Raw genomic sequence first — 72,089 nt, forward strand, 5'->3', positions numbered from 1 at the left:
ACCGGTAACGTGTTGACCATCCAACCCACCTGCTGGAAAATTCTCTCACACCTTTGACTTCGTGGTGACTTCTCTTCCGCTTTGGCCTCCCTTTTCTGAGGTAAATGAGCTTTGCCTGGCTGCAAATTCACCTGCTTAGGGGCACTGGCAACTTCCACAGATGTCAATCAATGGGAAAGATGGCTGGAGGGAGCAGAGGAGAGACCATGAGAAAAGTAGCACTGTAGGGTGTTAGGAGAATAACCTCTGGATGAAGGGAAACCACTCACCATCCTTATACAGACTTCCTGTCTCAACTGCATTTCTGTGAAGGTAAATCCTAAAACATGTTTTTTATGCCATGGGCTCTGGGCTGGAGAGATGGCCCAGAGGTTAAAAGCACTGACCGCTCTTCCAGAGGACCTGAGTTGAATTCCCAGCAACCACTTAGAGGCTCACAACTTTCTGTAGTGGGATCCAATGCCCTCTTCTGGTGTGTCTGAAGAGAGCCACAGTGTACTCACATACATAAAATAAATGTCAGAAAGAAAGAAAGAAAGAAAGAAAGAAGAAAGAAAGAAAGAAAGAAAGAAAGAAAGAAAGAAAGAAAGAAAGAAAGAAGGAAAGAAGTTCATGCCAGTCGATTCTTCTGGAAAGGACAGCTTCCCAGCCCCTCCCCTCTTCCAAACAGGACACTTCCACTGGGCATCCTCAGAGAGACTTACCAGCCTGCAGAAAGAGCTCTGGGGACCCAGAATTTTGGAAACCAAATGAAGACTGCCACAGAAGAAATGCAAGACATTTCAGTAATATTCAGGGGTCAAAATCAGAAACATCAGAATGGGTGAAACATCACTTACTCAGAATTCTAAGTGTTTTAAAATTCAGGTTGTTTCAAATTGGAGAATATTTGCATATTCAAAAGGAGCTCTAGTGGGAACTGGACCTGAGTTCAGTCAGGAAACTCACTCGAATTTTATATGCACTGTACATACCTGGTGGTAGTTGTATATGGCGTTTACAGTGCCTCTGTATTTTGACAATGGTTTTGGCTGTTGGGTCTTGGGCCGCCCAGCGTGTGCCCATTTAGTCAGCCTACGTTTAAGTCCATGAGCATTTGAAAAGGAAAGGAAGAGGAGGTGCTGAAAGTCAACTCACCATTTTCTAGAAACTTACTGACTGTCCACTTGAGACTGAGGAACACTTGTGGAGAAGGACTTATTTGACAACTCAACAGGCTCTCAGGCTAAGGAGTTTGCAGAGCTCTGGGGACTGTCTTTCCAGTGTACAATGGCTGTCCATCTTTTCCAAGTCTAGACACTCCCTTTCCCTGTGTTGGGACACGCGTGTATGCGACAGCAGAGAAAAGACAAGAGCAGCAGTGTTCAAATGAGAAGGGGAGTAATAGGTCCGGTGGTCTTTGCTGCGCCCTTTAAACTCTGGCAAAAACAACAGCGGCCTTGTTCTAATCCAGTCTAATCTTTCCGAATTTATGTTCCTTAACTCTTCTCCTTGGCTTCCATTACAGACAAAAGAAACACATGGCCTTGGCCAAACCAGGTTCCACCCTGCCAAATCACAGGCCTGACCTGAAAGCCAGAGAGAACTGGCTTTCCTCAGGCAGCTGCCCTATCACCTACTTTGGTGTGCTGGTCCCAGGCACCAGGTAGGTTAAAGGTTCAGTCTCTAGTGGGAAGGTGGGACTTTCAAAGGATCGCAAGAGATGGTGGCTTTATCTTCTTAGGAGTCGCTCAGCTTCTGGTTATCCACTCTCATGTTCTTCCCCCAGAATTAAACACACAGGCTAGCTGACGTCTGATGAAGCTTTATAAAATGGCTACACGAAGCTGCTTTTTTTAAAATACTTGCATCAGAACAAAGAAGGAAAAGTATACTTACTCCTGAGGAGAGAAACTGAAGCCCACATCAGTCCTTATACATCCAAACACTGACGCACAACAAAACAGGTTAGAATCCCACGAACATTTAAAAGCCTGTGATCCAGAAAGGGCTGCAGGCTGCAGTGGGGGCGGGCCTGTAGATCTATTTTAAGCACCTTTGACCCAGATCAGGCACTATGCAGACATTGTACTTAAATCCAGAGTCCATTTGGGACAGACTCATAGCCAAGTAGGTGTTCTGCTGAGTATCCCAGTCCTTGTCATTGGCCTTCAGTGGCATTAGTGGTCCCACTCAACCACTCTGGTCACTCAAGGACCAGGAACAATTGGTATAAAAGTCAAGAGTTCGAGCAGACAGTGAAATGGAAGGAAATTAATTACCTCTTCTCAACACTCTTAAACAAAGGGGATTTAGTCTGTCTAAGCAAGCATGAATGGCAAGGAAGGTATTTCTAAATCCTTCCTGTTTGTTGCATAAAACTGATGTTGTGCCAGTGCACGCAGGTGCCACACAGGGCAGGTGTGATCCCTCACCTACAGTGTGTGTGCTAAAGACAGATAAAACACCCCTCACATCTGGAAGATGGAGAAGCTCACAAAAAAGACTCTGGGCTGTTTCCAACCTGCTAGCTAGCAAGCAAGTATACCACCTTCTCTTGGCCTGAGTATGTTTTGTTGTTGTTGGAGTGGAGGTTGTTGTTGTTGTTGTTGGGGTGGAGGTTGTTGGGTGCTGGAGAAAACAGAACAGAGGATTTGATCAGTTCTGTCTTCCCTGCAACCATTCAGGAGTTACAGGGACGGTCTCATTTGGAAAGGAGTTGAGGTGGGTGAAATAGTCATATGAAAGAAAAATAATGTCACAACTCCATGTAAAATGCAAAGAGAACAGAAGTGAATATCCCCATGTGCTGCGGGGTGGAGACCAAACCCTTCCAATCAGCAGTGAATCCTGTGCGCTGTGGGTTTTGAATGGAGGGGTGGGTTTCCAATATAAAGAATGGCAGGTGCGGTCTTGACCGCCTTGCTTTGACAACACTGGATTTTCTCAGCCTGACGCCTCAGAACACAAATGTGTCAATAGAAAGAGCTTCCTTCCTTGTGTAAGTGGTACAATAATGATCTGCACAAGGTAGCCTGGGAAAGACGCAAATGACAGGGTCCATCCCAGCTTCTAAACATCTAAGAAGTAAAGAAATGATATTCTTTTAGTAGAGAAATCATTTTTATTTCATAATTATCTGTGGATGTGTGCATATGGGTATGTGTACTTGAAAGCAAACAGCCGAGGTCTCCTGGACCTGGAGTTGCGGCAGTTATGAGCCCCCAAGACCATTCTATCATCTTCAGGCTGAGTTGTCCCTTCAGCCAGTGAGGTAATAAGTTGTTTACCTTGGAAACATGAGTTTCTTGGATGGTAATATACTCCTGTGAACATACTCTAAACAGGACTGCCAGATACAAATGCAGGGTCCTCTGGTCTACTGCTTTCCAGATAAACTTTACAACAAATATTCAACAGATATAGCATAGAATATACTCACACCAAAAAGTATTTATCTGGGCAAATAGTGAGACCCTGTCTCAGAGGGTTAGGAGTAGGAATCCAGGGAAGGATGATCAGGGAGAGGACAAGAGAGGAGAGAGATGGGCAGGGAGGGAGGGAGGGAGAGAGGGAGGAATGGAAAGAAAGAGAAAATGTACCTGGACACCACACATACACACACACACACACACACACACACACACATGTCTCCACGCACTCAGTGTGTATATGCATGCTTGTATGTGTATGCATATGTGTGAGTGAGTGTGTGTGTGTGAGTGTGTGTATGTGTGTTAGTGTGTGCATATATGTGTCAGTGTGTGGATGTGAGTGTGTGGGGGTGTGTGTGTATGGATGTGGGTGTGTGTGAGTGTATGTGTGTAAGTGTATGTGGGTCTGTGTGTATGCGAGTGTGTATGTAACTGTGTGTGTGAGTGTGTGGATGTGTATTTTCTCCCCTCCATCTGGCAATCTTAACATCCACAACCTCTCCTCCAAACTCTGTCTCCTTCTAGAAACACCACCTCCTCTATATCCTTATCTAAATCCTGCTTGCCCTGAAATTCCTGTCTTGGTGTCTCCTTCGTATACTGTCTTTTCACTTTTGTGAATCCCATGGCTTTGTCAACAGAACAACATTCTGAGATGCTGTGGTCTATGGTGTCATTCCAAGATGACTTCCTGTGCTTCCATGACCACTCTCCACAGACTGCAAGCCATCTGGGACAAAAATGTCCCTAACTTTTATTTTTCTCCCCACGATGCATCCTGCCGTGGACTACTAGCAGAAGCTGCCATATGAACGACAGAGAAACTGTTTGGTGGAGGCAACTGAATAGTTGACCAGGAGAAGATCTCTTATACTCTTGGTTGTGAGCCATCTTTCTCACCCAAGGACATATTACTGCCTCCCAAGGTCTGCCAAGGTAAAGGGAGCAGAGGCTGAGGAAGAGGCATCTAGAAAATTCCGGATAAATAAGTGAATGAATAAATAAAAGTTTAAATACTTCCCCAATGAACTAAAGGTGTCATTTATGAGCAAGGTGAGTTCCACTCAAATTCTGAATTAGGGACAAGGTAAGAGTGGGCTACAGGCTGCTTTGTGCATCTGCTTCTGTTGAAATTCTTGTCACCATCTGTAAAGCCTCTGCAATTGTTGGGAGAGCCTTGGAGCATTAGAGCTGGGTGCTGGGGACATCTCCTGAGCCAAACTAAGCTCATGTCAAAGAAGAAGTGGGATTTGTCAGGGAAGGCCACTTGTCCTGGCCTACTGGCTGGTTCCCAGGCAGAAGCTTCCCAGTGTGTCAAACCATCTTCTGTCCAGGGGCTAAGTTTTCAAATCTACTCAATGGGAAAAAAAAAAAAAGTCACCGTTTTCTTTCAGTGTGTAATAAAAAAAACTATGGAAGTACATTGGAAATATAAAAATGATGTAAGCTACCAGCCACCCAGGGACACCAGCTGTGGACATGGCGTGGTTTTGTTCTCAAGGCCTTTCCTGTATGTAGCCTATCAGGAAGGCCATGCTCAGCCCTGGCTCAAGCACATAAAAGATATTCAGTTCCTCCGTGTTAAATAACTATATCCAATATGCACGTGCCTATATACAGACATTACATATGTAAATGCTAATGTCATTTTATTTTAATTTTGAGGGTGGTAAGGAGAATAATTTATTAACATTTAATGAATCTCCCCCTTTGTCTTCAAGTCACTAGGACATGCCCCCTCCACCACTGGGACCCTCTGGAATACCCTTAAATCTTCTCAGCTCATTTTTGAAGAATTTGACCTTCACCAAGACAGGCTGCTTGGAAATCTTCCCTTTTCTAGAACTTTGCAATATCTCCAGGGGACAAAAGGGTTTACAACCTACTTCACAGATAACTCCCTAGTGGGCGTGAGAAAAAAGGCCCACTAATCCATGCAGTCTAGTGTCCACGTAGGATGTGCTTCTGATGCAGGCACTAACCGGCCCCAGTGAAGCAAGACCAATAGTTCCCCTCTAAGAATTCCAGCACAACAGGACAAGTGTCTGTCAGGAGGTTAATGTTATCTTTAATTAGAAGGCACACCATTATAGCTTGCTTAGTGGTATTTTTCTTTTCCACTTAACGTTGTCTCTAAATGTTTTCCCATGCCACCAAATACCATTCTAAAACATTCAATAGCTGTCTATGGTATGGCGAGGCCATAAGTTATTTACACAACTCCAGTGTATGCTGGTTTTAACATGACTATGAGTTAAAAAACAATGCTATGCTAATTGCCTGGACATAAGTCTCAGTGAGAGTCAACCGATGTATAAATTGGGCCTTTCTATTCAGTAGGAGCAAAGTTGGAACTGAAACAACAGAGCCAATCACCTAGGGTCACAGTGGGAGTTGGAGACAGACTCAACTCCTGTACAAACCATAAGCCTCCGTCAAACCCACCCACTGCTGTACAGCAAGCCTTCCCTGGGTGTTCTTTGTCTCAGTGACTTCTTACATGAAAACTAATCTTGCTATCAGAGGCAGATAAGGAATTCTGACACAAAGGGCGCTCCAGGATTGATTTCATAAGCTTCCCTCATTAGCCAAAGAGTCTTTTCCTTCTTTCCCTGGACAAGTTCAATTTACCTATAACACAAGGTGAGGAGTTAAAATTCCAGGAAAAAAACGGCACAAAGTACAATACGTTATTTGTTTTATTTATATGAGTACACTGTAGCTGTCTTCAGACACACCAGAAGAGGGCATTTAATCCCACTACAGATGGCTGTGAGCCACCATGTGGTTGCTGGAAAGCGAACTCAGGACCTCTGGAAGGGCAGTCAGTGCTCTTAAACACTGAGCCGTCTCTCCAGCCCCAATACAAGCTTCTTAAATGGTGGGTCTTGACACCCACTGTATTTGGTGGGAGAGTCCCTGAAAATCAGGGCCACCCTGAAAGCTCTTTGCATTTGTTAACAACCAAAAATTAATTCAGAATTTGTATGTGTTGATCTGGGGTACTCAAGCTGGCCTCGAATGTTGTGTCACATGACACAGCTTCACTACAGCTTTGCATTTGACCACAACAGATGGGTTTTGCATTTCGAATGCCCTTACCTTATGCAACACCAACAAAACCTTCCCCAAACACCTTGACTGCAGTGTTTTCACTGCGAACACACACACACACACACACATGCACACACACACACGCACACATGCACACACGCACACACACATGCACACACACACATGCACACACGCACACACACATGCACACACACACATGCACACACACACATGCACACACACACACTCACGCACACTTTTCCCACCCTTACATAATGGCTACATATGAAAAACAAAGATCCTTTTCTTCTATCCTCTTTTGGTATATTAATATCAAATCTTGGTGTATCTTTGGAATGTATTATGTTAGAGCATATGATTTTTAAAAATGTTGTTTGGGTTGCTGACTTAAGTTCCATAAAAAAAAAATAGTTAAGTGAATTATGTCTTGGGATTAGAACAGACTATTCAACCATTTCTGAAACAGCCCTAAACAGACTTCCACGGGTTTTGAACTGTGTGTTTATGCAAAGTAATATTCTTGGCATTGATAACTAGAAAATCAAAATACAGATCAACTCTGAAAAATGTTGAAGCTAGTCTGTATGCTGCACTATCAAATGCTCGGCCAAGATTTAATTCTGTGTGTAAAATAATTCGCTTTTCACTTTATCAAATGGTATAACTGTATGTATACCAAACACTTGTTTTTAAATAAAAATTTTTATGACGTATTACCAGTAAATATTCTGTTTGATTTTCTACTTTATGTATTCTTTCTCCTTCTTGGTATGTGAATGTGTGTTTGTAAGCGTATGGGCACATACTCCGACAAATGACTGTACCCATGCACTTAGGGGTAGCATTAACCAGACTTAATGGGTTATCAGAAAGAAGGAAATATATAAAATTAAGTGGGGAATGTGTTGGGAAAATATGGGGAGAGTTGGAAGAAGAAAATGACAGGGATATGATTACGTTTCATTGGATACATATATGAAGTTCTCCAAAGACTAGAAAAATTATAGTCTAAAAACTAATCATAAAGAAAGAGGGTTCTGAGGGGAACATTTTTAATTGTTTGCTTTGTTTTTTTGAGAGTTTCTCTGGGTGGCCCTGACTGTCCCGGAACTCACTCTGTAGACCAGGCTGGCAGAGCTGAGGAAGTCAGAGTCAGTAATTCCCATGCGGCACTCACACTTGGTTGAACATGTTTAAACACTCTCGTACTGTACATCTGCTGACATGCAGCTACCTATAACTTCACATGGCCGCTGCTGTCATTCCCTCTTCACAGAAGCATAGCAGGCAAAGCGGGTCCTTCCATTCTTATGAGCCTTTCTTTGCTCTAGGATGTAAAAAGGCATTGTCAGGGTTTTGTGTCTAGCTCTGAGCAGGAATGAAATGATGATCAAGGAGGAAGCAGGTGACACAGCGTTACCTGCTCTCCCCTTCCAAGTCTGAACTCAGCTTGGTTCCAGGCCTGGGGAAGGCCAACAGGTTCCACCAATGACCCATGGAAGAGGGCAGAGAAACACTGGTAACATTTCTATTCTGCAGTGTCATCTTGACATCCATTCCCTGGATGTAACTTAATGCTGCATCCACTTCAGAGGTGTTTACATCCACTGTGGTATACACTGCTATGTTTTGTTTTATTAAGACAGTCTCTGCTATAGCCAGACTGGCTGTATGCATGACTCTGCCTCATGACTGTCTCTGTCTCATGACTGCTGGGATTACAAGCATGTACTTCTGTGTTCAGCTTTGTCTTTACTATCTGGGGAATCTAGTCATGTCAGGACAAGTTTGAATAGCCACTCCAAACCTCATGCTGAGATGTAATTGCCGTTATAATTGTATTAAAAGTGGGCCCTTGAAAGACCAGTAGGTGTTAGGGTTCTGCTCTCAGGAGTAGATGACTGACACTATATTGAGAGTGGTCAGCTATCACAGGAGTGGGCTTCTGATGAAAGGGATGAAGCTTGCGCCCCTCGCTTTCCAGCTCATGAATGCTACCTTGACCTTCTCCTGTTATTGTGACACAGAGGCCCCTCGCCGGATCCTGGCACAGACGCGTATGCTTTTGAGCCTCCAAACCAGTAAGTTAAACAAGCTTCTGTTGTTTGTAGTTTTGGAAGGTTCTTGTCTCATAATGTTATGGATAGCCCACCAGCGATGACCACTCAGACAGCTTATAGCCAATTGAAAGTCTTTATTCCAACTGACTGGGACTATACCCAGGTACTCAGGGACCTAGATAAAGCCTCTGAGTGTCCAAGATATGGAAGTTTTGAAGGCAGAAACCATGTCATGGCATCTAGCTCTGCAGCTTTGGGGGTGGGGGGCTTCATGTAAACAAGCAGTTTCACAGAAGCTAATAATAATAATGGGTAGGCTGGAGGGGTACGATTGAAGAAGCAGGTAGTTTAACAGACACTAAGATGAATTAGCTGGGACATCCTGGCCTCGAATTCCTAGAACAGAGTTGGATAATTTTCTATGGGATTCTCCATGAAAGAGATCAAATTCTGGTTAAGCCTGAAATAGCCTCAGCCAGAATCCAAGCTAGAGGAACCTCTCTGCACTGGCTTGCCCTGTCGCAATAATGCTTTGTCCGAACTTTTTTTCTATTCTGGCTTGCTTGTTTTTACTTTATCTTATTCTGTCTCATTTTATGTTATTATTATTTTTTTAGATGCTTGTTCATTTTCTAATAAAAAAAACAAAGAGAAAAGAAAGGACATGGATTTGAGTGAGCAGGGAGTGAGGGAGGGTCCAGGAGTTGAAGGATGGGAAGTGTATAACAAGAACGCTTTGTGTGAAAAATGAAAATCTATTTTCAGTTAAAAACAAAAACAAAACCAAGCAGGTCTGTGGTGTGTTCTCGTCGCAGCAGAAAGCAGGAAGCAGTAGAAAGGCCACAAATACAGGATCCAAGGTCATTATCATTCCCTGTGTTATCTGCTGCTACAGAGTCGGTGGAGGCCAATGTGCTAACATCTGTGGGTTGAGCAGAGCCTCAGTTCCCAATTAAAAGATAAGAAGCCAGACAGGGAGAGTAAATAGTTTCCATCCCAGGAGCAATGTCTGATTGACAGGTGGGTGGTACTCCCTGGAGTGTCAGAGACTATCAGACCTTGTTCAGAGGATGGAGAGAAAGGGGCTTTTACAGTCATAGATGATGGGACCAGAGTGAAAACCCAGCATATCTAAGGCCTCCTGAGAATGGCATTTTTCTCTTTTACCTGACAGCCAATGGATGGCCCAGTACCTGACATATAACAGGTAGGTAACATATGATCGAATCAATAAACATATCATTGCAGCCCAGCCACAAGGCTTACTGCTTCTTCTAAGTTGTCATTTTATACAAATGAGGAAATATTCTCTGAATAGAGAACCAGATTGCCAACCCTGCGATGAACCCTAAAATGAAAGACACCATCTCAACACTGGGAAAGACACCATCCCAAGCCAGTTCCCATGGGAAGAACACGGGAGATGTTGACTCCTCCACATTGTGCTTGGCGGGCAAAACTTTGAGTGTTGGCCACAAGTTAGAGATACAGAAATGGTGAGACCATAAGTCAGTAGGACAAGATGGAAATGGGGAGGGAGACACACAGGAAAGGAAAAAGAGCAGGGCAAGGTATCTTACTTCTGTGGGAATGCTAGAGTGAAGGGGGGGATCATGGAAGTGCATCAGACTCCCTCCTGCATTTGTCATGACAAAGTTGGACAATTTTCTCACTGAAATAACTCAATTGGCCCTTTGGTGTAGCAGGATAATTCCCTGCTTCTGCTACATTGTATATGCAGTGGAGCTTGGTGATGGGCAATATGAAAGGTAGGCAGAGTGAGGGAGGGGAAGAGAGAAGGAGAGGAAAGAGAGGAGAGAAGGAGAGAAAGGGGAGGAGAGAAGGAGAGGAAGGGGAGGAGAGAAGGAAAGGAAGGGGAGGAGAGAAGGAGAGGAAGGGGAGGGGAGAAGGAAAGGAAGGGGAAGAGAGAAGGAAAGGAAGGGGAGGGGAATAAGGGAGAAGAGTCTATTGACCATGGAGGAAGACGGGTTGCTGGAAAGCAGTCCTGGGTAGCAATTTATCAAAAGGTTAGATATTGGGTAACAATACTAATTCTGTGGGCATCTTGTTAATTGAGCATTTCCAAATATATAAATCCATTGGATAATCTTTAAGCATGAAGAGTCTTCATTCTACTGGGTACCATGAGTATAGAAGATATTGTCTGGGATTCGGCTGAGCTTTGTGGATGCAGCGTGGTGGATTGGCAGAGCCAACCCCCATGCTGACTTCTCGTGGGTCTAGTTGTGGTGCACATGGCTTCTGGCCGACTCTAGTGCGGAATATGGCAGCCGGAGCTAAGCAGAGCTGCCCCACCAATTAGATAGCCAACCGATGCCTAGGCTTTTCTACATATCTCCCAATACACTTTGGAACACCATGAGAGATAGTGGAAAAGGCACAAGCCCTGGAGAAAAAAGAAAATATTAATTTGTTCAAGGAAGTGATTGCAATGTTATTATTATGTTACAATGTAATTACTATGCTTATGTCATGACCAAAATGGTACAAGGGAAAGGGTGTTGGGAATATACTAGGAGAGTGTCACAGTTTTGTCCTTGTCTTTAGAGTGTTCTGCCTTATCAAAATCCCATATCCCTTCAAAGTCGATTGTGCCCAATGAAGCATAACCAACCAAGCAATCCTCAAAGCCAACACCAAGGTCAATTCAAAAAATGTATGAAGCACAAATGTGGAAGAAAAATTAAGATGTTGCACTAAAAAAAGTTTGCTTACCATGAAAGGAACTCTGGGACTAGACACAGGGATCGGCAGTTAAGGGAATGGACTTCTCTCACAAGGATCTGAGTTAGGTTCCCAGTACCCACATTGGGCTTCTCACAACTGTCTATAACTCTAGCTCCAGGCCTTTAACATCACTGGCTTCCTCCACAGGCACCTGTGCAAACATGTACAAACCTATACAGAGATAACACATAATTTAGGATGAGATGAATTCTTTATTTAAATAGGGAGGAAGGGAGAGCATAGCAAAGAAGCCTCAAAAATGAGCTCTCCCGTGAGTTAATACATTTAAAGATCCCAGAAAGGTGCTGGCCACAGGATAGCCATACTGGTCTTGGTGGCATTGTCTTTGGTTTGCTGTCCATTCAAGCTGTAAGAATGGAGACAGCGCTGGGTGTGTGTATCTGGGAGATCAGGAAGCCTCAGAATACCAGGGAGGCACAGGAGGAAGCCCTCTGACTATAGGGAATTTGATGGGGCAGGGGACAAAGGGAGGGAGGCCATGAGAAAGGGACATTTACCAGAGCATAAATGTGGAGGTGTGCAGACCTCCAAGAAACTTTAGGGTTTTAGTCCAGAAAGGAGGCTCATAGACGCTTTCAGATTTAGGGTTTCTCTGGCGTCAACAAAAAAAACAGTATAATGAGTGATGGGGAGAAGCAGCTATCCTGGTTCATGCCATCACAAAGAGAGAAAGATGTAGTAGCTCCAACTGTGCCCAGACCTTTCCACACCTGGTCCCTGAATCACTAATTTAGAAGACAGAAACCACCATTCCCACTGAAACTGAGCCCACACAGGCCTGGTGCACTTTCCTGAGGACACACAGTAGCCACTGGCAAGCTGGGGCATGAGTTCTATTTGTCTTCTATTCTATGAAATATATATGTATGTACATATATATTTCATATACATATATATACGTATATATATGAAAACACTAAAGAATAAGCAATGAAAAATGTCGTGTGTGTGTGTGTGTGTGTGTGTGTGTGTGTGTGTCCTCTACAGTGTCCAGGGTGGCACTCTGGGTATCTTATCTGAGGAACATTATGAAGGTGAGTGAGTATGTGCTAGATGTTTATTCTGTGTGTGGTGGCGTCTTCTTCATGGTTGCACACATGCGCATCAAGCTCTCTTCTTCGAGACTCATCCGAAGCTGCACACCAGAGCTTCCTCATTCTTTGGGGAAACTGCATATTAGTTTACTTTATGAATATGTCTTAATCTATCTGTCCCATCTCCCAACACCACTGGACTTTTAGGTAGTTTCCAGTCTTTTCTTCCACAAACTATGTGACAATGAATAATCTTATACCGGCATTATTGGAACTTGAGAGAATGCACCTAAGGGAGGTACCTCTAACCATGCCATTGCTGGGACAGAGAGTTTCTGTTTTCCTAGCACTGACTGATAGGTAAATTTCTGGTTTTCCAACTTCCTTACCTTCTCAGCCAGGGGCCTTAGAGAAAAAAGCCACAGAGGGGATTATTTCAAATACAGAACCAATTAAAGGGAACAAAGATGGGGATTGGGGGAGACAGCATGGGGCCTTACTAGGCAGAAGAGCCAAAGGAAGGTGTTATGTGACCCCAGGAGCCGGGTCAAGAAGAAAGCTAGATCTCAGATCAGAAGCCAGGACCAGAAAGCACAATGGGGCTGCCAGGGGGAAGCTGAAGAGAGCTGGGAAGCTAGCCTGAGGCAGGGAGGGAGGAGGATACTTGGCTCCACCTTTTCTATGCTCTGCCAAGTCATCCCTGCAAGAGTGGCTGGTCCTTGAAGGTATGTGTCCCTCTCTTTGCCCTTCGCAGTGATCAGCTTGCCTTCCTTCCAGAGGGTGTTTGGTTTTGGGTTTTAATAAAATTCTCCCCTCCCTTTGCCCAGCATTCTCAATCCTGAGGAGAAGCTAAAATAAGATCTCAAATAAGACTCCTAAATAATCTCTTTTGTCCTCTTTTCTCTTCCTCTTCCCACCCTCTCTCCTCACCTATTCTTTTCTTCTCCCTTCCCCTCCCTTCCCCTCTCCTCATTCACTCATTGTACTGATGGCTGACTGAGGTTGTGATTGGTTTTTATCACTTCCTTCTGCTTCTGCTCTTCTCTACCTCCCTTGCTCTCTTTGAGCAGATGTCTAACTTGTCAGTTGATCTAAATCTTTGTGGTGGCACATGCCTTTAATCCCAGCACTTGGGAGGCAGAGGCAGGCGGATTTCTGAGTTCAAGACTAGCTTGGTCTACAGAGTGAGTTCCAGGACAGCCAGGGCTACACAGAGAAACCCTGTCTCGAAAAAAACAAAAAACAACAAAACAAAACAAACCCCACAAATCTTTGTACTCAAGAGGATCTGTGTTTTGTTTTTGTTTTGTTTTTTAAATAGTTATGATGGTTTGAATAGGTATGGCCCCCTAGATTCCTGTGTTTGAATGCTTGGCCCATAGAGAATGGTACTATTAGGAGGTGTAGCTTTGTTGGAATAGGTGTGGCCTTGTTGTGGGAAGTATGCCACTGTGGAGGTGGGCTTCGAGGTCTCCTATGTTTAAGCTACACCCAATGTGGTACACATTTAATTGAGGTCTCCTATGTTTAAGCTATGCCCAATGTGGTACACATTTAACTGGGACTGGCTTATGATTCAGAGGCTCAGTCCACTATTGTCATGGTGAGATGCATGGTGGTCGGCAGGTAGACCAAGCTGGAAAGGTAGCACAGCAATAGAAATTCTAATTAAGACACTTCCTATTAGGGTGGGATTTTCAGGCAGAGGTTGTTTGGTTGCAATCCCCCCCTCCCCCAAGGGACTAAGGTGCATATTTTACATACCAAAGCAGACCTGGCCTCCAGGTTCTCTCAGCATCCCTCAGTCCCTACCTGGCATACCCTGCTCCCAATCCTGAACTTTCCAGCCCAGGAGCTCAGTCACCTTCCCCTAGAGGCTCTTCCCAATATAATCCAGAAGTTTTGGTCTCTCTCTCTCTTCTTCCCTTGTCTCTCTGCATGCATCCTTTCTTTGTCCTCCCACCTTCCCATGAGTACTCCCCTGGCCTCCTTCCTTGGGGCCAGTGAACTCACCCGAGAGCAGCTTCCCAATAAACCTGCCTTTAATATATTCTAATCTGGCTTGGATTGGCTCATTTCACTGGTAGAGAAATAACCTACCAGTTATTTTTATTAAGGAAAAAAAAAAAAGCTATGTGAAGAGAGGCAGGGATTGGAATAGTTCCTCTACAATCAAAGAAAAACCAATGGTCATCAATAGATCCTTAAAGGTGGGAGAGAACTATGCCCCAGAGTCCTCCATAGAGTTCCAAGGACACTTTGGTTTTGGACAACTACACTGTAGAACTGTGGTAGACTATAGCTTCTGTCGCCTTCAGCCTCCTGAGGTGGCGCTTTGATGTGACCACACTAGGAAAACAGATGTACTTCCACTATATAGACTGTTGGAGGACTGTGCTCATGCCAGTGAAGGTGGGAAGGGACACTGTTGGACTCTAAGATCCAAAACCAGAGGACACGCTCCCCCAGAGACACTCACTGACAGGATTCGCTGCAATAACATGAGGTTTATTGATGCCAGTGCACCGGGGCTCTCCCGCATGCAGGCAAGAGAACCCCCAAACAAAAGCTGGGAGCAGTTCTTATACAGAGTTTACGAGGGCAACCGCAAAGGACCAGAGGCTGACCTTCCCAGGCCCGGTCTATAGATGACTCAGATTCGCACATCACTTTTATGACAATGAGTGTCTTCCGTTTGCCCAGGTTTACTACATTAAGGGCTCAGTTTCCTGACCCCCTCCCATCCTGGGCCCCTCTCCTGGAATGTGTGTCCTATGCTCTGGGCCTTCCCCACCCGCAGGTGGGTTCCCTTCCTTGTGGTCTGAGGAATGTTAATCAGCCTCTCTCTTCCTCTTCTGAATGTTAATCCAGCAAGTGTCCTCTGACTAAGGAGTGTGCGCTTCCCGGAATGCGTCCAGAGGCAGTGAATTCTCAGTTCAAACCGAGACCTGAATATCTCACATTTGGTTCCTACAACACGTCAGGGCTCCCCCACTGCCTCTTTATTCATTTTGCTCAGCCTCAGCTCTTCCATAATGTTAGCACTTAGGGGTTAATCATTGTTTTTGATTTGGCCAAAGTAGTATGTACATATATATGTATATATTTCATATGTATGTATATAAAATATATATGTACATGCATATATGTGTATATATATGTACGTACATGTATGTATATATTTCATATGTATGTATATGAAATATATATGTACATACACATATATGTATGTATATATATACATATATATACTATATATACTATATATATATACACACACATATATATATATACTATATATGTATATATACATACATATATAGTATATATATATATTATAGCACTAATTCACATAAAATAATGTGTAATATAATAATGCCCTTCGTGTCAGCCACTTATACCTAGAGATACTTTCTACCTGGGATCCCCAGTGGCCTCACCAGACCAGGACTTGGATCACTGTCCAACTCAGCCATCATCAAAAAAAAGCTTTCTCCTGAAGTAAGTAGTTGAAAATGAATACAAAGACCCACAACTGAACACTGTGCCATGAGGGAGAGACCTTGGAACACCCAGTCCTAAATTGGTAAATGACTCACTCATCTGCAACTATTGAAAATCAAGAAAAACGGAGAGTTGGTTAAGTCACCACTCAAACAGAAAGCTTTCCAGAGCACAGGAGGAAAGATCTTGGTTAGAAACCAGGACTCCTGCCCCTGATTTCCCTGAGTTCACTAATTCCCTAATACTGCACAACAGAGGAGCACCCACTGAGGGAATGAGGCAGCACGACCTTAATGGGTGTTGGCTCCTTTATGCCATGCAGAACCACGCTCTCCCACCTGGCAGATGACTGGGTCCTCTGGCCTGGGAGCTACCACATACAGAACATGGGTGATCTGCCCCAAAGACGAACAGTGAGTGCCGTATGAAATTTGGTTGAAACAGGATCCCAAGACTCTCTGGGGAAATGCGATAATCTCAGGGGAAAGACCAAGACAATGACAACAGATCAGCCTGTAACCAGCCCACCCAGCTGGTTCTACAGCCAAGAGAGACATGAGCCAACTCCCACATTTTCTTAATGCATCCAATCACTTTGTAAATTTGTATTCTTATGGCCGTGGGATCCAACCCCAGGCAAGCAGACTACCTTGGCTATAGTCACAATCCTTCCCAGCTGCTTCAAAAATACCTTACATTTAAATATGATCAGCTGGATAGCTAAGAGTTACTGTTTATCTGAAGTGGATATGTGAGTTGAAGATGGTTGGACTTGGGATGGCTCCTCAGTCTTTCACATTTTAAATAGGGTTGTACATAATGGGAGTAAAACTAAGGAATCCAGAGCTGGAGAGATGGCTCAGTGGTTAAGAGCACTGACTGCTCTTCCAGGGGTCCTGAGTTCAATTCCCAGCAACCACATGGTGGCTCACAACCATCTGTAATGGGATCTGATGCCCTCTTCTGATGTGTCTGAAGACAGCTACAGTGTACTCGTATACATAAAATAAATAATTCTTTAAAAACAACAACAAACTAAGGAATCCAGTGTGTCTGGCGGAAGAAGTGGGCTGGCTGTCCTCTTGTCACACCAACGCAGAACATTTCTCTGCCCTTCACTCCCCTGCTCCATCCCTAATGACATCTCCAGGGCACCCTTCCCTCTGGCTTCCTTTGGGAACAGAAATGGAGAGACATTAAAATACCTAATTCACTCCTGCCTCCAATGCTGGCACGGATTTGACTAGACTCAGTCCTCTTCCTCAGTTCCAGCTTCAGTTGGCTCCACTAACCACCAACCTCTTCATTTGTTCCTACTGGTGAAGTTGAATCGCTGTGGTAAAGTTTATTCTCCCCAGAGTGTGTCTAGAGTGAGTGATGATCTTTATAAAACCAACACTGTTAGATCCTTATAACTGGAGCAAGCGACTCTTATCTACCTAGTTGTTCACATTTAAATACAAGATATTTAAAGTGTAGTTGGAAACGGCTGGGAATATATAGGTCCATGGTAGCACACTGGAGGCCCATGGTTTGATCTCCAGTGACACAAGAATACAAATAAAAGGGAACTTTAGGTAGTCGGGAACATTAAGGAAATGGGGGAGGAGGACCGAAGAGATTGCTTAATGGTTACTAAGCACTGACTAGCTGCTCTTCCAGGGGGCCTAGGTTCAAATCCCAACACCCACATCATAGCTCACCATAGCCCCTGTAACTGCAGTTCCAGGGGATCAGACAACCTCTTCTGGTTTCCATGGATACCAGGTAGGCATACAGTACACAGACATATATAACATGCAGGCAAAATGTGCGTACACATAAAATAATGGAAGAGAAAGGGGGCAGGGAGAGAGGAGAGCAAGCTTCAGCTTTCTGCTGAAGCGTGATCTGGGTGGGCTGGGTGGCTGGAAACATCTTGCTGTCAACCGAAGGCTAGGAGATCTGTAAGACTCATTGTGTAAAACATAGAGAATATTAAAGAAGGGGAAAGACAGTGGTTCCCATTTTCCCTTCAGTCTTGTGCTTGCAATAGCGTGGCACAAGGTTGTGTGGACAGGAGACTCGAGTGGTGTGGCTGTTTCTTCTGCATTTAATGTGTGCACTTCTCCCAGAGTATCCAGCAGGACCATGTTGGGCCCAGGATTCATCATGTCAATGGTCAGTCACAATCACTATGCATAGATCGTGATTTGTGGCACCTTTTTTTTTTCTTCAGAAATAAGGATATTTAATCATCCCCTAACAGACACAAAGGTTTAAGAGGTTTGATCTCTGAAAAGATGGATTAAACCCTTAAAGTCGTATACTCAATAAAATTTTTAAATAAACAAAAGACATGAAACAAAAGAAGAAGCAAAGTTCAAAGTGTATTTTATTGAGTAAAAATGTTTTCTCGGCCCAAAGACACAAAGTTAGATGACAAGGTAGAGTGTATTTGCAAATTAAAATAGCAGAAAGTTGCCTTCAGGCTGCTGGTACACAGGGATGCTACAACACCAGGTGTGGCTGATGCTGGAGAAACGGAATCTCTGACACTGAAAGGGAGAGGTGCTTGGCAGTGACAGTGGTGGATCTAGGGACTTCATCCAGCAGTTCTATTTCTAGATCCACATACTAGAAAAAAAAGTCATTTATACCCTAGAAGATAGAGAGTAGGGTATTTAGTGCAGCAGCCTGTGAAAGGCTAGAAAAGGGAATAAAATAAATAAAATAACCAAATACACAGTGGTTAGATTATATCAGCAAAAAGGAGCAGTATTATTTACTTTTACTTTATATGCATTGGTGTTTTGCCTGCATAGGTGTGTACACGAGAGTGTCAAATCCCCTGGAGCTGGAATTTATAGACAGTTGTGAGCTACCGTGTAGGTGTTGAGAATTGAACCCTGATCCTCAGCCAGTGCTCTGAGCCACGGAGCCATCTCCCTAGGCCGGAGGACCAGTATTTAACAGTATAATAAAAAAGTGAAAAGACATGGAAAATATCTGAAATCAAGAAGAGACCAAAAGGCAAGTGGCGTAAGGATAGTTAGCTGGACTCGCCACCTGTGGTAAAACACAGCTTAGGAAGCACAGGTCCTAGTGCATTAGCACCCGGATCCATCCTGGGTACCAGAACCAATGGAGAATAAAGTCTACACAGTAGCACTGCCGTTTTTAGGGCTGTATGTATATAAAATAAACATACAAAAACACATGCACATGAAACAAAGCAAGGTTGAACAATGAGGAAGAGGAAAGAGGAGAGAAGTAACAGCAGGATAGACATTGGGCTGATGGAGTTCTTGGGTCACCAGGTATATGGCTAAGACTGTATGGTAAAGAAGAGAAAGGCTTCTGATAGAGTTACTGTTTATGTGGTTCTTACTGTTGTTGTTCTGCATATTAAAAACTATGCATTCCATAATGGAAATATCTGTGATGTTGCTGGAACTTTAGAGGATTTCTTAAGACATATGGCATCAAACTGGTAGAAATCTGAAGCCAGGCAGTGGTGGCACATGCCTTTAATCCCAGCACTTGGGGGGCATAGGCAGGCAGATTTCTGAGTTTGAGGCTAGTCTGGTCTACAGAGAGAGTTCTAGGACAGTCAGCACTACACAGAGAAACCCTGTCTCGAAAAACAAAATAAAACAACAACAACAAAAAAAAAAAAATAAATAAATCTGAGACCCCAAGAAGTCCACACGCACCAGAACCCTGAGAACTCTGCCAGCAAGCACATTTTGTACAACCCCCCACCCCCTCGAATGTCCAGCTTCAATGAGATGCTCTGACCCATCAGCAGGCACCAAGCAGATACAAGGAGAAACAGAATGCACCTACGGTGATTAGTCTGGAGTTCCAGGCTCTCTGAGCCTTTAAACAGAGTGGGGCATGCCAGAAGCTCCAGGAATGTCATCTTGGAAAGTGGCAGCTTGCCAGTGGCCACTTTGTATTCCGTGAAGGGTGTAAGTTCAGATGCAATACAAACGCTGGCTGGCTCTCAGCCTCATCTAGTTGGAGGTCAGCTCTGGCCATTATAGATCCATCTCCAAAGGAACAATGCCCATGCAATCACCAGCTGAAAGATGCATAGGCTCTCAGGCAAGACACAGATCTGTTGGCTACATCCTCAATTCTAACCAGTCAGTACCCACCCCTACCCATGATGAACTAACCTTGGGGTTTATCTGGTGGTGACACCAGATACACCAGGCTACACAGTTCAACTGGTAGTACAGACTCACTGGAGTTTGGGGCCTTGGTCTAAAACCCTGGATGGCCACATGAAAGTTCCAACAAAGCTGTGATCTATTTACACTCACTGAAGTGAACCAGTAAATGGGCAAAGAGCTCATCTGTGACATTAGGCACAGCTTCTCTCTCACATGAACAGTCAACAAGCTCCTTGGCGTTTCTGTTCCATTAAACATTGCAAATTAGAGTCCAAGGAGGAAGCTAATTTCCAATCAAACAGAAGAACCAAGGGGCCCGAAATCTGTTCTCCAGTTATCACCCAGATGGCTGTGTGGGCACACACATAGACCAGCTCACCCACTTCAAACGGAGCAGAGCTAAGTACATAAAAATAAACAAGTGACATACTTTGAAGTGTAGTCATCCATTTCTGAGACAACTTGGGGGTATTATTTGGATGCTCTAAGGGTACAGGTGTCTAAACTGGGCTTGCTTCCTGGCTTGGGGTTCTCCTCCCATAGGTGCCCAGCAGTGGGGAGTTCACTGCAACCTTCCATAGAGCCACAGAGAAACTTGCCAACGGGAGTGCAGCAGCCACATTTGGGGCTCCTGGTTCTCCTCGAATGTAACATGTCTCATTAATTTCTTCCATCTGTCGTTGTGTGCAGGGAAAAAAAATCTAAGGGGAAATATAAAGGACTGACACTGGATTTACTGCCTAAGCCTCTAATCCATGTTCAATTTGTAAGAGGCTACAACTCCTCCAGATGGGACACATCTAAAAACTGGCTTTTCCCCCAGTCCCAAAGACATTTGTGAGAACTCTTCCCAGTTGGCTTGGGCAGTGATCCCGAGGATGGCAGCAGGCAGATGCTCCTGTGACACTCTATCCAGCATCGTCAGAAATCAAAGGCAGGACAGGCTTTCCAAAGCAGGAACCACAGGAGGGCTGCCAACTCCGAAGAGCTTCCCTCTTCCCTTTGCCCTGCTGTCAATTCAATCTATTGCCCTACATCCTCCCCACCAGACTCAGACAAGGGACAGACGAAAGTGACAGTCAGTTTTATTCCTTGGAAGGACGGCAGCGTGAGAAGATGCTGACATTAAGTCGGCCGCCTTGAGAGCTGAGGATTAGTAACAACCATCTCCCATTCACACATGGCCAATGATAAGCGTCTTTGCAGGGAAATCAACACCGCATGTAAAGCCTGTCTGAACACTCGCAATATAGCCAGGCGAGGATAACCATATGTATTTATTAGTCCAATGTATATTTAAGGGTTTAATATGTGATATACCTTGTTCCAAATATTGATACATTCAGTGATACAGGAACAACATCCTGACTTATCAAAAGTCGGTGTTGCTTGGATTGCACTGTGTCCCCCAGAAACTCTTTCTTTTTAAATCTATTTCTGTTTTTGTTATTTGGTGTGTGGGTGTTTTGTATGTTATGCTATGTACCACAGTCATACAGTGCTCTGGTGGCCAGGACGTTGGATCCCCTGGAACTGGAGTTGTTGTGAACCGCCATGTTGGTGCTGGAAATTGAACAAGAGTATTCTGGAAGAATAACAAGTGCTCTTAACTGCTGTACTGTCTCTCCAGCCCCATGTATTGCAGCCACGATCCTTAGAATGCTAAAACAAGGTCATTGGGGTGGATTCTAATCCAACATGACCAATATCCTTGTCAAAAGTAGAAAAAGTTGGAGGTAAAGCACTTGTTTGATATGTAAAAGATCCTGGAGAAATAGATGATAGACAGACAGAAAGACATACAGACAGACAGAGGGGAAGAAGGAGGAGAAGGAAAAAACAGAGACTGCAAGAGAAAGAGAAGAGAGAGAACGTTGCAGAATTGCAGATGAAGCCATAGGTTGGAGCAACATTTCTAGAAGCCAAGGAAGAGCCTAGGACCTCCAGCAACTCACCAGCAGCCTGTAGAGCAGAGCAGCTGCCCCTCATTCTTCTTGGGAACCAACTCTGCCCATGCCTTGATTTTAGATTTGCAGGGTCATAAGTAAGGAGATGCATTTCCCACAAGGAAAGCCATACTTCCTGCTAGGTTATCCTGTCCTAGTGAACTGCATGTGAACATCTTCTATGGAACTGTGCCAAACAAAATGAAGACTCCCTGGATCGTGGGCACCATTGTAAAATGGGAGTGTAAAGTCTGGGTCCTCTTGTTGGGTGCAGTGGCTACAGCTTGCAGTTCCTTGCCATCGATCATCTGCAGTACCAGTGATCATAACTAAGCTTGAAGGCTCACTCGAAGTTAGGTAACTTTGCCTTAGGTGAATGTTCTTGTGCTACATTGCAACTCTTGAAAAGCAAAAGCAAATAATTTATTTTCAAATTTTTCATGTATATAGGCTCAGTGAGACAAAAATTCTTGTTACAAGAAAAGGAAAGGAAAGAAAAGAACAACCAAACACTGGAGAAAAAAACAAACAAACAAACAAAAAAAACACCATCCTATGTAGAATCTGAGATGGTCCCTGGTTTTGAGAATGTCACAAATCTGTCCCACATCCCAGATGCTGAGCCTGTAGCCAGCTGAGAAGCAGTCTGATGCTGGAACAGGTCTGTGCAGTCTGTTAGAAATTGCCATGAGCAGTCTTACAGAGAGTATTGAGAATGTTGATGGAGAAGAGACTGCAGTATGGCAGTCACTGAGATTGTTGCCCGTTACTCTATGTAGCCAGGATCTACAGCTTCCTAGAGCAGGGTCTCCTGGATATCCTCTCTTAGAGAAGCTGCTGCTTTTGTCAACGAATTAGAACAGAAGGTCAGTTCTGATACTCTGTGTGCCTTGTGTGTTGGCATCTTGAACCAGAAACAAGGAAATCCCAAGGGTCTGACTCTTAGCTCACAGACTCAGTCTAGAGGACCAAGACCTCTAGGGTCTGTCCACTGCTGCTGCTTGCTGCAAGGAGAGGAATTCTGAGCCCAGAAGGACTTCTAAAATGTCTGTTCCTGAAGCGAGAAATCTCTTGGGAAAGTCTGGGGACTGAGTTGAGCCTTCTAGTCACATGTTTCTCACCATAAAACATCGTGGAAGAGAAGGCACTTCAGAAAGCAAATCAAAATATTTAAAAAATGTTCTAATCATGAAAATCAAAACTTCCACGTGAATTATCTTCCATGAGAGATCAAATAGGCAACTTGATCGATTCCTAACTCTGGAGCTATTTATTTACCTCTACAAATTAGTAATTTCGTATATTAATTTATTCTATTGTATTCTATTGTATTTATTTATTTATTTTTTATTTTCAAGACAGGGTTTCTCTGTATAGCCCTAGATGTCCTGGAACTCACTTTGTAGACCAGGTTGGCCTAGTCTCTAGTGTGCTGGCATTAAAGGGTATCAGTGCCACATCTGGCAGTAATACTGTTTTGTTTTTAATTGGATATTTTATTTATTTACATTTCAAATGTTATCCCCTTTCCTGGTTTCCCTTCTGGAAACCCTTATCCCATTCCCCCCTCCTTGCTTCAATGAGGGTGTTCTCCTACCCACCCACTCCCTCCCTCCCTCCCCACAGCCCTGGCATTCCCCTATACTGTAGCATTGGGCCTCCACAGGACCAAGGGCCTCCCCTCCCATTGATGCCAGACAAGACCATCTTCTGCTACATATGCGGCTCGGGCCATGGGTTTCTCCATGTGTACTCTTTGGTTTGTGGTTTAGTCCCTGGGAGCTCTGGTTCTGGTTCTGGTTGGTTGATATTAGTAATCAGTATTACCGTCAGTAATACTGTTTTTTAACTCATTGTTCTGTGATCAGCTCCTAAGTAGAGGTGTGGATCACAACTCTAGACTCATAGTGACTGCAGGGGGAGGGAGTGTCCTCCTATGTTTACAGTGAGATTCTGAGGAGCAGAGAGACTTGAATGGGGATTGCAAACTCTTTCAGGTCCTTCAGTTCTTTCTCTAACTCTTCCATTGTAGTCCCCATGTTCAGTCCAATGGTTGGCTGTAAGCATCCACCTCTGTATTTGTCAGGCTCTGGTAGAGCCTCTCAGGAGACAGCTATAACAGGCTCCTGTCAGCATGTACTTCTTGGCATCTGCATTAGTGTCTGAGTTTGGTGTCTGTATATGGGATGGATCCCCAGGTGGGGCAGTCTCTGGATGGCCTTTCCTTCAATCTCTGCTCCAGAAGCAATTTTGGGTTAAAAATTTGGAGGTGAGTGAGTGGCCCCATCAGTGATACTGTTTTTTAACTCATTGTTCTGTAACAATTCTCCTAAGTAGAGGTGTCGATCACAACTCTAGACTCATAGTGACTGCAGGGGAAGGGAGTCTCCTCCTATGTTTACAATGAGATTCTGGGGAGCAGAGAGAGTTGAATGGTATGTTCAAGAGGGGAGCTGGTCAAGGGCAGATCTACAAGGAAAGAGAGCGCTCCTGGCCCACAACTCTGGCCTCTTATTGAGTCCCTGCAGCCTGAACCCATGGTTCTCCATGCGCTGAATTCTTCACTTTCCTAAACCAAGGCTGCAGACTAGTCCTCTGAAGAGTTGAAGCAGCGTTAACATTATGTTTTAAAATCTAGAAGCATCATTTTAAATTCTTGCATGTACAGCCAGATCTTCCTGCTAAATAGTACAACTGAATAACTGGAAACTCATTTGCAAACTGTCTTCCCCAACCTTCCTTCCCTGTCCTCTAATGTGGAAGAAGGAGGTACCAGCCAGGAAGACAGGTAGAGGAAGAAACTCTCCACATGCATAAAAAATGCAAAACCAGCCAGAGGTCAGTGAGGCCTGACAGAAGCCTAGGAGGAAGCCAACAGTGGTGACAGGGACCAGTCTCTTCTAGGAGGGATTCCCAGTGGATAGCTGTGCCGACTGTGAACTGAAGATTTGTTCTCCATAAAAAATCATGCAGGTCGGTGGAGTGTGGTGACATGTTGCTCACGAGCTGGAAGCTCTTAGGACTGGACCATCACCACTTCTTGTACAGGTCAGCTGGTACTGCGAGCTGGAATGTTTACTGTTCTTGGTTCTAGATGCTGAGATTGCTAGAAGCGTTGTTCAGAGAGGAGTGTGCACGGAGTACTTACAGGTAAAGGCACACAGCTCCAAGTGTATTATTAGGAGAGAGGCTATGAACACCAACTAGCTACAGTCTCATGTTACAGAAGTTGCTGCCTGGGCTTGCCTGCTTTGGGCTCACTGTCCTCAAGGAGGCTCTGAGGATCGAGGGGACTTCCTTTGTATGTGCTGTTGTTGAGAAAAGCTTACCATTACAACATTCTTTATCATTGGATGAAGAATAAAAGCCCTCCAGTTTCTAACAGCCTTCATTCCAGAGTGAGAGACCCAGTGTCCCGAGGAACGCACTGGTCAAAGATCGGAGCATTTGATTTTATTTTTTAAGTCTATGATGGACAGACACACAGCAACAGTCTAACTACACACCAAGGATACCATGTAGGTATTCTTGCTCCTTTCAGCCAGTACACTATCTTAAGCAGAGTTCCGAGTCAGTGCTTGCAGAGTCCCCTCACTGCTGTTTAATATTGGCACGGCTTCCCATTCTATATATGAGCCATATTTATTTAACCCATCTTTTATAAATAGAGAGCAATCTTGAGTTTTTCCATTTGTACAAAGGATGCTGCCATAAATATCTCCTACAGATTTCTTTGGACAGTTGTGTGATTTATTTCTACAAAGGAAATTCCATGAAGTATAAATGGCTGCATCAAAGATATCTTAATTCTGGGGCTGGAGAGACGGCTGAGCAGTTAAAAACGCTTGCTGCTCTTGCAGATGACCTGGGTTTGAGTCCCAGAACCTACATGGCAGCTCACACTGTCTGTAGTCCCAGTTTTGAAGGATCTGATGCTCTCTTCCGGCCTCTACAAGCATCAGGCATGCAGGTAGGCAACATATCTCCAAACAAAGACTCATACACACTAAAAAAAATAAATATTAACAAAAAATTTTAAAAATGTCTTAGTCTAGATCACTATTGTCACATATAAGAGACTAGGCCCTGTGGGTTGAATATTTGTCCCCTCTGAAACTCATTGAGAATGTATTGCTAAAGATAATTGTGTCAGGAAGTAGAACCTTAAAAAAATGTGATTAGACCATGAGGTTAATACTTTTGTGGATAGATTTAATGCTTTAATAAAGGGAGATTTTTTTTTCCTCTCTCTTTCTTTGCTCTGACAGTCCCCTCCCCTTCAGCTCTTCTACCAAGCTAGAAGCAGTGTTAGTCCCTGCTGAGAGTGGAGTGTTGAGGGCACTGTCTTAGGAGCAGAAATTTGACCTTTGACAGACACCAAACCAATCAGTACCTTGATCTTTAGCATCCCAGCTTTCAAAGAAATAAGTTATAAGTTACCCAGTAGACTGCATTCTGTCTAGTTGCATAGATAGATGAAGGTTTTGAGTCATTTATAAGTAACAGCTTATTTCTCAGTTCTAGAGTCTGGGAAATCCAAGGTCAAGGTGTTGGCAGATTGTTGTCTGGAAAGGACTGCTCTCTGCTTACAAGATTGTGCTCTATTGTTGTGTCCCCACATGGTGAAAGACATGACAAGCAGATGGCATGGCTCTCTGAAGACTCTTACCAAAGCACTGGCCACAGTTAGTTGTCCTCACAGTAGATCTAGTCATCTCCCACAATCCTCATCTCTTAATACATTCTGTCTCATTAGACTTTGTTCCATTGTGAAATTTATTTATTTATTTATTTATTTATTTATTTATTTATTTATTGTGTTAGTATTCTGTCTAAACTCTACCTCCTCAGTTACCTGGCAACAGCCAGGTATGCTCCTCCCCACAGTTACCTGGCAACAGCCAAGTAGGCCTGGCCCACTATAAAAGGGGCTGCTTGCCCCCTCCTCTCTCTCTCTCTCTCTCTCTCTCTCCCTCTCTCTCTCTCTCTCTCTCTCTTGATTTCTTGCCTGTAGCTTCTCTCTGTCCCCATCGCTCCTCCCCCTTCCCTTCCCACTCTCTCCATGTGGTCATGGACTGCCTCTACTTTCTCTCTCTCTCTCTCTCTCTCTCTCTCTCTTGATTTCTTGCCTGTAGCTTCTCTCTGTCCCCATCGCTCCTCCCCCTTCCCTTCCCACTCTCTCCATGTGGTCATGGACTGCCTCTACTTTCTCTCTCTCTCTCTCTCTCTCTCTCTCTCTCTCTCTCTCTCACACACACACACACACATGCTCGCTCTCTCTGCCTCTACTACCCTTCTGGCTCTCCTCCCCATGCCCTGAATAAACTCTCTTCTATACTATACCGGTGTGTGGCTGGTCCCTCAGGGGGAGGATAAGTCTCTGCATGGGCCCGCTGAGACATCCCCTTCCCCCATACCTCTCCACACACCCTCAGAACATATTCTCTTTATCTCTTTATCTTCTTATAAACACTTCATATTGTTGTTTGTTTTTCAAAACAGGGTTTCTCTGTGTAGCTCTGATGGTCCTAAAACTCACTCTGTAGACCAAGCTGGCCTCAAACTCACAGAAATCTTCCTGTTCCTGTGTCCTAAGTGCTGAAATAAAAGCCATGTGCCACCACACCTGGCTACCATTGTAAATTATAGACAGACAACCAAATTAAAAAATAGGTCTATTTTTATTTGTTTGCTTGTTTTGATAAATATTTGCAAGAATCTGTACTAACTGATAGTCCTAATAAGATATCTTTTTTGGATATCATATCATAATTATATTTATTGACATGGCTTTAGCAGTAAATGTCTCCAACTGTGACTGAAAACTCTCTCTGGTATTCACACTCAGGAATTCGGGCATCTCACACAGCTCTACCAGCCAATCAGTGGCCGAGATAACCTTCAGCAAGTCAGGGAGAGGTAGAAAAACAGAAGTTTGCATAATGGGGTCTTCAGGGAAAGAAGCAGATCAACTTTGTCTGGCATAAGACAGATAAATGGAGTTGTGAACCAGTGCTGACCCTGGGTGTACACTTCCTTGTCCCTGTCCTTCTGGAACGTGAGCAAGCATCAGTGAGCCAGAACGTCTGGGTTTTTCAAACATAACCTTGAAGGAGAACGCATGCTCTCAGAGAGGCAGCTTCTGCTAGGGCTGAGAGAGGCATTCTCACAATGATCACTATGTCAGGATGGGTGTGGACTAGATACTCCTAGATTAACTATGACAGTGACAGTCCACTTACGGTCAACTGACTGAAGACTGAATCCCTTTTGGATGGCACTCTTCAGTGTGTGATTGCTGGAGAGTTACCTTCTCCCATCCTGGTGGTGTTCCTTCTTCAGTCTTAAAAGCTAGAATCTCTCCCTTTCAGTCAGAGAGGGTATGGTTCTTCAGATTTCTCCCTCCATCTTGACTCACCGAAGGTGAAAGCCTGGCTTGTGTGAAGTCAGTCTGGGAAGCAAGATGGATACTAGAGCCTGTCTCAGGAGACCTGAACTTGGGGCACCATCCTCCCCACTGCCCTCTGAGCTCAGGGGAGCAGCATAGAATGTAGCTATGGATATGGTGTAGACTTGTGGGAGGAAGGCACCTTGTGGCTGAAGTTCTGTGTCCCAGTCCAGCTGATGATCAGAGGGTAATACTTTCTTCTACCTTGATTTTAGCTCTTCGTTAATACAGAATTTAGAGGAAGAGGGGTTTTACTAATTGGCTTCCTTTAATTCATTACATTATCCTTAAAACCTGTGGGCTTCAAAGCTCAGGAAATTAGAGACAGATCCAATTATGGCAGCAGCAGCTGATGGAGTACTTGTCTACTGGGCAGAAAGCCCCGACTCATAGCATCCATAAAGCCGGCACGGTGGTGCATGCATGTAACTTCAGCATTGAGGACATGGAGACAGGAGAATCAGAAGTCTGCGTCATTCCTACCTGAATATCAAGTTAGAGGCCATCCTGGGCTACATGAGACCCTGTCTGAAAACAAACTGCTCATTATTATAGAAGTGAGCAAATGTTCTGTGGCTTTCTGTGTGCAGAGATTGGGAGCCTACAAGTCTTCCATTGTCTCCTCTCTTTAAAATTATTTCCTAAAAGCTTTGATAGTTCCATACACCTATACATATAATAGATTTTAGTCTTTTTCACCCTCTCGCCGTCTTGTGTTCCTTCCAATAGTATTCCCACCACTTTCACATATTTTGGGGTGTGTGACCCACTGAATTTTAACAGGGCTTCCTAAGCAAACCTTGGGAGGTTATTTACTGGAGCATGGACAAGTTATCAGTGGTTATAATATTGAAGGAAGTGGTACCTTTCCCCCGAGCCACTGACAACTGTCAACATTTGCTGAGAGAGAGAGACAGAGAGAGAGAGACAGAGAGAGAGAGAGACAGAGAGAGAGAGAGAGCGTGCGTGTGCGCACATGCGCTAGATCATGTCAAGAAGACAGTTTCCAGTATTTCCAAACTGATTTTCACATTAACAGAGGGTACACGTGTATAATTACAGATGTCCCACGGAGCTGAGCACTCAGTGACTACTTATTCTCTACACTTTGAGTGGTTTCTAGTCTTTCTGCATTAACCTCCATTCACTGCAAAAAAGAAGCTTCTCCAATGAAGTCTGAGAGCTACGTTAATTTATGAGTATAAAAATAAAGATTTAGAAAGCAGTTTGATACCATATCCATTTAGAAAAATAATAGTCGTTGAGTTTTCTTTTAGAGTTTATGGGCCAGCATAGCCACAAGTTCTTGGCTGGATGTACAGTCCCAGGAGTGGGTTTCCTCATAGAGAGTAGCCCTTTAATCAGAAATTGGTTGGTTGCTCCCATAACATCCATGTCAGCATCACACTAATGGGCACATTTTGACAGGCATGTCATTATTGCAGTTTATAGAGCTCGTAGTCAGCTAAGACTGGTGATGATTTTTCTTTCCCAAAAGGCTGCATGTACCTTCTGGCACTATGAAAGCCAGCCAGTTGGAAAGAAGCTTCCAACTTGAGTTCTCCATGTCCTGTGACCAAAGTATTGTGGTTTTTTTTTCAACAGTAGGGTCTTCCCATCAGGTTCTAATGGGAGATCAAAAGCAATGACTGGCAAGAGCTTGCATAGTTTTGGGAGTATCTGAGATCTTCCTGATCAAGAACCACAGGAAAGTAATCCTATACCTGGCATTGGGCTTTTTGCTTAATAACCTATGGCTTCTGGGAAATGCATAATCTTTTGTTCTAAGAATCTTGGACCTAGCAGGTCATAGTCTCCAAAGCAGATACCTTCACTAATAAGATTAGAAACTAAAACCATCCTGGAACAGGGGTAGGTCAGTGTAGGACAGACACTAGTCAAGACGAAGTCCAAATAAGAATTGTGAAACCAAATACACTACACTACACACACATACACACTCAAACACACACTCGTACACATATACACACTCACACACATACACACACAGTAACACACAAACACACACACTGGGATGGAGAAGTAAGACAAAATTTTAGAAAAGAAGGAAAATATAGTCTAATCATATTTCTTGAATTGTTGGGAATGTTCTTGATTTATTTATTGTCAAGACACACACACAAATTATACACTAATGCATTTACTTCAATTATATTTGAGTAGAAGCAAGTTCAAAAAGACTATATATTATATATTTTAAATATAATACATATTATATATATATATTTACATATATATGTAAATTGCCCCATCCAGCAGGGCAGTAGATAGGGGTCTGGGGAGGTCACTTGAAAGAGAAGATGGGGGAAGCAGGCGAACGCAAAGAATCACGATTTGTCTATAGTCTGATCAAATCGTAATTTTTACTTTTTCACACAGGGGTTATAAACACAAAAAGGCAGGATATGGGGAAGGGGATGACACAAGAGAGTAGGTGTTCAGGGGGAGTACAGATATCTTCCAGAACAGTGTGTCGGCTGGGTGAAGGTCCGGGAACAGTTCACTATGACTCCACCTATGATTCACTTGTCCTTATCTAAGTTGGTACTATCCACCAAGGCTACTAAGGTCTATGACTATTCACAAGACCTATGACCACTTGTTCTCATCAAGGCTGGTAAATTTCCACCAAAGCTGCCTGTTTACAATATCTTATAGTTATCTGTTTCAGTGTTTTCCACAGAGACCCAAGACTTTGTGTTAGTAGGCTGACTTAGGCCTGTTGCTGATTTTAGGTTTTCAGTGTATAAGCAGGGCTGCCCTTGACATCTCCTCCCTTCTCCAAGTATAGAGGGACCATGGTGATTCCAATCTTCCAAAGGCAGGGATAGAGGCCTGACCTCCAGTAATTAAAGGGGACCTTGTAATGGCTCCGGTCCTCCTGTCATTGTTCAGTGAGGCATGAGGGCCATACCCATCCCGATGTCTTTTTCCTGGACATCAACCCCTATGCAGTCAGGCTTGTCCCTCAGGGAACCCAGAAAGATATTTTTAATTTTTATTTATATTCCCTTGCAGTGCTTAGCCTTGCAGCCAAAGCAAGAATTTAGATCGCCAGTCAGAGGGGGTTCTGGGTGGCCCCTCTCTGCTTGGTCTATGGGTGTGAGTCCCCTCTTTTAGGTTGAGTGGAGATGGGTTTTGGGAACACCCTGGATGGAGTAACAACCTCGTCTTGAGTCTCGTGGTCCTCCATAGCTAACTTATGATAATGTATCTGAATAGGTTTTGCTATCAAATTGTCTATCTGTTGTTTCACAAAGTTAGTCAGCCTATTTAAGTCCCTGGGACCAAAGGAAATAAGCAAAAGTAACCCAATTAATGGTCCCAAAACAGAAGGAAGTAGGGTTGACAATCATGGAGAGGTTGAAAACCAATTCTTGTACCAGCTCTCATCTCTGTCTGTCTTTCTGTCTGTCTGTCTGTCTGTCTGTCTGTCTGTCTGTCTGTCTTTTCTCAAGGCCTTCTCTGACCTTCTTCATGCTCTCTTTAACCATCCCTGTCTTGTCCATGTAAAAGCAACCAACATTCTTCTTTAAGGGCTGTACACAGTCTAGAGCTGTACACAGTCTTTTCTATTGTAAGAGAATAAATCAAGTCCAATAAAATCCTTTGCAATTTTTGGAGATCACTTCAGACATCAAAACAAGGGATTTCTTCAGATTAGTGATGTCAATCTCTAGCTGTTTGATTCCCTTGTCAATGGCCCATCGAATGCCTGAGTAGTATAAGTCTGGAGGCCAGCATCAGGATTAGAACTTCCAACAGCAAACACCACAGGTGATTCATTTTTACCTGGAAAGGAAAAAAGAAGGAAATTCTCAGAGAGATTTCTCTTCCCTGGATGTCAATTGTTATTCATCTTATTTGTAATTGAGCCCAACTTTGTGAGGGTATCTATTTATTTCATTAATCTTTTTGGCAGCCATTTAGCTGTACCTTCTTTGGTATCAAACAGGCATGTCAGTCCTTGGCCCCATATGAGAACTGGGTCTGGGCCATTCCATTTAAAGGTAAGAGGGTCCTTCCATATAACTGTGGCATAGTTTTTTTATTGTTCTAAACATGTCAAAGGCAATCAGCAGCAGATTTGTCATGAGCTTTCAGATTTAGAAAATTGAGAACGAACAAAACATGATGGAGAGTATTTCTGGGAGACTCCTTCTGGGGGATGTAACTCCCCTCTTTTGTTTTTAAAAGTCAAATTTTCAGAGTTCTTGTAAATCAGGGCAGAAGCATCAGTAGCTGCTCCTCCCACACTCAGAGAGTTATGAAAATATTATTTTAAAGTTTTATAATATCTGTTTTACAATACCTTGTCCTTTGTTTGCATCTGTTTGACTGAACAAGGGTGAGGCATGGAAACAGACAGTGGGTATTGACTTTGGTAGCTCAGGGGGATGGAAATACAGAGCTAGCTGAAGAAAATAAATTGTTTCTACATCCTTTAGCTTTCACCCTCTCAGCTGGTACAACAAGCACGCTTTGAAACACGTCAATAAAGGATAACAGATCAAATTAAAAGAAAACGTGTGTTTCTCAGACTTTGAGGAGAGATAAGAGAGCAAAGGAAAGTACAAATAAATGGTCTGTATCACCTGACCATACTTATGTCGACCAGAGTCCTCATTCATGGTTTAAGGATGTAGCTCAGTGGAGGAACAATTGCTTAGCTGATTGCCTACCACAATTTAAAAAAAATCAATTTGCATATATAAAATACATGCATCAAAACAACCTTTAGAATTATTTGAAATATTTTCCATGGGTGTCTGTCATGTGTCACAAAACCTAAAATGTCTGAGGTGATAATGAAGACAATTACCCTGATCTGATAATTACACATTGTGTGTAGGCACAGAGATGTCACCGTACCCCATAAATCTGTATGATAACCATGTGACAATTAAAAATACACATCAAAATGCATTAAAATACGATTTAAAATGAAAGCATTACCTTTGAGCTTTTGTTTCTAAGAATAGCATCTCTTCCTTTGATCTTCAAATTTTCATTGTTCCTTTGGAGTTTCAAAAGCTATTTTTGGAAAGAGTTATATTTATAGGTAAGACAATACAAGAAGAAAACACTTAAGATATAGAAACAACCTGAAACTTGTGTATATAAACTGCACTTTGAATCGCAGTGAGGTAATACTCTGATAAATCCATCTTGAGTTGAAAATGCATCCAGGCCACCTCCCTACTGGCCCTCGTTAATCATCCAGTCACACATACACTGTGGGGATTGGAGTTTCTCTTTATTGATCGTGTGGCTGGTTGAAAGCCATGACTCACCATCCTACCCAGTCCTGGAGATCATATCCTACTGTTTACTGTTATCCTGGGAAGGGACCAAAACCCAGAATTCAAAGCCTGTTGTCTACTGGATGGGTGTGGCTGTTGCACCATTCTGAGCCACCATGTAGTTGCTGGGAATTGAACTCAGGACCTCTGGAAGAACAGCCAGTGCTCTTAACCACTGAGCCCAAATTGTACCATTGTGAACTTGCAAACTTCTTACACTGAAGCACCACGAGAGAAGGACCAGCTGAATATTATAATTTCAGTAGGGGTGTTGGACAGTCAAAAGATCAGGTAGGGAGATGTGAAACTATTTGTGGCAGTGAAAAATTAGGTGACATTTATTAAAATTAAGGTGTTTTATGGGTGCAACGGTCTGAACAAGAATGGTCCCATGGACTCATATTTGAGTGCTTTGTCCCCAGTTGGTGGAGAGTTAGGAAAGGATTAGGATGTGTGGCCTTGTTGGGAGAAAAGTGTCACTTTTGAGGTTTCAAAAGCACACAATGTTCCATTATCTATCTGTCTGTCTGTCTGTCTATCTATCCATCTATCTATATCTATCCATCTATCCATCTACCCATTGTCCATCTACCCATGTATCATCCATCCATCCATATCTATCTATCTATCTATCTATCTATCTATCTATCTATCTATCTCTACCATCTCTATCTCTGTCTCTATCTTTGCTTTGCACTTGTGAATCAAGATGTCATCTCTCAGCTACTGTTCCAGTTCCAGGCCCGCCTGCCTGCTGCCACACTCTCTGCCATGATGGCCATGGACTCACCTCCTGGAACCATACATTCCAATAAATTCTCTCTTTTATAAGTTGTCTTGGTTATGGTGCTTTTTCACAGCAATAGAAAAGTAGCTAAGACAGTGAGTATGACTTCACCTCAGGCTACAGGATTAGAAAAGGGTGGCCTAATTGAATGGATAGCATATTCTGGGACCACCGAACCAATCTGGTATGTCTTTGAGGTCGCAAGTGACATCCTTAGCCTGGGATAGCATGTGAGCAATGATAGCACAGGAAACACAGCCATGCCAGTGCAGATGAAAAGCAGCCGCTGGTCTGGTCCTGGTGACTCGAGTATTTCTCCCTCTGAGAAATGCAATGCTATTTAAGATGAAAGGAATGCCATTGGGACTAATAGAAATATCAGCAATATTAGAGCTGTGTGCTAAACAGCTTGCTTCGTACCAGCGTGACAGAGCATGAACTCTAGAGTGTCGCTGTCCGAGTTCACTCGGAGTTCCTCAGTCTGGGTCACAGCTAAGCCGCTTCCCTCTGTGTTAGCCAGTTTTTTCTCTTCATGACAAACATCTGAGAGAAATCTGCTTAAAGGAAGAAAAGAGCCAGTTTGGCTCGCAGCCTCAGAGATTTGAGTGTGTGGTCCTCTGGTTTGATTTCTGTGAACCAGAGGTGAGCTGAACGCTATGGTTGAGGATGGGGGCATGAGTCAGAGAGTGGAGGCAAGATAGAGAGAGGGGAAGAGGGAGCAGGAGAGGGAGAGGAACAGCGAGAGAGCAAAAGAGAGCACTGTGCTATCGGACTATTAGTTTTATAGTATGTTTTGAAGCCAGATATTACAGTTCCCCAAACTTTGTTCTCCTTGCTTTGGTTATCTGAGGTCCTTGTAGATCCATGTGAAATTCGTGCTTTCTCTCCCCTAATTCTGTGAAGAATGTCATTGGGAGGTTGATAGCAACTGCATTGAATCCACAGATAGCTTTTGGTCCTATGAGCCTTTCAAAACTCTGACCTTTTCTACTCCATGAAGATGGGGTGTCTTTCTATATTATTTGTCTATGTATATGAATTTGCTTCAGTGTCTTCACACCTTTGTGGTGTTTTGAATAAAAATTACCCCCATAGGCTCGTAGATTTGAATGATTGGTCATTCAAGTCAACTAAATGCTTCCTGTTATAATAGTTACCTAGGTCATGATATCTCTCCACAGCAATAGAAAGGTGACTAAGACACCATCCATATTTCTGTAATTTTCATTTTTGGTATCACTCAATATCTTGGTTAAATTTATGCCTTGCTTTGTTGTTTTTGTTTGTTTGTTTGTATTTTGCATTTTTTTTCTGTGTTTTCTTTTCTATTGTGAATTTGATTATTTTCTTGATTTCGTTCTCGGCAATTCTATCACTGAGATATAAAACAGGTAGCAATTTTTGTATGTTGGTTTTTATATTCTGGGATTTTTATGTCCTGCTGGTTTTATATCTTTACTGCAGTCATTTAACAATTATAACAGTATTTTGGTAGAATCTTTAGGAATCTTTTCTATACATAAAATCAAGTTATATGCAAACACAGATGATTTAATCTCTTTTCTAGTTAACTGTCTTTTATCTGTTTGTCTCACCTTTTTGCAGCAGCTGAGACTTCTAATGCCAGATTAAGTAAGTGTGTTGAAAGTGGACATCCTTGTCTTCTTTCTGATCTTAAAAGAAATTATTTAGTCTTTTCTCATTCAGTGTGCTGTGGGTAATGTTTTTTAACCATCTATAACTCGTATTATGTTTATATTAACTTGTTTTTAAATTACTTATTCTTGAAGGAACTAATCTGGTCTGTGAAAACTACATTAATTCCCTCTGAGGATGATATCATCATGACCTATTCCATTTCCACTGAACCCACCTTTTAAAGAGTCTACCACTTCAATTCTGTTTCACTGGCAACAAAGCTTCTAAAAAGTGAAACATTTAGCGGGGCAAGCCATATTCAAATCAGAGCACCAATGTTCACAACATTCTTCACACTGCTAAAAGGCAAATGCAGTTTGTACCCATTGACAGATTTATCATTTTGCTACACACAAAAAAAAAAAGAAAAGTGATACAACTCTGTCTAAAAATCTTAAATTTTTTATTATAAGAAATTGATGTTCATCTTCGAAATTTAAAATAAGAAAAAAGCCTATACAACATAACACATGCACATACACACACACACACACACACACAAACACACACATATAATACACATATGCAATTTTAGTATTTAAAGTACCTGTCACCTGGAGTTTGTGGCTGATTTCTATGTAGTTATAGAGTTATGTGTGTGTTTTTTCACCAGACAGTGGTGTATATGTATCTCACGTCATAGCGCATTCACAGAAGGAAGTGGCATACTTCATGTAGGCCATAGACTCTATGACTGAGCCGCAGCACAATGCCAGCATGCTCTGCCCCGGTTATGTTTCAGCTTGCACATGTCACCCACTAAGTATCGAGACTTTACTTATCAGAAGTCACCACAAATATCTCCGAGGACCTCACTCTCCCTGCCCTTGTAAAAAAGGATTTAAGTCAAGGATCAAAGTCCTGTCCCAGGAGAAGAGACTGAGCTCTTCTGAGAAAGGGGCCATGGGTCTTACAGTGGGCCATGCTCTGAGTGAGGACCAATGCTGACTTTTTAGTTCCAGAAATCCCTTCTCAAACTGATGTCCCCAAGCAGACTTGAGTTTCAAAAACCAGGCTTCTGAGAGAATTACTAATTGGTGGAGGCTGGGAAAGCAAAGACAGGAAACATTCAGCTTAAGGTCTTAGAATGTTCAGTAGTAGATGAAATTGGCTTTAGATAAAGGTAATTAACCAGGCCTGAACCACTCAGGACACAGCATGTTCACCATAGCCAGGATACTAAATACTATGTCATTCATACTGTGAGACCCAAAGAAATTTCTGCTACTTATTTTCAAATTGTATGTCCTTCTACAAATACACAGATAAGGGCCAGCAAGAGCAGATGGCCTGAGAACATGTCTGTGGGCAACTGTCTTGATTCTTCACTGACCCGGTCCACCATGGGGTAAGAGGACTTGGTTTCCTAGATTGGGCCCTGAACAGTATGTGTGAAGAAACAAATAAAGCAAGGCAGACAGCAAAGGTGCGCTGGCTTCCTTCTGCTTTTGATGGTGGCCGTGATACTTCCATTTCCTGCCTTGACTCCCTCAAAATGATGAACTGTAACTTGGAATCCTAAGACAAATGAACCCTTTCTTCTTTGCTACTGATGTCAGGGTATTTATCACAGCAAAACAAAGCTAGACCAATTACTGTTTAGTCACTGTTCCGTTGCTATGAAGAGACACCATGACCAAGGCAACTCTTATAAAGAAAAGCATTGAACTGGGGCTGGCTTACAGGTTCAGAAGTCATTATCATAGTGGCCCATAGCATGGTGGCAAGCAGAAAGACATGGTGCTGGAGAAGGAGCTGAGAGCTACAACCTGATCTGCTGGCCAAGAGAGAGAAAGACTCTAGGTTTGTCGAGGGCTTTTGAAGTCTCAAAGCCCACTCCCAACCAGTGACACAATTCCTCTGACAAGACCACACCTCCTAATCCTTTCAAATAGTGCCGCTCCTTGGTGACCAAATGTTCAAATCTATGAACCCAAGGAGGCCATTCTCATTCAAACCACCACACACACCTTCCTGCATCTACTCTGAATGGCCATACTACTTCACGGATAGGCAAACTTTATATGCAGTTTCATACCTTTTGTGCTAATCCAGCTTTTTAAAACAGTAAATGGGTGTGCCCTTCCCCCAGCCTTGAGCAGGTCTGAGAGACCTTGCTTACCACAACAGACCAAGTGATAGGATCTAGGTGGAGTTACCCACCTTGGCTTCATGGAACTTAGAAGAAGAACTGCCCCTGGGCTTGCCTTGAGACATCTCCAGCTATGACCACAAACAGATTATGGATTATTCCATCCATCTCCAGCTGAAACCAGGAGGGGTTTTGGGTTGGGCCTTTCCCTTTAAATTGGGGGCTGAACATTAAAGCTTTGAGCCTTGATCAGAGGTCTTGGCTTCATCTCTTCTCACCCTCCGTTCCCTTTCATTCCCAGCCCCCCTTTCAGGTGAACCCAGTTGATTCGTGGCTGCAGGTGGCTACAAATAGGGAGAAAAACTCACCCAAGGATAATAATGTTTCACTTATATACTTATACAAGGAGAAAGAACTGCCTGCTGGCTGGGGAAGGAAGAAGGCAAACACAGACATCAGAAATTGGGCCTGTTTTTGTTGCCCCCTCCACTAGTGAAGACAAGCGTTACTATAAAGTTAGATGTCCTGGTTTACTGAGACTTTAGGGTGAGTCAAACTGTGATGCTTCCCACTGTTGCATTCATGATACACACAGTGAGAAGGAACTGGATTAACTGGTCACCCAGTACCTTCTTGAGTCCAGAAGCACTGACAGGTGGAAATGCTCTAATCAAACAGAGAAGGACAAGGACGTTGCACCTTGGTTGAGTGGCCATGTTATTGCATCAGTACATAGCTGTGGGTCGCCTCTTAAAAATAGTCTTCCAACCAGGTGGTGGTGGTGCACACCTTTAACCCCAGCACTCAGGAGGCAGAGGTAGGCTGATTCTGAGTTCAAGGCCAGCCTGGTCTACAAAGTGAGTTCCAAGATAGCCAGGGCTAAAGAGAGAAACCCTGTATCGAACACCCCCCCCAGCTGCTTGTACCTCCCCCCCCCCCAAAAAAAAAGTTTTCCTTTTATCTGTATACATTGATTAAAAAACTGGCCAGCCATCCTGGATTTATCATCTCTACACCAGCAAAGAACGTGGATGTGATGTGTGGTTAGGTATATTGAAAGATTCTTATTCACAGGGCATGAAAGTTCTGGTGTGAAACCTCAGCACGCAGAGGCTGAGAATTTTGACAGTTCAAAGACAGCCGGGGTCACATGACAAGTCAGAGGCCTGTCTGTGTCATGTCCCCTCCCCCACCCCCAATGTTCTAAAATCTCAGTTGACAGTCAATCCTGGACAACAATCAGGCTTCTACCCTGATGACTAGCATTTCTTTTCCAAACAATCCCTTTTGGTTGTCGCCAAAGGTCACCACTTTCTTTTGCATTTATTTTATGTTTCCTAAGATGAACAAGTTGACCCCAATTATAGAATAACTGGTTCTTCTTCTGCTTGGAAAAATAGCCCCAGATTATGTTGAGCTGCCCACATTAATCAAACACCATACATCTAAATGGAGGCCGACTAGAGATAGTGAGATGAACTGGTCCGCCTAAAGGCCTTCCACAGATACGGAAGGAATTAAGTGTGTGTTCTCTTTGTACTCACAGACTACAGGAAAACTCAGCAGCAGATAAACAGCACGTCATTAATCTCACTGTGGCTTCCTGTGGGGGATGGGGACTGGAGGAAGCTCCTCTCTTCCTTGCCCAGCCTCTAATACAGTGGTCCTGAACCTTCCTAATGCTGTGACCCTTTAACAAAGTTCCTCAGCTTGTGGTGGCCCCCAACTATAAAATTATTCTTGCTACTACTTCGTAATTGTAACTTGTTAGCTATGAATCATAATGTAAATACGGGATATTTCTGATGGTCTTAGGCCATCCCTGCAAAAGGGTCGCTTGATCCCAAGGGGTCTTGGTTCATGGTTGAGAACAGCTGCTCTAATGTAAATGAATCCGCTCATCCTACAGTGCTGTGAGCCCACAGGAGTCAGGCACTTGAGGCCTGATGCAGGGAGGCTTCCCTGCCCCTTCCCCATGAAGAGAAGCACAGCAAAAAACAGTCCTGAAGAGACTGACTTCTGGATCTATATCGTCCAGGGTCTTCCTCCCTTCATAATGCTTCCGTATGATGAACATTCATTGTTGGTTGATTTACTTTTGAGAGAGTCTCCTGTTGCCAGACAGCCCAAATCTTTCTTACAGCCCAGGATAATCTTGAACTTCTGATCTTCCTGCTTCCAAATTCTAGGTACTGGGATTGCATGTGTGCACCACCATGCAAGACTCACCCTTCAGAACAGTTAGCTTCTTTGACAGTTTTTATTTTCAAACTATGCTTGCCTTTTGGCCAAAGCTTTATATGTCTATTGAGTTTATTGAACTTCAAGAATTCCATTACAGGTATTAGAAAAATATTATGTCAAGCATTTTATGATTTACAGATCACTGACCCAAAATTACATATACTAATGAAATCTAGACGATCAAGGGCTTTCTATAAATGATGTGGTTATTAATAGTTACATGTTCTAACACATGTTCAAACAAATCGGAATAGCTGCTGTACTTGTATATATATTGCATTTCCTGAAACTATTTTAATCAAAAACAAATCAAGATTTAGAAAGGAAATTATATTTAAGGAAAGAACGAATATCTGTTATCCAACCTAGAGTCTGCTATATTTGGACTTTGGGGGAAGGTGCTGACTTTCCTAGCAAAATTGGAAACCATTTCTTAAATGAATTTTTTGACAAGAGGAAGGATTTTCTGATTATGCTTTGGCGAGCATAGGATTAAGCCTTCTACGTATGTTATTGGTCTAGCCTACACAGCATGCTCAGCGTGAGTCAGCACCTCTATTATGGTCCTTTTAAAAGAACCTAACAATGGATTTAATGCGTTAAGAGACAATAAAGATCATACAAACTAGTCAATCAAAAAGTACAAGTGTGCTTTGCCAGATGTCAATTTCATTTTCAAGTCATACAGTGGATCTCACTGGGTTGTGAGCTTGCCGGAAGCCTGTTCGTTCAGGGTGGTCCAGACTTTTCTGTTGATTCTCCTCCACAACGCATTCCCCATCATGCCCTGCTGTGCTTCATATAACCAGTGCTTAGCACCTTGGTCTTGGCATGCATCTAAACGCAAACTATCACCACTGGAAAAACAAAATGGAAGTTCCCACCACATCCAGATACTCACAGGGCATTCGCAGTTATTCCTCTCTTACCACTTTTCCTCACAAGAGTGTGACCACAGTGAGACAAATGCCTTGGGAACAAAATTCAAGGATGTCTAACAACAACAACAACAACAAAACAAAAAACAAACAAACAAAAAAAAAAAACCCCAACCCAAACGAAAAACAAACAAAACCTCTCAGTTACCCTGACATGTATTAGTACAATGCTTAAAATTAAAATCTAAGCCAAGCGGTTCTGGCACATTCTCTTAATTCCACACTCAAGAGGCAGAGGCAGGCAGAGCTCTGTGAGTTAAAGGTCAGCCTGGTCTACAGAGCAAGTTCCAAAAGTACACGGTGAGCGATATCTTACAAGTGAAATGTTTGTTTTTAGATTGTTTTATTTTATGAGTGTTTTGCCTATCTGCGGGCGCGTACATCAGTTGTGTGCCTGGTGCCCATGGAGGGCAGAAGAGGACATTGGATCTCCTGCAACTGGAGTTTTAAGATGCTTGTAAGCCATGTGGGTTCTGGGGACTGAACTCAGGTCCTATCCAAGAACAAGGGCTATTAGCTTATTAACTGCTTAGCTGTCTCTCGAGTCATAAACACACACACACACACACACACACACACACACCCCTTTTAAATACTGAATAATGAGATCCAAGTCTCACACCCTTGCCTCATGAGCTCCAATTCAATCTCAGCTCTGGCCAATGAAGCTCTGTCGTTTTGTTTTTTAAATGAGGACTCTGGGTGGCTTATTTATGTTTAGTGCCAGGATTTGAGAAACAGAGTCAGGATGATTGCTTGAGCTTAAAAATTCCAAGTCAGGTGGAAAACATGGCAAGCCCTTGTCTCAAACCAAATACAAGCAACCAATGGGATCTATTTTCTTTCTTTAATGTTTTTCACAATTCACCATTAAAACTAGTTAGAGCTGCTTCTTTCTGTTGTGGAGAGTTATTAGTTATTGATTTAGTTTTGTTAACAGTTACAGGCCTATTCCCATTATATGATCCTCTCTGTGGGAGTTTTGTTGAATTACATTTTTCAAGGAATTGGTCCTTTTATGTAGATCATTAAATTTTTGAGCAAAGTGTTATTTTATATATTCTTCATTTATTCTTTGATATCTTGAGAGTCCAGAATGACATCCCTTCATTTCTAATTTTACCCGACTCTTTGTGTGTGTGTGTGTGTGTGTGTGTGTGTGAGTGTTCATGTGCATAGAGTGCAGAGTCTTCAGGGACACCATCTGTTTCCTTTGAGGTAGGGTCTCTCATTGTCTTGGAACTGATCAGTTATGCTAGGCTGCCTAGCCAGTGAGTCTAGGAAATCACTGAGTGTCAGGGGTCCTTCTATCTCTACCTCTGAACATTTTTATGTGGCTTCTGTAGCTTAAACTCAGATTCAAATGTTTTTAAGGTAAGAGCTATACCAAATGAGCCATCTCTCCAGCCCTGGTTTTGTTCTTGAGAACCAGCTCACACCAGTATATGAGCAACAATACAAAGCAGATTGTCTGAAAACACAGTTATATAGTATGTAAACAGAAATATTCCTCAGCCAACTTGCACAAAAGTTACGGTTAAATGCAGCGATCTCTTCTCAAATATAAGCTAAAAGCAACTGAAAAACGGAAGACACATTGGGTGATTCTCCCCTCTGCCTCTGGTTGCCATCCAGATTTTTTTTTAATGGGAAGTAACAATAACTCCGTTGTCAGAGTAACGGCAGGATTCTGAAGACAGACATCAGCAGTGACGGAGGCAAGGAAGGTAAGAACTCAATAAAAACTCGATGAGAAAGACAAAACTCTATAGGGTCAATATTGTATACTTAATCTGTACATAAAGGCATCTCTGGTCCTAGAATCTATTTATAAAAGAAAACAATAAGGAGGACATTATTTTAAAATGAAAGTAATTACTAAGTTACTCAAATAAATAAAAATTTCAGAAAACATTATTTTGCTTAGGTCCTTTTTATACATTTCAAAAGCACACGAATCAATCAGGAATCACACATGAAGAGCTACAGGTGAGGCTGTCTCCACTCGTCTTTCCTCTCCCTGCTATAATTTTAAAAACAAACAAACCAGCAGTGCTATTACTTATACAATAATATTTTGCAGCCTGGAAAGCCTTCTCCCAAATGCTGTCTCACTTGTCAACATGGGAAGAGGTGGCGCCGGGGCAGGCTCGCCACAGAACTACAGCCTATAAACATGATTTTCTAAAGCTGAATCTCACGATCGCTTCCCACCACATACGAACAATGCCCACATCTTGCCGTTCTTCTTGGCACTTTCAAGAACAAACATCTTGACCTCATTCAATCTCTCCGTAATATTTTGTGATTAGACTAGAACCAAGATTGTTTTGTTTTTGATTGTTGTTGTTCCTGGCACTATCTTAGTATGTATGTAGCCCAGGTTAGTGTTAAACTCATAATCCCCTTGCCTTTTTCTTCCAGGTGCTAAGATTCCAAGCGCATACTATCATGCTAAGTCAGTCTGGCCTCCTCCCCCTCCTCCTCTTCCTCCTCTTCCTCCTCCTCTTCTTCCACCTACTCTTCTTCTCTTCCTTTTTCTCTTCTTCCTCCTCTGCCTCCCAAGTGCTGGGATTAAAGGCGTGCGCCACCACTGCCCAGCCTTCTTCCTCTTCTTTCTCCTTCTCCTTCTTCATCTCCTCCTCACACTCCTCCTCCTCCTTCTCTTCCTCCTCTTCCTCTTCCTCTTCTTCTTCCTCCTCCTCCTTCTTCCTCCTCCTCCTCCTTCTCTTCCTCCTCTTTGTCTTCCTCCTTCTTCTTCTTCTTTTTTTTTTTAAACAGGAGTTTTCTATGTAGCCCTGGCTGTCCTGGAGCTTTGTAGACCAGGCTGGCCTCAAACTCAGAGATCCTCTTGCCTCTGCCATCCCAGTGCTGGGATTAAAGCTGTGTGCTTCCACTATCTGAGGTCTGCCTTCTTTTTCATAATCTCCATGCTTCACTAGGAATCCACCTCAGAAGATCTAATGGTTGGTGCAAAGAACTGTATTTGCACAGATCTAAACCATAAACCAGAGAGACCATCTCCGTTCTACCTGGCTTCCATGAGAGATCTGCACATGACGAGATTTATGAATGAAGTCCACGCCACGTCGTAAACTTACTTAAATATTATAGGATGGGATGAGGGGAGTGGGTCTGACAAATTGTTTTTGGTTCTTCGGAGTGAATTAGGTAGATGAAATGTCAAAAAGTTGGTGGGACATGCCTGACTCTAAACTCATAAGGAGAAAAAGGTGCTATGGATTCTTTCCAAAGTCCCTTCTGTCACCAAAGGCTCTCCATGATTCTGATGCATTTTGGTTTTGCTTTTGATGATTAAAGAATTTTTGACTGGTTGTTACTACCAAGGGTGTTCATCAGTGGCTTTGTTCGAGTCTGAGTTGTCATGCAAAGTTGTCACTCAGATATCAGTATAGAGCTGAATAAGAACGCTGTCTATGTTGATCTCAAATTTTACAAATTCATGACCCATTTTGTGTTTTCAAGAAATGTATTTTTTTTTCTTGAAGAGTTTTGAAGCCCCAACTAAGCTTAGAAGGATTGCTACCGGAGTTCCAGAAGGTCTGACTTTCTCAAGAAATCTTTAGTCAAGTGTCCCGGGGATCGAACACAGGAGCTGCATCCTCAGGAGCCCCATGTGTCTGAGCTACTGCAACGCCCCTCGCTTTGCCTCAAGGGACCGTCCATCTGTTCACGCTGTCTGACACTCTCTGAAACCAAACATGTTGTGACCAACTTGGCTTAGTGTGAGAAGTTATCAGCTTGCTCCAGAATGTAATAACCTCCTCCAGGTACCTTAGTCCTGTTAGCATTTCCTCGAGGCTCCGCCCAACAGTTACCTAGCAACAGCCAGGTAGAGCCTGGCTAGAGTGTAAAGGCGCTCGCTCTCCTTCTCTCCCTCCCCCTCCCCTCCCTCTCCCTCTCTCTCTCCTGTCTCTCTCCCTCCCTCCCTCTCTCTTCCCCTTTCCCTCCCACCTCCCTACCCTCGCCCCTCTGTTCTCTCTCCCCCTCTCTAATCTACCTGCTCTCTCCCCCTCTCGCTGCTCTCTGCCTCCCCTCCCCCTCCACATCTCCCCCTCTTTCTGCTCTCTAAATACTCTCTCCTCCTCCCGCTCCCCCCTCTCTCTCTCCCTCCCGTTCCTCTCTCTGTCTCTCTCTCTGTCTCTCTGTCTCGCTGTCTCTCTCTCTCTCGCTCTCTGCCTCTCCCTATTATCTCTCTTTTTCTCACGTGTCCTCGGTCGGCCTCTTCCCCGCTTTCTCTCTTCCTCTCTTCTCCCTCTTTCTGTTCTTCTCTGTCTCCCTTTTCTATGCCTCTACCCCTTTTCTCTAGGTCCCAAATAAACTCCCTTTTATGTTTGGCCTGTCGCATGGTTTGGTTGTTCAGGGGACACCTTGGCAGGGTCCGCTACAACAATTACAGTAGGGAGCAGGCTCCTTGTACATCTTCTGAAGTTACCTTCTTGGGTATTAAATATTGAGAATAAGTTCATTGAAGAAAGATGAAGGGGGGTTATCGTTCTGTTATTTTAATTAATTTCAAAGTTTTAATTTTTACCTCCTGCCCTAAAATTTCTCTCTAGCTGTGTGGTATGGGGGTGGGGGTGGGGATCATACATTTAAATGGAAGAGGAGAGGAAGTGGTTTTACAGCCCAATACTTACGACCAGGGTAGCTCAGACTGTGTCTTCCTGTTCTCTGATAGCCATCTTGGATCACCAGAGTTCAAAGTCAGATTGGGTTCATTCAAATAGGAAGATCTGAGTTGATTGCTCCGACTCTGTCCTTTTAATAAAGAGCATTCCCCCCAGAGACCAATACAATTAACTAAGGGGTAACTAACGAACTAACTAACCTTCTAAGTGAGTACACAAGCAAACCAGCTGAGCCTTACTGACTCTTCTTTGTCTCCCTGTCTTGATAATCAAAACGTGTTTTCCACATCCTCAAAGAACAATTTTCCCTCTTTCTGAAAAAAAAAAAAAAAAAAACTCGAGGAAGGACACACCCAGGGGAAACCATTTGCATTTTGATGACATCCTTTGTCCCCTGTTTTACTTCCAAAGCCTGCTATTGTGTTGCTTAACTAGATTGATAACTGCTTCATTTGCAATCCAAAAGACTTCTAAAAAGTTATACAGTGAATTTAATAGGTAATCCCAATTGTGTTCCCCAATGAGCCCAGAAACCAATTATGCTAACCCTGTTGTTTTAACTCCCTGGGGTCTACCCCGTGCCCTTTCCCCACCCCCATCCCTCAATCTGTTGGCAGAATTTTGTTTTGAAAGTACCTAAGTGCATTCCCAGCTTTTGGGAATCCTCAGATCTGGTCAGATTTTCAATAATGTCCAATGCTTAAGGAGGTTAGAGCCAGCACTACCCACTCTGGAGAGCTAGGGCCAAGATCCACGAGCCTGTTGAAAATGAAACCCACCTGATGCTCCCTGCACCAAGTATACCGACGCGGTGCTCAGTCAGGAGATTAAAACCGTTAAAACCGGGGGAGGCCGGATGAGCTTCCTGTGGGCTCCAGGAGGGAAAGACTCTCCGGAGAATAGGGATCTCTGCCATGCCTGCTGCACGTTGTCACAAAGGAAGCCAGAAAAAGAAATGAGACTCCTAGCATCTCTAGATGCCTCCCAAGTGGGACAGTGACACCTTGGCTGAGTTGCCCCAGGCTCTCTGACTTTATAAAGCCATTTGTCTTCAGCCCTTCCATCCCTCAAGTCCATATGAAGTTAACTCAAGTGAAAAATGAACTTCTAAACAGTATGTTTATTGAAGTATAGCAAATACACAGGAGCAGGCACAAACTAAGAGTACATACACAGCCGGGCGGTGGTGGCTCACGCCTTTAATCCCAGCACTTGGCAGGGATTAATCCCAGCGCTTGGCACAGAGGCAGGCGGATTTCTGAGTTCGAGTCCAGCCTGGTCTACAGAGTGAGTTCCGGGACAGCCAGGACTACACAGAGAAACCCTGTCTCAAAAAAACCAAAAAAAAAAAAAAAAAAAAAAAAAAAAAAAAAAAAAAAAGGGGGGGGAAATGCCACAATGTGAGCATGCTCACGTAACTACCCAGATCAATGAAGGTAAAACCCCCAGCCTTTTCCTCATGTCTGAAATGGTTGGTGAGGCTGAACATTCCTCATGTGTACGATTGTGCTTCATATCTGGATACACTCTCTTGCTGAGGCCTTTTTCTGTCTTTTACTTCTCTGCGTATTGACGGATCTATTCCTTTCTGCCTGGACAGTAATTTCCATATTCTGGTTGTCAATGGTCAGTTATATGTTGTGTGAATATCTTCTGCCACAGTGTTAGTGGGCCTTTCGTCCCACAAAAGATACTGGCAATGGAGGCAATACATAATAAGTATTTGATTTATGCCCGATGTAGTTGATCTTTGACTACTCCAGGGTTAGGACACATTGGCCGTTTAAGCTTTGAAAAGCCAGACCTCACAGCCTGCAGAAGGCAAGCAAGCTATGGATCTTTTCAGCTCTCTCTGAGACAGAGTTAAGCATCTGTGGCTGTAACTCTAACAGCTCTTAATGTATGCTACTTGAAATCTTCCCTGTGCTCTACATTGAACTAAACTATGATGTGAAGCTTCCTGACAGCCCCCAAACTTATAGAGACTACTATTGCCTCTGTTCCTTTGGGGAATCTCTCTGAAGGCGCTTCTCCCTAACACCTTGCTTCTTGTTCTGACTCTTTTAAAGTAATTTATTGCTTTATTTATTATTTATTTATTAGTTTTTCAATTTTATGTGCATTGGTGTTTTGCCTTCATGTATATCTGTTACAGACAGTTTTGAGCTGCAGTATGGGTGTTGGTAATTGAACCCAGGTCCTCTGGAAAGAGTATTCTTCAGTGCTTGTGACCTGATGAGCCATCTCTCCAGCCACCTCATTCTGAGTTTTTTTTCAAGCTCCTCTCCAGGTTTTAAGGGAAAGCCTCCCCTTTAAGGCTCCATTAAAAAAAATTTAAAATATGTTATAGTATTTTCTCTCCTATGATATCCCACCTCCATGCTCCTTTTCTTAATAAATTACATTTCTGAAGGAAATTAAGTGTCAGCTTCCTTTCTGGACTGACCACAGGTTCATGAAGATACATCTTTTACAGAATATATTGAATTACCATCACATTTAAAGATAGAGTCCACTTCAAATATATTTCTTAGTATACATGGGTTGAATTTTCAACTTTTGTGTATGGATATCCAATTGACCTGGCACCATTTAACAAAAACACCCTTATCATTTCCTATTGATCAGCAGTGTTTCTCTGTCAAAGATCTAGTGTCACATACAGGGTGCTTTTTTGGGATGCTATCAGTTTGTGCCATTTGTCTCTCTTTGCACCTGATATGTATATGCTATGTTAATTTCTGTGAGCAAATAGAATCTTGCTGATAGTACTATAAGCTACTCGGTTTCTTTGTTTTCTGTTTTGAATCAGTTCTCAGCTTTCTCACACCCAACAGAAGCCTGACCTAAATGTCAATTTGGAGAATGGTTCGATTTCCATGGTCCTCTCTTTGATCTTTAATCTTTTCCTCCATCACTGGGATCTGGGTAGATGTTTTTCATGTCTCTGTTAGGCTTGTTCTTAAGTAATTGATTTTAAAATATTTATTCTAGGTGGTGATATTCAATAATCCATTGTCTAGTTATTGCTGGTAGATATAAATTCTGTTAACGCTTTTCTCATTTGTTTGTTTGTCTGCATTGTTTTTGAGATGGGGGCTCTGTGTTGGTCAGGCTGGCCCTGAATCTCCTGGGCTCAAGTGATCCTTCTGCCTCTGCCTCCTGAGTAGCTGGGATCACAGTCACACTCTGCCTGGCTACTAATGTTATTCAGTTTATTGTTGTTGTGTGGGGTGTTTTTTGTTTTGTTTCGTTGTTGTTTTTTGTATCCCTGGCTGTCCTGAAAAGACCAAGCTGGCCTCAAACTCAAAGAGATCCACCTGCCTCTGCCTCCCGAGTGCAGGGATTAAAGGTGTGTGTTATTCACTTTTATGTGTAGATATTGTTTACTTCTTCGGTCTAAAAGTCCAGATGTGTACACATTTGGAATTCCTCTGTAATAGCATGTCATCTACAAGACATTTTCTTTCTGTCTGTCTAATCAGACCTACGACCTCTTAACTCTCTCGCTCCCTTTTAAAACTGTCTTTTTCTCCTTTGGAGTTCATACAGTGAAGAGCAGAGACAGAACTCGTATCTCACCTCGGTCCCAGAGATAAGTTTCAGAACGCCCACTATCAAGTAAAACATTTGTTGTGTAATTTTTGTAAGCGCACATAATATTAAAACAGTCCTCATTCGCAAATAACACACCTAAGATGCTCTTAGATAATTTTCTCCTTCTGGTATTCTGTTCCTTGGATAATATTTCTCCTTCACTGCACCACGGCTGAACTGTGTATTCAAAGGAACATGGCAGAAATGAGGCGTGGCTGCCAGCATGACGTCATCAAAGGCATTTCTGCTTCCTCCCCATCTCTCTCTAGAGGATCTCTGTTAGGTCCCTCACCTCCGTGACTGAGGAGAACCAAACAGCTCTAATAAAGACAAAAGAGTGCTCCCTGCAGTCAATATCTCATGCTAACTAGTCAAACATATGCCTGCTTCACAGATCTGCCAGCTTAAGTCTTGATGTAACCACAGCCCAATCAAAATACTGACCAGAATTCTGAGCTATCCAGAAATTGCTAGCACACTCTGCTCTTAAACCCTCCAGTTGCAGAGATCATGTACTTATTGTTTTGAGCCACAGTGCTCTGGAGATAGCCTGCCATGCAAGAATAGAGGCTACTATTCTTGGTCTCACTTCATTCTGAACTTTCACTTTAAGTAGCTGTTAAGTATATCCAAATGCTGTTCCTACATCTAGTAAGATGTTCATGACTCTTTTTGTATTTTGCCTATATGGGAGGAGGATAAACTCTCAGAAGTGGAGTTTTGAATCCTAATGTAATACACATTTTAAATTTTGATAGCCAAACAGTCCATTAGAAAAGGGCATGTCAATGTATTTTCCCACCGATGATGCTTTTTTCTTCATAGTCTTGACCACCCAGTGATAGCAACTTACTGGTTTGTCTAATGATAGGTTTCAAAATGTATTTCTTTAAAAGGAGAATATACTTTCTGAGTTTGAGGCCAGCCTGGTCTACAGAGCAAGTTCCAGAGGCAGGCAGAGCTACAGTGAGAAACAGTCTTGGAAAACAGAGAGAGAGAGAGAGAGAGAGAGAGAGAGCAAGAAGGCTGGGGAGGTAAAGGTGTTTGCCACCAAGCAGAGTGACCTGAATTTAACCTGTTGGAAGGAAGAATCAACTGCCCCAAAGGTTGTTCTCTGACCTCCACATGAGCTCATCCTCACACCCCCACACACAAATAAACAAGTAAATATAAAAACAGAAAATATAAATTCTCTTGCTATCAGTGAGATTGAGTCTCAGTTATTAAGTGCATTTAACTTTAGACTCATTAAATCTTCCTGGTTAGTGGCCCTCTTATCTCGAAACATAGATCTTATGTATCATATACAACACAGATCACATGTTATGTATGAAACATACATAATACTTCTTTTCCTGAAGCCATTTTGTCTGAGATGATGCTCTGACATGACAGTGTGGTATATGTTTTTCTCCCACCTTTGATTTGTAGGGGAAAAAAAAAGAAGACTCTATTCCATAAAGGATGGAAAAATACATGTACAGCATGCATACGATTGGCTATTATTGTTATAACGCTTTATGTGTTAGTTTGAGAGGTGCTACAGTTTGTTAGGAAAAGAATATGTTCTTAGACTAAAGGGGTTACAGCACAGCTCTATTAATTAAAAATAATCTTTAAAAGATTGCTCCATAACAGAGAATATCACCCACAAAGAAAAGTGATGCCCAATTACCTCTGGTGTTTTTTTTTTTTTTTTTTTTTTTTGGTTTTTTTGTTTTGTTTTTTGTTTGTTTGTTTGTTTGGTTTTTTTGTGTTTTTTTGTTGTTGTTGTTGTTGTTGTTGTTTTTTGTTTTTTTTGTTTTGTTTTGTTTTTTTTTTTTTTTTTTTGGTTTTTTCGAGAAAGGGTTTCTCTGTGTAGTCCTGGCTGTCCTGGAACTCACTCTGTAGACCAGGCTGGCCTCGAACTCAGAAATCCGCCTGCCTCTGCCTCCTAAGTGCAGGGATTAAAGGTGTGCGCCACCACCACCCGGCTTCCTCTGGTGGTTTTTTATTCATTTGTTTTTTGTTTTGTTTTGAGACAGAGTTTCTCTGTGTAACCCTAGCTATCCTGGAACTTTCTCTGAAAACCAGGCTGACCTGGAACTCATAGAATCCACCTGCCTCTGCTTCCCAAGAGCTGAGACTAAAGGTATACACTGCCATGACTGCCACCACCAGGACCCTCTGGTGTTTTGGGGAAGAGAACAGATAGGCAGTGCTCAATCATAGGTATACACAAATTCAGATGACCATGGAAGGGCCCCCGACTAATTTATAAATATAACAGAGCTTGCTAGGACTAACACTGAAATAGACTAAGGTAATTATCATGAATTACCTAGAACAAATTCCAGGAAGTAAATATGGACCCCCTCCCCTATCTAGTACATCAACCCATGACCTTGATTCTACCAGAGAGAGCAACTGTGAGAAGTCAGGTATAGATATAAAGTGTTGGAGGCAGACACAGAGCAAGATGCTAACATGCCTCCTCTAGGGTCTCACTGTCTTATTGTTTTTGGTACTTTGCTTATCTTTCCATTGGGGGGAATTTTAGATTTGCTCATTATTGTAGGCTTGTATTTTTTTCGAAACCGACTTTTTTGTTTTATTTTTTGTTTTTTGTTTTGTTTTGTTTTGACACAAGGTTTCTCTGTGTAGCTCTGGCTGTCCTGGAACTCACTCTGTAGACCAGGCTGGCCTCAAACTCAGAAATCCACCTGCCTCTGCCTCCCAAGTGCAGGGATTAAAGGCATGCGCCACCACTGCCCAGCTTTGAAACCAACTTTTAATAAGGGTACTTCAATGCTTTAACTTCCCCTCTAGCCCACCACCCATCAGAAGTAATGGAAAGGATAGGTTAATAGGGCAAAGGAGGATGTGGACCTGTTTAGAAATACTTCTTTGGAACAAATTCAATCTTCTTTGTCAAGATATTAGCAGTTCAGTTCACATGAATCAGCAGCCAGCAGCTTGATCTACTGGCAAATACCATTTCTGAATCAGCAATAGCAGTTTGATCCAGAAGAAACCTGGAGCCTCTGCCAATAGACCCGAGTCTGCAGAAGTGACAAGAAGGCACAGGAACACCACAGTTCTTTGGTGGCATTTCTCTCTATGACAAACGATGACCAGCAAACAAGTGGCAAGGAAAACCACTACCATAAAGCATTGTCAGTGAAGACCAGCAACAACAAAGCCCAACAATGACCAGCAAAGAATGGCAAGGCGAACCAATACCAGACAGCAGCAGCCACTGTATGTTGGGTTATATTCACACCCTTTCCAAACATCAGGTATTTCCAAACATCAAATGTCCACTCTAGCAAAAAAAAAAAAAAAAAAAAAAAAAAAAAATCACATGCCTTTTTCTGAGCTACTTCCATAAAAACACCACCTGTCTGTTCCTCCCATATGTCTGTTCCTCCCACGTGCCTGCTTCAGCAAAAACATCCTCTCATAAGACAATTTCCAGCAAAGCATCACATGACACAACTGAGTTTCCAAAAAAACCCAGAAATTTCCACTTCACATTTTAAATCTTTCTTGCTGGTTGGCAAAACTCTTTGCATTAGAGACTGAAGTTATGAGATAAAATGGCGCTTGTCTGGTTTTGGAGAAGGAATACCCGTTTTCATTAGCAGTAAGCTCTTTCTCTATTTTCTAGAATCTCTCCAAACCTCAATTTCTCTTGCCATGAAATGGATGGGAACATCTCCCCTACTTTTGAGAAGTGCTATTAGTATAATGATAATGGGTTAATGCACATGTATATGTTAAAGGACTGTACAGTTATAAGGTAAGAGCTGTGCACACACTACACCGGCCGATGTTGACTGACAGTCGTCTACCTCAAAACTTTTCCTATTTCATTTATTAACGGACACTTCATTGGGATGAGGACTATGAGGAGTTCCAGAAACCACATGTCTTACCTGTCCTTGCCTTTCAGAAGCTTTGTGGAGGCCTCTGGGAAGCATTCGTTTTAGAGATGCATATGTAGGTCTCACCTCTTTCCCATCATGCTTTCCTTTCTCCTTGCTACAGAATGTGGATACTGAATTACAACTGCAGGGCCAAATTAAAATCATGTGAGAGAAGACTAGAGACTGCAGACACCTTGAGTTTGATGAAGTTGGGCCAATGAGCTCCTGGTAATCAGATTTGAAGGTGCATCACAAATCAAAATAAACAACCAAACTTATGTTTTGTTTTTCATCTTTTTTTTTTTTTTTTTTTTTTTTTTTTGCTTTTAATATATCCTAACTACACTTGCCCCTCCCTCCTCTCCTTCCTGTCCCCTCATCATTCTGTTGGTTCACATTGATAATTCATTTGACTGCCTAGGAAGAATGCTTGTCTGGGGGATTTGTAAAGTACAGTTCTGGATGTATCAGTGAGAGAATTTCCAGAGGCAATTAGACCCCAGGAGCTCTACCAAGAAATAGTCCCTTGATGGGTATTCTTTCCCTGGTTCCTTTATGTATTCTGTGTTTTCCTGACCACCTGGCAATGAATGTCACCATAATGTATATATTTCAGGCCCGGAAGCATGTGCCAGGCTACCATAGAACTCTCTGAAAGTGTAAGCAAAATGAAGCCCTCCTTCTTGTTGTTGCTCTCTTACAGGTTTTGCTGATGGTTTCACAAAAGTAACTAATGTAGTCACACTATGCAAGGACATACCCAGGAGCATGCCATGCAGCAGATCAAGTGTACTTGAGTGGATTAACAGGCAATAGTAACCCCAAGAACTGACACATAATAACATGTAGTGATATCATTAGGAAGGCATGAGTTTGTGATCACCTTGGCAACATTTTTTTTTTTCAGTGTTGAAGTTTGGACCCAAGGCTTTGTGAATGGCTAAGCAAAACCTTCATTACTGAGCTATATTCTAGGGACAAAATTCTTGAGAGCTCCTGGGGTCTAATTGTCTCTGGAAATTCTCTCACTGACACATCCAGATTCTACATAAGTTTTCAGTTATGAAAATATTTAATGTTTACCCTGCAAAAATTCCCAGGAATTCATTCATAAGCTCTTGTCCATCATGCTATTCCATTTACACCAGCATTGCATCAGACCATGTTATTAAATATCCATTATTTGAACTGATGTAATAATTGTCTTTATAGGGTACAATGTGATATTTGAATGAACACATATGAAGAGTAATAATCAAATCAGAGGAACCGGCATGTCTATCACCACAAGCTCTAGCATTCTCATGTTGGAAACATTCAAAATCCTTTCTTCTGTCTTCTTCAAAATGTCCCGTGGCTACCAATCATGGTTACCCTACAGTGCTATAGGACATCAGAAATCATTCCTCTTATTATGCTTGACCCTTGTCTTATCATGGGAGGAAGTTTTCAGAAGTCCACCATGTCCTAAGGTACTATTTAAGAAGATGAAGATAGTCCCCCACTGGAGAACACGCTGGTCCAAAGTCATACAAAAATATCATGGCTTGTGGTATTTCTTGTAGGATCCAGTTTATTCATGTGAAATCCCTTTGGAACTTGGTGTGGCTCTGTATTCACCATCACGAGCTGCGCGCATCAGGGCTGCAAAGATGGCTTAGTGGCTAAGAGCATTCAGTGTTCTTTCCAAGAAACCAAGTTTGCTTTCTGCCCCCACATCACTGTGGCTCATAGCTGCCTATAATTCCAGCTCCATGGGATCTGACACCTCTTCTCTGGCCTTTATTAGCATCTGCATACCAGCATACATGGATCTCTCTCTCTCTCTCTCTCTCTCTCTCTCTCTCTCTCTCTCTCTCTCTCTGTTTTTTGTTGTGGGTTTTGTTGTTGCTGCTGTTTTTGTTTTTCAAGACAGGGTTTCTCTGTGAAGCCCTGGCTCCTAGAACTCACTCTGTAGACCAGGCTGGTCTCAAATTCAGAGATCTGCCTGCTTCTACCTCCCAAGTGCTGGGTTTAAAGGCATGCACTATCTTTTTTTTTTTTTTTTTTTTTAAGACCTACATTTCTTTTTTCTGTGACTGTGGTTAGGTTAGTTTCAGAATGTCTGTGTTAGTCATCTATTGCTCTATGAAAGACACTGTGATGTCTAATACTTCAAATAAACCACTTTTCATGCTTACAATTCTTGGGGTTTTTAAGTTGGGCTAGGATTGAGAGGTCAGGTGACTTTTCCTGATGCTGCCCGATATCTTGGCAGGAGAGATGCTTAGTCTGAAGGGTGCCAACTAGGGTTGCTCAACTGTATTCTACATAGTGTCACTCTAGTGGGCTAGGCTGGTCTTCACTTAGCAGTACCATTATTCTATGGGCATGTAGACAGACGTTGCAAGGTATCCTGGAGCCTAGCCTTAGAAATCATATATCATCATCTCCCCCCAACCCCCACCCCCAATGTTCTACTGGTCACAAGGGCAGCCCAGCTTGAAAGGCTGAGGAAACAGACTTGATGGGAGGGGCTGCAGACTTTGTGGCTACTTTGAACCTACCACATCAGTATACCCCACCTAATGTTATCTATCATCTTGCTCTGATACCTACCCTTCCGCCTGTGTTCACAGTGATGTCATTCTAAAGGGTAAGAGTTAAAACCTTTTCCAAAGAGGTCTCAGCTGTGGTCAGGTGTCTGCAGCTTCGTTGCTTCCTCTGTAGCTGTTGATAAGGCCAGCCATAGCAAAACTTGCCTGAAACTGTTTACCAGTATCACATGCAGAGGCGGCAGAATGGTCCCAATTTGCTATCTAGAGAGATGACGAGGGAAACGGTCGCTTCCTTTCCACTTAGGTGCCTTTCTCATGCCCCCCCCTTGCTGATAAGCCAGTATTAGTCAAAGACCAATAAGTGTGCTGACATTTGGCTGAGGGTTGTTACCTTTAGACACATGTGGGTAAATGTGCTAATGAGAGAGTTTTCCTGAGAGCCCTTATATTCAGGATGATTCCAAGCCACGGCTGAATGCAAACATCATCAGAACAGTGTGTTACGCTTAATAGCGCAGAATGCTTCTGTAATACTTAATCCCCTGTATACTTGGGACAGATCAGCCTCGGAAATAGGCACGTAGCCCCAGGGAGAGAACAGCTTTAATCATCGAGCCTCAGGTGGGAGAGCACTACCAACTAATGACTTCCCCACACCATGCAGCTCAGAGAGTCTATAAATTTCCAGTCTATTCAAGACAGAAACCAAAATAATCATTTGCTATCAAACTGTTTTTCAAGCCATATAGGGCATAATTCCGAAAGAGGCTGTTTCAAGTACTTCCTAGGCAAAGAAAGAGGCCAGGGGAAGAGACATTTAGATCATGCCAAAAACTTTATCCTCAAATGCTCAGTCCTTCGACTGCACTTGCACAAGACATGTAGGTAACTGGAGTCCAAAGTTAGGCAGCATTTTACCCAACCCTTCTTGAGTTTTCAAGATCTATCCGAACCATTATCCATCATGGATGTTAATTATTCATTTATGGGGGCTTCTTCCTTCACCTTACGTGTTACTTCCCAGCATCCCTTGTTTTCTCCAGTACTCCTCATTTTAATGCTGCCCCCCCCCCATAGAATTTCTTCTGCTTGAGTTTAAACTTTGTTGCATAATACAGAATCCATTGTGAATGTCTCCCTAAACACAAAAAGACTTCAACATTGATCCCTGGTCCCCACACGCTCCTCATACTTATGCATGTGTATCACCCCACACACATATATGAACATCTAAACAGTCACACGTACACACATAGACCAAGGACAGGTTTTAGCTCAGGGTTCATGGTCATCTCACAAACGGTAAATATCACTCATGAGTGTTATAGAAACGAACACAGGCCCACATATCCACAGCAGACTGGTGACTCACCAACCTTTAAGAGTGAAAAATCAAAATACAAGCACAGACACACCCACTTGAGAGATGCAAAGACCATTTAAAACATCTCTGTGATGATGATAAGGAACCTAATTTGGAATCTGATGGCAAAATCTCTGTCTGGAGGCTACTTGAAGCATCTCTCTGGTACAGATGACCACCAGAATACAGCTTCTTGTCAGGAAAACAAAACCACAGAAATTCTATTCCTGCCAGGGAGATGGCTCAGTGGGTAAAAAGCTTGCTGCACAGTCAGGGAAATCCAAATTCTGATTTAAAAAAAAAATCTGTGTCAAAATTTAATTTTTAATTAATTTAAGTTTTAGTTTAATATTAAAGTAATCCATGTCAAAAGCCAGCCACAGTAGTGAACATGTAATGCAGTGTAGTGCTATTATTGAAGGATGAAAGGTAGAGACAGGAGACACTGGAAGGAAGCACACATGCAGCAGTGTATACACACACATACACACACATGCACACACATGCACACACATGCACAGGTACACACACTGTTGTTGGGTACTATATTTTGTTGTTGTAATTCACCCATGGATTACATTCTTTCATTTGAGAAACTGTTTATTCAAACAGAACACAGAAATGAATATAGGGTGGTTTTGAGGGAAGCAAAACTCTACCTCCATCCTTTTAGGGTCCCTGACTGGGCCTGCAAGTTTCATTGAAACAGGAACAATTATCAGGAGAACACAGAGCTACTTGTATACAGAAGTCCTGGCGGAAACTGGAGCTCTGAATGAATGAGAAAGCCCAAGTGCTAGGTTAAACAAAGACAATGGTGATGTCATAACAAGACCAAAGGGCTGGGGCTGGGGCACTTGATCTTGGAAATGTGAAAGGAAGGGACAGGCTGGCTTATGGAGGTTTGTCATACAGTCTCTTATGTCTGCCTCTTCCTTGGAGATAAATATGTGTCTTTCTTGCTGATGTAAGGAGGATGCCTTCCATACAGAGGCCTCTTCTCCAGCTTTCATTAAGAAAAGGGGAGCTGCACTGTTTTTTTTCAAGCACCCCTGAACTTAAAAATAATCTCTATGCCAAATGGGCATCTTTCAAATGGGCGTTGAAAAGGATGAGGCATTCACCTGTTTCTGGACCCGGTCCACCTTCCTGATAATGGGTGGGCTTGGTGCTTATACATTCTCCTTCACCAAAAATGTCTCAAGAGAATGCCTGGTTTTCAGAGAAACTCACCTCAATTCTCAGTTGACACACACCAATGAGTCCTATGCAATGCTTTCAGCAAGCCGGCTTTTTTACTGTACTATTCCTTAAAGAATGAACCTAATACCCAGGCACAGTAATCTCAGTACTGCAACCTCAGTACTCAGGAGGCTGAGGCAGGGGGACCACAAAACTAAGGATAGCTTGGCTATACAGTAAGACACAATCTCTCTCTCTCTCTCTCTCTCTCTCTCTCTCTCTCTCTCTCTCTCTCTCTTTCTCTCTCCTCTCTTTTTCTTTCTCTCTCTCTCTTCTTTCTTCCTTCCTTTCCTTCCCTTTCTTTCTTCTCTTCCCTCCCTCCCTCCCTCTTCTTCTTCCCTTTCTTTTTTAATTTCATATAAAAAGTGTTTTCAGAATGAAGCATTGTTGTCTGATGAGTGCCAGGGACCATAATGCCCTTCCAAAGAGGATGTGAAAATAAAAACAGGCCTTACTTCCTCTTTGAGGATATCAGATACATCAGTAACTATTTTCAGTTATTCACAGGTACCGGAAAATCACCTGAATATCGGTGGGTGTTTACTAAAGTGGGTGATTATCATTCTCACAGAGAACCAGTCCTCCTTTAACAGAACACACTATCTGGGTTGTTATTGTTATTTTCAAAAATATCAGAATATGACTTACCACAGTCACACCCATATAACTCTCTCATGGATTCTAATGTAATTATTTGGAAATTTTCCCTAGTTCAGATCCACCTGTCCCCCAAGAAATCACTACCATCTTCAGGCATAAGCATCTCTTTATTATATGGAAAGGACAATCTTCACGATGATAAATAAGTCTGATTTGTTTGCCCTTTTCCTGACCTTTGGCGTTAGAAAGCCAGCTTTTACATTTGCTTCTGAATTCTCTCAGGTTCTTTTGTTTCTGGCCTCTAATGCCTGGAGCAGGTATGACTTAGACTTGTCCAGCCTCCCACAGTGACCCAGACTCATAAATACAAGAGGGCTATGATCAAGCCTGGGAAAAGTACAGCCTTCCTCTACAGGCAGGAAGTGCTGGAAGGGATACACCAGTTTCTATAATGGTGGAGAGGTAAAGCAGTGGTATTCAGACCAAGCTCGAATTGTGTATGTGGCTTCATCTTCTTTTACTGTATCAGAAGGAACCAAAATTAAATGTCATTAGCATACAATGTTTGCTGCTTCATATTGGCTACTCATATACATTCCAGTCCGTACTGGTGTTTAACGTGGCCCCAAAGAAGCATTTTACCACCACTAATCATGAAAACTGTATTTGTAGAAGTTATTCTCTCTCTCTCTCTTTCTCTCTCTCAAAAACAAAAATGCACTTAGTCATTACTTTTCCAACTTAACTCACGAGCACACCAGTATCTCCTTATCAGAGCTCTTTCTTCCTTTCTTTCTTCCTTTCTTTCCTTCTTCCTTTCTTTCCTTCTTTCTTTCTTTTAGACACGTCTTCTCTTTCTCTGTGTAGCCCTGGCTGTCTCGGAACTGACTTTGTAGACCAGGCTGGCCTTGAACTCAGAGATCCTCCCTCCACCCCCTCCTGAGGGCTAGGATTAAAGGCATGTGCCACACTATACTCAGCTCCCCCAAATACTTTTGATCAGCTGTTGACTAAATACACTGATGCAAAGCAAAGGGTTATTGTATAAATGTTTAACTCTAACTTCAGCTTCGAGTCTTTATTTCCTTATGAAGGCTTTCGTGCCACCCAAAATTTGTAGGGTGTATCTGTATGTCCTTATATCAATTTTTATATATTATATATTGAAATGTATTTGATCAATTTAATTCTCAGGCTCAGCAAAGAGGAAACAAATCATAAAGCTCCTTAAGCATGTAGAGGTAGGCTAGGGAGATGGGTTAGTCCGTAAAGAGCCTGTGATCAAGCATGAGGACCTGAGTTCTGATCCCCAGCAAGCTTGAGTGGTGACATGAGCCTATAATCCCAGCACCGGGAAGGGAGAGACTAAAGAATCTCTGGCATTTACTGGCTAGCCCAGTGGATCTCAACCTGCAGGTCTCAACCATCGGGAATATGTGTCTTCTGAACTGAGACCCTGCTCAGTAGCAAAATCGTAGTTACGAAGTAACAAAAAAGCTAATTTTATGGGGGGGGGGGGGGGAGGGAGCAGTCACCACAACATGAGTGTTAAAGGATCATAGCATTAGGAGGTTAAGAACCTTGGTCTAGCCAGTCTAGCTGAACAGGTGAGTTTTACATTCAGTGAGGAAATGAAACACTGTCTCAAAAAAAAACAAAACAAAGCCAGGCAGTGGTGGCGCAGGCCTTTAATCCCAGCACTTGGGAGGCAGAGGCAGGCGGATTTCTGAGTTTGAGGCCAGCCTGGTCTACGAGTGAGTTCCAGGACAGCCAGGGCTATACAGAGAAACCCTGTCTCGAAAAACCAAAAAAAACAAAACAAAACAAACAAACAAACAAAAACCAGAATGAAAAGCAATTAAGAAAGACCTCAGAATTCCATCTGTGACATCTCTTATCACACACATGTGCAACTGCATACACACACACAAGCATGTCAACAAATAGAAACAGCAAATTAAATATATACAGGAGGCTTTCTGAAAGGGGAAGTGAGTACTTCTTGAGTGCTGGAAAAGAAGACCAAGCACTTGGAATGGTTATTCTGCTTGAAGGACAGAAAGACAAGAAGTGTGAATTGTTATATGGAGCAAGAAATCAGTGCACAAACAATTGGTTAGAAGCAAAGCACCCTGGTTTTCATTGGTGAGGGCTCCCCTGGGTCTGACACCTACGGGGTCGCTCCATGAGCAGGGTCTTTATCAGCTTGGGCTCGCCAGAGTCACTGGCCATGGAAAGAGGTTACTCAGTTGGGATTGGTCTCCGGTAAGTGATGATCTGGTTTGGAAAACAATCCAGTCACTCTGGCAAGAAACAGGAGTTCCTGTTGAGGACTGTATTCCATGGACACTGCCTGTATCAGGCCTGGGTGGCTCTCACCTCAGCTGTGGAAACTGGCTCTTGATTTCTCCCTGCACACAGAATGACAGAGGACCAGCTGTCTGCATATCATTAGAGGCCCTGCCTCAGGCCTGGCTGAGGTAGCTTTTTAACATGTCTCCAGATAACTCACTGTGTGTAACAGTTTGAGAAGGCCCGGTTCTAACCCAAGTCCCTCCAAAACCATCCCCAGCTTCAGCCCCAGCTCCTCTCCTTAGGTCTTTTTCAATTACAGCTATGGAAAAGTTCTCCTTACAAATAACATTGTTTTGGGGGTTCCCCCCCCCACTGAATATAATACAACATTGCTGTTTTTCTAATGATTTTTATGTTTGTGGCAAAGAGGTAATTTCTAATCAGACCTTTTATCCAGAGCAACTCTTACCATTTAGGAACATTTCTTATGTTAAAAAACGAAAACAAAAACAACAACAACAAAAAAAACCAACTGATGTTCTTGTGGCATTTTATCCCCTCCCAAAATCCAGAATCTGAGCTAACCTGATGCTAACGAAAACTCATACTGAAACCCCAAGATTGTAAACATGGCGTATTTACATGTACACTAAGCAACTATACTCCTCAATTTGCTCCCAAATGGTCCCAACACTTCTGGGCTCTGTACTGTTGTTATGTTAACAAAATAATAGCTGCCATATTATTATTCTAACTAATAATGTAATTAACCACTTCCTCCTCTGTAATACACATGTCTATATTGAATGGGTGACTTGGACTCTATATCTTTAGTAACCTCGTTTCCTAAACCCAAGTGACCTGCTTTGCCCATTCAGACATGATCTGGAAAACTCCTGCCTAGGAATCCCTGCTTCAGGAGAAACAGACTTGGCAAAAGTATGGCCTCGTGTCCATTTTGCTGAATCTAATACTCAGAGTTGAAAATTTTCAATATTCTAATTTCTGGGATGCTAGGGAACATGGTTCTTCCAAAGAATAAATCTGTGTTGAATAGCTTTTTTTACCCCCCTCCCCTTTCTGCATTTTCAGGATAGACCCAAGTCCTCTTGCACCCTACACAAAAAAGCAAGTACCGTGTGCAAAGCTCCATCCTCAGCCCCGCCCACATATTTAACCGGACTTCCCTCCAGTCATTTGCTCTCCAGCCTCAGTGGGTTGCTTTCATGCCTTCCGGTCCCCTCTCCTGCTCTAGACTGATACTGTGGAAGTCAAAGTAACCAAGGTTTGCTCACCACCACTACCCTGGAAAAACTTAGATTTGATTGTCAGTAACTCGGATCCAGGGTTTTCTTAATCATCCCATTCTCAGCCTTAAGTACATCCTATTAATTATTCCATTAGTAGAGAGGAATCCCGCTAGGCCGGTCCCCCCTTAGGGCACTCTCATTGAGCTGAAGGTGGGCTTTCCACTGAGACCCATTTAAAGAGACTGAATATTAACATCTAAATGGATTCTTAACCATAAACTAGCACATCTATTAACACTAAGTTGTTTTTGTACAGAGACTTATACGCTGTTGGCAAACCACTGGCCAACAACAATTCAGACGGGTGACCAAAAGCAAAGTTCAGAAAATCTCCATTTATTATAGAAGCAAGCACAGGGCATTGAGAATTGCACTCTGAAATCTGGAGTGATAATATGAATATTTATCGCCCAATTTACCATGTTTCTATTACTCACGGAAACAAGCATCCAAGGCATAGGAAGGGCCGTCTTACAATCTGGGTACCTTACAATCTGAGCGGCTCCCCATGGAGTCGGAAACCAACCTGAGCCTCCTTCTTTCTGTCTCCCCGGTAAGGGCCAGGGACTCTGGGCCACTCCGCACTGTGCTTTCTGCTCTGAGGACTGGAACTCCGTACCTCATCTCTAGCTTTCTAAGGTTGCACTGTCTCCTACGTGTCAACATTTCAGTGTGTACTTATTTTTTGTTCTAGGAAGAGATCTGAGTTGGACAAAAAAGTAAAAGTTTAATTGCCAGACCATGAAAAATAACCCCTGGGGGATTTTGAGCATGAAATTTGGCACAAAGACAATAGGGTAAGTAAAAATATATCCAGGGCAGATGGCTTTTCCTGCGAAAGAGAGCCTTCAGAAATGAGATGTCAAATCAGCTGGCCAGTTGGCTCAGCTGGAGCTGCTAATAGAAACGAAAATGGAAGAGTTGTTCAGGTACAAGTTTTATTTCTGTTGTGGTCTGTTCTGAGAACACCTAGAGAGTACACAAATCCCTGACTGGGGCTGGCTCGCCACTCAACAATCGCTAATTAAGACACCTTTGAGTGCTCCTGGCCAATGGGATCCATTTGACATTAAGGATATTCCATCAATCAGACTATGTCTTACAAAGAAGAGAACTGCCCACCTAAGTGGGTGAGGCAGCCAGGGGGAGGAGGAGATGAAATCATCAGAACCCCACCAGGGAACAGTTGAAGGAGACAGGCGCCAGGAGAAATGATGAGAAGCCCAGAGCCTGAGAATTCTGCATCCTAATATGTGATTGGCAAATTGAAAGTTTTAGTAGCTGAGTTCACTGTTCATATTTAAAGTAGTGGCAAGAAGAAGAAAAGGAGGACGAGGAGGAGGAGACAGAGAGACGGAGATGGAGAGGGAGGGGATGGTGATAAGGAGATGGTCATTGGCTCAGGAGATCCAGGCAACAGTGTATGAAGCATGAACGTTTCTCGAGGCTCCATATGTACTATTCAGTTGTGATAACAGCATGCCAAGTATGTTATAGAGAGATATTTATTCGTGCCATCATGATGGCAAAATGGCAAAATGTCAGTGAAACAAAATGGTGATACTCTAGAAATGTAGGAAGTGCAAGTAGGTGAAATAAGACTAATAGAATACTGATAACGGTTACAGCTGGATTATGGTGTGTGGTAGCTTGTCCCAGTGTTTCATAACCTTTACCAGAACATCACATAAACCAGTCTATACAGAATGTAACCTTCTGCGTTTGGTCCTTTGCCACTTAGTATAACACATTGGGACTTCCTTCAGGTTGTTACAGAAATCTGTAGGTCATTTTTCTTTGTTATTCAAGTCTCATTGTGTAGACATATCACAAGTTTGCAAATTGGAAGGAAGAACATTTACATTGTTTCCAAGTGAGTATGCTTTCCCTAGAGCTGTAATGAGCATTTTCATACAGGGTAGGCATATGGTGTCATTTCTTCTAGACAAGTGTTTAGGAGTGGGGTTGCTGCCCTTATAACTGCGTTTGTTCAGTCTCATAGAACTTGCCTACTCTTTGTCGACATGGATGTACTGTTGTGTATACCCACCAGAGAAGTACAAAAATCCCACCTACCTCACTCCCTTGCTGACCCTTGATAAACACACTCTTAAAAATAATGGAGTTTTGTTTATTTGTATTTTCTGTGTATGAGTGTTTTGTTTGCATTCATGTGCAGGCCTGGTGCCTGTGGAAGCCAGAAGCAGGGGTCAGATCTCCTGAAACTGAGGCTGACAGATGATGGCTGTTAGCAACCATGTGAGTTCTGAGAATTGAATCCCAGTCCTTCGGAGGAGTAGCCAGTGTTCTTAACCATTGCCTATGACACAGCTCCAGAGGAGCCAAGGTTTTCTTCCGGCCCCTAAGGGCATCTGTCTTCCTGGTCACATCCCTGTTCACAAAGACACACACATAAATGTAATTAAAGAGATAATAACAAAAATAAATCTTAAAAAAATACCTGTCAAAATCTAATCATAAGGTAATTATTACAGCCTCATTTTGTTTTAGGATTGGGGGTAGAAGTGCTTGAAATTTGATGTTCCTTTTCACCTGTTTGGGTTATTCATGTATAATTTTATCCACTTGAAAAAGATCCCGGCATGGCAGTGGTCACGCGTTATCGCAGATTGTTGGGAGAGCGATTCCTTGAGGCCAGGCCTCCAGTGATGGCCTGTGCATTGTAGTAAGCGGATGATCATCATACTCTCAAATAAATTAACTAAAATCAGAAGGGAAGGACCATACCACAGAAAAGAAAAATATAGCTAAATAATTTGGAGATATTCAACAGTAAACAACAATTTTTTTTTTTTGGTTTATCTATAACATGTCATTGTTTCAAAATTTGAAAAGATGCAGGAGCCTAGAGAGCTGGTTCAGGAGTTAAGAGTGCATGCGTACTGCTCTTTCAGGGAACCTGAATTTGGTTCCTCGCACCTACCTAGCTGCCTTAATGAATAGGAGATGTCAAATTAAAGTAACAATAGGCCATCATTTATAATTTAAAATATTCTTTGATTTGGAGGAAATTCAAAAGTCTGATAATATCAGTTGAGACGGGGAAACAATAGACAACCTTAACCACTGATAGTGCGAGGATAACTTGGTAAAAATCCTTTTAGAAAACACGAAATGTTATCTAGTACAACTGAACCATAAATGATATTATTTAGAGTAAATACGAAGAAACATGGTAACGACAGGGATTATTACCTATATGTCAGTTGCACAATATTCTAGAGACTCTGTTTCTGAATTTGGAAAATAAGGGTAACATTAATATTTACTTTCAAGGGACTTGACATGGGAATGTAATAATATGTATACAGCACAGTAGCCAGAACAAAGAACAAGTATTCAATAAATAGTTTTTAGAATTTTACGTTGGACTGAGAGTGAAGCCATCCTACCATCATCTATTAAGTGGCTGGCTTTATGACAAGTGTGTAGAGTGACTAGATGTTCTTTTAATATCAACTGACCAATCACATTTACTTTCAGTGGTCCAGGGTTTATAAAAGACTGTAAAAAAAAAAAAAAAATGTGATCTACATATCACACAAAGGCAACCTGGTCATTCGCTACAGTCTCGATGTTAGCAAAGACAGCTCTCCCAAACAGGGGACACTAGTCTAAACTATTACAAATCTGTATTACCATGGGACTTTCTTCTTTCCAAGCCTGTGCTCTTAAGTACTAGTCTTTGGACTGTCTAGAGAGAGTTGATCTCTCCTTGTACCAGAAATAGTTCTCAAATTCCTTTGGTTCACAAGTTATCTTAAGACGCACTCCTGACCTCAGGAGATGACATACCAGTCATTTCTAAGGTGATAGGCAGAGGGGAGACAATGACCTCAAGACCCATATTTACATTGGTAATGGTCTCACCCACCCCATAATTCCCAATTCACCTCTCAACATCAGACCTATTCCTGGAAATGCCTGAAGGGCTATTGCCCTGACACTTCCTGACAATGAAGGATAATCATTTTTAAAGGAACTGACTTCCTGGGGCATTTGAATTTTATCTGTACCTTTGGACCCAGGGCGAGCATCTCCTTGTAATTCTGAGCACTAAGATAGGAATTAGATATTCTAGTCGTTTGGTTGTCATTTAAAATATTTTTATTTGGTGTGTGTTACTAAGTATAACCACGTGCCTGCAGGTGTCTGAGGAGGCCAGAGAAGGGTATGGTATCTGCCCAGTGTGGTGGGAACTAAATCCAGGTCTTCTGCGAGGGCAGCTAATGCCTTTACCCTCTGACCCATTTCTTCAGTCTCGCATATTTTGCTTTCCACAAAGGATCAGACTTCCATCCAATGACAACATGACTCTTAATGCTTCAATTCTACATTGGCAAGAAACTAAAAACTACTTCGGTGGGCAGTGAAGAGGCATGCCTTCTTGCTTCCCTTGTATGAATTCAGCACATTTTAAAACCAGGACCTGCACTTGTGGGTTCCCTTTGGTTTGTTTTCTAGAATGTTACCGTGCCCATTTGAAGGATCGGCTCACATCTGCGTACTCCAGCTGACCTCCACCACTGGCCCACACCAAATGATGATGGGTCATGGAATGTTCTGACACTTTCCACTGACTCTGATCCCCAGTTATCAGTAGAGAAGTTCAGAGCTGCACTGTCTGGGGCTCAGTCACTGAAGTTCAGAATTCCACACCGGATACGATTTTTAGCAAAAGAAGAGATTAGAACTGTGCTACTCACCACTAAAGAATTAGGATAAGCCCGAGTACACCCAAGTGATAAGATTTCGCAAGCATCCGTTCTCTTACTCAGAGAATGATGCCTGAAGCCATCTTCCTCTATTGAGAATCCTACAGGACTTTGAGTTTCTGGAAAGGAAGTCACACTGGCATTCCGGAGGCGGAGGCAGGCAGAGCTCTGTGAGTTCTGGGGGGCAGCCTGGTCTACAAGCGTGAGTTCCAGGATGGCCAGAGATACACAGAGAAACCCTGCTTCAAAAACAAAAGCAAACAAGCAAACAAATGAAATAAAATAAAATGGATCAGGATTAGAGAAGACAGTCCTTCAGCCCCAGTTCAGGACGAACTCCTGGTGGAAAGCCCATATAAGGGGAAATGCTATGAGTTGAGGGCACATGAAGCCCGACAATCACCAGTGACAACTTCTCATGATGACTGCCTCTCACGATGACTGGCACTTTTGTATAGATCGTATCATTCGACCCTTAGATCACATGGGAGTTCTCTTCTGTAAGCCTGACAATCACCAGTGACCACCGATTGCCTCTCATGATGACTGGCACTTTTGCATAGATTGTATCATTCAACCCTTAGATCACATGGGGGTTATCTACTGTTGTCTGCCAAATACTTCTCTGTCTATTCCTCTTAGCCACTGTTGAACTGCAATAACCATCTACCTTTTAGCTAGAGGAGGGGCAGGTAGTTCTGGCCAATGCGTGGCAACCAACCAACCAACCAACCAACCAACCAACCAACCAATGTAGGCCACTTCCAATTTCAATTATTTATAATAATTCCAGTGCAAACAGCCGCATGTAAAATGGGACAGCTCCATCGTGGGTTTTGAACAACCACAATGGGCAGGATGGAACTCCATAGCAACTGATGATGAGTGTAGTGTTAGTCAGCGCTCCCTCACTTCCACAAAATACCAAGGAGAATTAACTTATAAAGGAAAAAGGGGTTGAGTCTGCTCCCAGTCTGAGGTGTTCTGCTCTGTGTTTGGGAAGAACCAGTGCTTTTAGGTCTGTTATCACGGCAGCACATTGTAGCAGGAGCACTGTACCAGAGACGACACTAACGGCATACAGAGGAGCACAGCACAGACGAGGTGCTTCACCCAAGACCTAAGGCTGCAGCTAGAAACATGCAGTGGAAAGCACCTTGTTTATTGAAGTAATTTGGCTTGTCAGCCTCTCCTTAAGGTCACTCCTTCCATCTGTAAGATACCTTTCTCATGAGATGTTTTGATATTTTATTTGTGTGTATGTGTGTGTGTGTAAGTGCTTTTGTGTGTATGTGTGTGTATGTATGTGTGTATGGGTTTGTGTGTGTGTGTGTATGGGTTTGTGTATATGGGTATGTGTATATGGGTTTGTGTGTATAGGTGTGTATGGGTTTGTGTGTAGGTATGTATGGGTTTGTGTGTGTGTGTGTATATGGATGGGTTTGTGTATATGGGTGTGTGTGTGTATATGGGTTTGTGTGTATAGGTTGTGTGAGTGTGTAAGTGCTTTTGTGTGTATGTATGGGTTTGTATGTGTGTGGGGGGGTTTGTGTGTATAGGTGTGTGAGAGTGTGTAAGTGCTTTTGTGTGTATGTATGTATGGGTTTGTGTGTGTGTATGTGTGTATGGGTGTGTGTGTATGGGTGTGTGTGTATGGGTTTGTGTGTATAGGTGTATGTGTATGTATGTATGTATGGGTTTATGTGTGTGTATGGGTTTGTGTATATGCGTGTGTGTGTGTGTGTTTGTGTATGGGTTTGTGTGTATAGGTGTGTATATGTGTGTGTATGGGTGGGTTTGTATGTGCCTGTGCGGGTGTCTGTATGTGTATTTGTGTATGCATGGGTGTGTGCATATTCCTATGCATCTGTGGAGGTCAGAATAGGATTCCAGACAAACCTGAGCTGTCATTTGACAGGGGTGCTGGGAGCTGAACTCTGGTCCTCTACAAAGAGCACCAAGCTCTCTTAATTGCTGGGCCATCATGACTCTAGCCCCATAAAAAAAGGTATTTTTATGATTAACAGTGCCTGAGATATGAGAAAGAAAAACTAAATGCCTATAAATTCTTTCATGGTTTAGGATAAAGTCTCTTGGGAAAAAAACATAAGATAATTTAAATTCTTTCATCACCAAGTGCCATTTTCAGCCTCTCCTTTATTCTAAACATCTTGGTCTTTAGATGCTTTTTGGATTTAATAGTCAGTGCCTCTTTATAGTTTAGCTCCCGCCCTCATCTAGGCTAAAGGTTTATAACAAGTAGCCTGGGTTTGCCTTGGAGACAAGCTCTCTCAGAGATAGATCCCCGTGTTTTCAGAACGTGAGTTAACTAAGAATGAGCGACATGGTCCCTGCAAACTCTCAGCAGCAAGAACAAATGAGAATAAATGGACTTGTTTTCTGCACCCAGAGGGAATGAAATTGAGAAAAAGTGAAATGTCTCCAAATAACAGCTTGGGTGGAGACCACCGGGAAGGGAGAAGGGTTGGGGGCTGGGATTCATGCTGTAATCCTTGCACTGTCACAGGAAAGATGACTGACTGTCTTCGCCAGCCTGGGCTACACAAGGAAGCCACATCTCAAAAAAAAAAAAATCAAGAAAGAGAAAGAAGGGGAGGAGGGTAAAGAGGAGGAGGAGGAAGAAGGGGGGGGAATGTGACGCAAGGGGCCATGGGATGGTTTTGCATGAATGTCTCCATGTAAGGGTTAATATGACTCAGGTCATGCCAGAGGACTCAAGGATGGACATGTCTGAAGGTTATCCACCTCCTCAATGTCAAACAGAAAGTAAGAAAAGAAGACTTATGGGGGAGGGGGAGGGTGTTTCCTCAAGATGATCATCACCATCTCAAAAAAAAGTCCCTTAGCTCTATAGGCAAGAGTGGTGACATTTGGCCTGTCTAGAAAACATGCAAAATAGCTGTGGACTTAATCTTTAAGAAATTAGCAGCAGTGGAAAAAACGAAGGTTTGAGCTAAGGAGCACAGCTTGATGGTAAGACGTTTGTCTAGCACTCATGAGGCCCTAGGGGCAGACCTCAGCACTGGGGGTGGGGGAAGAGAGAGAGAGAGAGAGAGAGAGAGAGAGAGAGAGAGAGAATCCAACCCCTGAGAAGCTGTGAGAAGCTGGTGAGCTGTTGGCAAGCCTACCTGAAGACACAGGTCTTAGGCATGTAAGGTCAAGCCCTTGGTTTGGGGGGGATGCTGGACTGGGAGCGCTTATTGAGGACTGAATTAAGAACAGCAGTTGATGCTGAGATGACATTTTGGGGTTGAAAATGAGTATGTGGGGGTTATCTTAAAATGTATGGTCATCAAATCTTGAAAATAAACGAAGCTAGTCTGGATTCTAGGTAATCGAGACAGAAATGGCTAAGGACAAGGTGACAATTGTCAAAACCACTTAGAACCTTGGGCCTTCTCATTAGTGCTGCTGTAAAAGAAACGGAGAAAAATAAAGGGGACCGTTGGTACACGTCCTTGTGTTTCATTTTGGTCACTGGTGACTCAAAAATGCCAGTCTTACCATAGCAGTGTGGCATACAAAAGTAAGATTACTTGACTTTGGAATCCAACTGACCAAATTTGAATCCCAACACTGGGATCTACTAAATGAATGTAACTTGGGTTTTAATATCTGCATCTAATAGAAAATATTAATGTGTTCAACAAGTGGCCATCATTAAACTACATAGTGCATGCAGAAACCATAACGATTATGATTTTAAGAAGGCAGCCAGAGGGTCAGTGAAGATGCATATCCTTTGCCAACTAGCAGAGATGCTGCTAGGAGCAGATGCTCAACCAGAAGCCGAATGTCCCGGGCTCCCGTGTGGTTCAGGGGCTGGATGCTGGAACCATGGTGAGAAGAGTCTGTGCTGAGGGCTCTTGTATCTCCTTTAAGTCTGGTTCGCGGACGCCTGTTATGCCGCACTCTTCCATGACCTCTCTCTCTCCTTCTCTTTCTAGCTAGGCAGAGTGGAGGTGGCCTCGGAGGTAATCCCAGAAGTCAGGAACTGGATGACAGAGGTAGCAGAGATCCAGGAACCATCATCTATGGAAGGCGCTCAGGCTGCTGAGCAACTCTGAAAGATTCCTTTTTCTTCATACGACTTCTTCCAGAAGGTGAGACATTGATAGGGCTAAGGTTAGACAGGACAGACTGTCTACACCACAGGACATACTGACCCACTGCTGTGAGACACCACTGGGGACAGGAAGCTGGAGTCTACAGAACCATGGCTCGCAAGGAATTGCCAATGGGATATGTCACAGCTGTGTCTTTTTTTTTTTTTTTTTTTTTTTCAGTTTTAAATGACTTCCACTGTGACAGCATAAGCTTTGTTCAAAATCTTCAC

The 72,089-nt window shown here is 42.9% G+C and overlaps 1 long non-coding RNA gene across 9 annotated transcripts in view; it reads right to left on the reverse strand.

The window, feature by feature from the left end:
* The window catches only part of LOC117721750 (uncharacterized), a 15,316-nt gene extending 13,284 nt beyond the window's left edge, over positions 1-2,032 (reverse strand). For 3 of the 9 annotated variants that reach the window (XR_013104374.1, XR_013104373.1, XR_013104369.1), the window contains exons 1-5: positions 1,879-2,031; positions 1,138-1,309; positions 705-756; positions 270-478; positions 30-183 (exon numbers count right to left, since the gene is read on the reverse strand). This is a non-coding gene — a long non-coding RNA (uncharacterized LOC117721750). Of the gene's footprint in view, positions 1-29; positions 184-269; positions 499-704; positions 757-1,137; positions 1,310-1,878 lie in introns of all 9 variants that reach the window. The other 6 variants (XR_013104376.1, XR_013104375.1, XR_013104371.1 and 3 more) reach the window with 6 other exon arrangements.
* Positions 2,033-72,089: the final 70,057 nt, after the last annotated feature.

Source organism: Arvicanthis niloticus, chromosome 16 (genome assembly GCF_011762505.2).
Source record: "Arvicanthis niloticus isolate mArvNil1 chromosome 16, mArvNil1.pat.X, whole genome shotgun sequence".
Classification (NCBI taxonomy): Eukaryota; Metazoa; Chordata; class Mammalia; order Rodentia; family Muridae; genus Arvicanthis; species Arvicanthis niloticus.